At 42.8% G+C, this 72,089-nt stretch overlaps 3 protein-coding genes across 3 annotated transcripts in view; 1 reads left to right on the top strand and 2 right to left on the bottom strand.

Annotated features, from left to right (window-relative positions):
- The window catches only part of METTL26 (methyltransferase like 26), a 13,079-nt gene extending 10,554 nt beyond the window's left edge, over window positions 1-2,525 (top strand). Inside the window, 1 exon segment of the mRNA XM_042437853.1 lies at window positions 1-2,525. This exon segment is cut by the window's left edge and continues 48 nt beyond it. The gene's annotated coding sequence lies outside the window, so the exon portion shown is untranslated.
- An 815-nt stretch (window positions 2,526-3,340) lies between these two features.
- On the bottom strand, window positions 3,341-11,727 carry WFIKKN1 (WAP, follistatin/kazal, immunoglobulin, kunitz and netrin domain containing 1). Its single transcript, XM_042438612.1, has 2 exons — window positions 11,424-11,727; window positions 3,341-5,934 (listed from the first exon to the last, which is right to left on the bottom strand). Exons 1-2 carry the CDS (start codon window positions 11,664-11,666, stop codon window positions 4,441-4,443), a joined length of 1,737 nt encoding a protein of 578 aa, XP_042294546.1. The 5' UTR covers window positions 11,667-11,727; the 3' UTR covers window positions 3,341-4,440.
- Window positions 11,728-28,030: 16,303 nt separating this feature from the next.
- On the bottom strand, window positions 28,031-65,152 carry RAB40C (RAB40C, member RAS oncogene family). The gene is made up of 6 exons (XM_042438087.1): window positions 64,768-65,152; window positions 41,867-41,927; window positions 39,851-39,911; window positions 37,763-37,840; window positions 36,551-36,773; window positions 28,031-31,216 (listed from the first exon to the last, which is right to left on the bottom strand). The coding sequence occupies exons 1-6, from the start codon at window positions 64,919-64,921 to the stop codon at window positions 30,936-30,938; spliced, it is 858 nt and encodes a 285-aa protein (XP_042294021.1). The 5' UTR covers window positions 64,922-65,152; the 3' UTR covers window positions 28,031-30,935.
- Window positions 65,153-72,089: the final 6,937 nt, after the last annotated feature.

The raw sequence follows: 72,089 nt of genomic DNA, 5'->3' as shown, positions 1-72,089 counted from the left end.
CCCACCACTTGGGCAGATTTCTCAGTGAAGGAGAGGAAGCACGCAGAGCAGCCTCTTATGATCAGAGCCTTTTCTGCTTTGTGTCCATCCTGCTCAGCTGGCTTCTTGTGGTCTCTGCAGATCTTGGTGAAGGGAATGACTCTTGGCACAAAGGCATGATGCCATGCAGAAGATTTGCCTCTGGAAAGGAAAGCCCTCAGACAGAACAGAGTTCCCAAAAGTTCTGGCAAGAGCTGAATGAGCCCCACTGCACTTTGATTTAGCATTAATTGTGCTGCTTTTGCTTTTTGATATTGTGGGTCTGATGAAATGTATGTGTCATCTTGGATCACTTGGATCCAGCTTTGTTCAGATGTTATGACAGAACAGGCAATTGCAGAGCTTGGGAAAGGTTTTGGATAAGAATCCTCTTGCCAGCATGTCCAATTGCAATTAGTGGTTTAAAAATAAAATCAATTTTTCTAGCTTGGGTTAGAAACTGTGTCAGCTTCACCTCCTACCTCCGACTATGTGTAGGTGCCCTCTTCTTTGGTCTCAAATAACATCAAGGCCATTTGGAGACTGGTGGTAGAACATCCCACATGATCAAGAACCCTGATATAAGTTCCTGACCATGGATCTTATTGCTTGGGGTAAAAAAACCCGGCTTACCTTTCCCAATTGCATTCTAATTCAGGGGGCAGCCAGGTCCTATCATACGTAAATCGCCACCCAGATACAGCCCAGGTCCCTGGAGACGCTTCAGCGGCCATATTTTAGATTCAGAAGCTTCCATTTTCGAAAAGGAGCAGGTTGGGCACGGCTTCAACCCAGACTACATTTGGGCTGGATCTGAGTGGCGATTTCAGCAGCGATTTAGGTATGATAGGACACAGCTGCTTCCCAAATTAGAATTCAGTTCAGGAAAGGTAAGCCGGGTTTTTACTCCATGCGATAGGGTCCCACATGAAGGTCTTCTGGCATTCAAGTGAGTGAACACAAGACCCTTTGGGACCCTGTTGTGTCCAAGAGGACCAAAACCATACAGGTACTGAAAACATTGACCTTCCCAGCCCCATGTACATGGAGTCTGGTTTCCTGTTCAGTCATAATGCTTGAAGATGGTTTTTCGTCTTGCAGATATTGTGCCTGTAACCTGCTTCAGCAACACATGTTGGAGGCCTTATTGGCTGCCTTTCCGACAGGGGCCTTGATGCTTCTTGGCTAAATAGACATGGCAAAATGTGGAATTTTGTATTGGAGAAAGCTCACAAGTAGTCCCATCTCCAACCAGGTAGAAGGATGGTGAGGAAACAGTGGCATTATTTCTCTCTTTGCACCTGTGCTACCATCTGTCGGTCATGCCTCTTAAGTTACAAAAGAGGAGGTTGAGATGACAAGAGGGTTTCCGTAAGTTATAGTTTCAGTGGGAAGAAATGATGCAGCCCACTATGGGTCACCCCACCAAACTCCAGTGTTGCCTATTAAGTTAGTGACTTCATTTGGACACTTACTAACCAACAGTGTGGTTTGTCAATGTTTTGGAGGTAGGGAAGACAGAAGAAGATCTTTCCTCGGCTATCTTGATTAGTTTTAATACCACAGAAATTGTGACAATACAATGCCCAACACATAGAGATCAGCCATATGTTACAGAACTGGCTTTCAAAGACATCACCGTGTTAGTCTGTATCAGCATAAAAGACAGAAGGGAAACCTGTAGCACCTTTGAGACCAAGGAAATAAAATACTAAGCTGTTATGGATTCCAACCTGCTTCTGCTGAAGTGGATCACAGTCCACAAAAGCTTAAGCTAGAAATGTCCTTTTCTCAATCTAAAAGTTGCTAGAGGATCCTCTTATCTTCATATGTTAGAGTTCCCAGAATTATAGCACTGAGGACTTCAGGTGGTGAACCAACAAACCCAGTTATTACTCACAGTCACATTGAATCAATGGGAATTGGTACATAAATACGTGTGTTAAGTTCTGTTCATTCAATGGATCTGTTCTAATTGGGAATAACAATTGGGCTTATACCTTAATGTTTAAACGCCAAATACATGTATACCAACATCTTGCTGTCCATGGTGGGTTAGCATTCAAACACAGTCTGATGTGTTTTCTGCATGCAAGATGTATATTTAAAAATACTTTGGACCATTCAGTTATGTATCTCTGCATCTGTGTTCTGCCATGCAATTTGTATATTCGCTTATGGACCAGAGGTTTTTTAACATGTCGTGGTGGGATTTGGGCCATCAAGGTTGATGAACATTTTTTAAAACACCTGTTTGCTTACAGTCCTTTAAAAACATTCTTCAAAACAGGGATCAAACAGTTTTGAAGAAAAGAAAGCCCTGTTGCTTCCTCACCACCGAGTTAAGCTTTTGAAATGTTTCTCTATGAAGTAGTAGTTCCCTCTGGTGGCGATCTATAGATGAATGTGGAAGTATCATTTTGGGATCAAAGATTAGCAAAAACATCTTTTGCACAAGCCTTCATACTCTGTTGCATTTGGGTGCAAATAAATATAATGTTTGGGCATTACTGTGTCAGGATGTCTTGACATGCGCAATGTGAACAAGGCATTGCACTTAGGGCGGAAAAATAAAATGCACAGATATAGGATGGGTGACACCTGGCTGAATGAAACTACGTGTGAAAGGGATCTAGGAGTCCAAGTAGACCACAAGTTGAACATGAGTGAACAGTGTGATGCGGCAGCTAAAAAGGCCAATGCTATTTTAGGCTGCATCAATAGAAGTATAGTGTCTAGATCAAGAGAAGTAATAGTGCCACTGTATTCTGCTCTGGTCAGGCCCCACCTAGAATATTGTGTCCAGTTCTGGGCGCCACAATTCAGAAAGGACATTGAGAAACTGGAGCGTGTCCAAAGGAGGGTGACAAAAATGGTGAAAGGTCTGGAAACCATGCCCTATGAGGAATGACTTAGGGAGCTGGGGATGTTTAGCCTGGAGAAAAGAAGGTTAAGAGGTGATATGATCGCCCTGTTTAAATATTTGAAGGGATGTCATATTGAAGAGGGAGCAAGCTTGTTTTCTGCTGCTCCAGAGAACAGGACCCGGAACAATGGATGCAAGCTGCAGGAAAAGAGATTCCACCTGAACATTAGGAGGAACTTCCTGACAGTTAGGGCTGTTCGACAATGGAATGCACTCCCTCGGAGGGTGATAGAGTCTCCTTCCTTGGAGGTCTTTAAACAGAGGCTGGATGGCCATCTGTCAGGGATGCTTTGATTTGGATTTCCTGCATGGCAGGGGGTTGGACTGGATGGCCCTAGTGGTCTCTTCCAACTCTATGATTCTATGATTCTATGATTCTATGATTCTATGATTAATTTGAGTTCATGTTCCTGTTTTATGAGAACCAATAAAGCAGGGCCACCACCTTTGGAATAACTCAGAAGTTAGTTTAATATCCTGGCTTGTTTTGAGGCTGGCAACTTGGTATGGATGAAATGAGAAACTATGGTTAATTCAAGAATTAATTGTCCAGTTTGTGAATCAAATGGGCCATGTGTACAAAGAAAATGCTTGGAAATCTAACCACATCTCCTCTTTCTTTCACAAGCAACCCCTCCTCACCTCTTGCAACCATGTCTGCTGTAAGACTAGTCCCCTTTTGCCTTACTAGTCCTCAACATAGGTGTTTATCACACTGGGGCTAATTTCAGCATTAAAGAGAGATTAAAGCGCATTTAAAGCATCCCACAAAGAAAGTGAAAATGGCAGGTAATTGCGCGAATGATTATCACACACAATTGCACCAATAAAGTGATATTGGAAATGTATTGTCACTGATATCCCACAAGTAAAAAGATGCACGTTAATGCTTCTTTGGGACCACTTTAATGGCAGGTTTTGTGTGACGTCGTGTGAAATCGTTACACGTAATTACGCGATTTCCCCAGGATATTCACAGGGATAAACTCTCGATTGCCTTCATGTGATAAACTCCATAGTGGTTCTTGGTTAGGTGTAGAATTTGCCATTAAAACAGAAAGCAAGGAGGAGCTAACTATTTCCACTGTGACTGGAGATGAAACAAAGTTGGTTTTCAAACATTATTATTTCACATAGTCGTAGCTGGGGTAGAAGGGCACTATAGACGCAGATAAATTACAGCTCACACAAAAAAACAGACAATAGGTAGTTACAAAGATAGTAGAGCCCACGGTAACAGAAGAGTGATAATAACGGAAAACAATAAAAAACACGGGACTGGTCCATGGAAACTGGCCTGGGCTGAGGATGGGAGTCAGGATTCCCCTTCTCTGCTCACAAGCAACCAGGGCTGTGAGGCATGCAGAGCTTCCAAGAGCAGCAGAAGCTGTGCCCTGCCAGATGCCAGTCCAGTCCTATGAGCAGAGGCGGACTGTCTTTTGCAGAGGGACACATCTGAACTGTCCTCCCTCCTTCGCAAGGGAGAAGGACCCACATTAGTCCTGGAATCTGTTGAGCAACTCACAGGTCTTCTTCTCAAGCAGCTCATAGATCTTCTTGACCCGCTTGTCGTTGGCGGTCCGGACGTAGCTATTGGGGTCTAGCACCGCCATGCCATCGTGCACTTCTCCCATGATGATGAGGGGCCCATCCTCTGTGGTCATGTTGGGGCAAGGGCAGTTCCAGTCCATCTCTGTCAAGGTCACCTCCAGGTACTTGATGTTGAAGAACTTCAGGCCCATTTTCTCGTCCTTGAGGACATCATCCAGTGCAAAGCGGGCAATCCCGGAGTCCTGGTCCTCAATGATCTCCATGAGCCGCCCAACTATGGCGAAATCACTGCGGCACAGGCTCAGAACCATCTTGCTCTTCAGGCGGCAGGCTTTGCACTGCAAGGTCTTGGCAAAGGGGCAGACATCCTCGCAGCTCTCCTTGCTGTCAAAGTTGTTCTCGTTGCCCTCGCAACCACCATAGATGAAGGAGTGGCACTGTTTCATCAGGTGGTTATAGGCCCAGCGCGCCTCCCAGTTCTTACAGGGCCCCTGCACCATAGGAAGAGTGCACAGGTTGACTGCGTTACTAACGCAGGCCAGTTGACATGCCTCATAGGTAGCAAAGTGGTTTTGGTTGACCCCGCAGCCACCATAACGGAAGGTGGCGCAAGAGCCTTTCTTGGCGTCAAAATGCCAGCGGACCTGGTAGGCCTCACATTCCTGTTTGTCAGGTTCCTTCAGGCACTCCCCGGGTGGGAGCTCTGGAGTGCTGGACGCCCTGGGCTCTCCTCTAGAGTGTTCCCTCTTGATGACCGAGAGTGGAAAGTCCGCTCGCAGGAGTCCGGCAGAGTTCCTGGCCGTGCAAGTGTAGATCCCAGCATCCTCCAGCTGGGCATTATAGATAACCAGCTGGCCAATGTTGGTCACCACCACGTTGCCATACATTTGGTCAGGCCGCATGATGAAGTTTTCCTGATGGTCGCTCTGCTTCTCCCATGTGATGTCAGGACGGGGCCGCCCACTGACGTCACAGTGGAAGCTCACGGTGCCCCCCATGTAGACCAACTGGTGGAAAGGGTTGTTGTAGAGGGCAGGTGGGATGGGCAGCTCAGCCGCCGTGCCAGGTGTTGGGTGAGCTGTGGTCTCCATTGGCACTGGGCTGGTGTTGGGCCAGGTGAAAATGTACTTGCAAGGCACCACGGCTAAGCTGATGCCCCGGATGCAGGCCTCGGCATCCATGTAGCACTTGTTGTAGTAGGTGAGTCCGTCCGACGCACAGGTGAAGTTGGGCTCCTTTTCACACCTGTCCTTGCACTTACAGACTGGCTGCCCATCCCAGATGTCACAGTCTGAGCCCTGCTGGGTGCAGACAAAGCTTTCGCATGTGGCCTCCTGCACTTGCTCCAGGGAGGAGAGGCTTCCGTCTGCATAGCGGGCAGCCACGCAGCTCCGTAGGCCACAGACGTTGGTGCAACACTTCTCAAAGCCTTCACAGTCCTGCCGAGGAAAGAGGAGCAGAATGTTTACATTCAAACGGACTCACACCCTTTTCGCTATCAAACTGGCTGTTTTGTATCTGAAAAGCCTAGGAACATTTTACCCGCCTTACCTTATGGGTGCAATCTGATTAAATGAAATCATTCAAGAAAATGCATTTTTTCCCTGGTCACAAGTAGCCTTTCTATGGTCCAAAACATACTGCAGAAATAATCCAGTGTGGGACAGCTTTAACTGCCCTGGCTCACTGTTAAGGATTCCTAGGAACTGTAGTTTTGTGAGACATTTAACCTTCTGTATCAGAGAGCTCTGGTGCCACAATAAACTACAATTCCCAGGATTCCCTTGCACTTTGCCAGGGCACTAAAAGTGGTCTCAAACTGGATTATGTCTGCAGTGTGTTTTGGACCTTAGTTGCTCTACTTGAGGCTGTTTGCAGCCAAGGCAGAATGACAAAACGTACAACAGAAGCAATACAATAGAAATACAATATCACTCGCCACAAAAGGAAAAACGCTAACTAGGGGTGGTCTGTTTGCTTGCTTGGTTAATTTATTGTGTTGATAGGCAATTTCGGGTTTTCTTTGTCTTGCCTTTTTAAGGGGTCATTACTTTTCACTGGGCTTGCTCTGGGTAGTTTTCCAAATAGAGAGTGTCTTTATACAACGGACTGCCATCTGACAGCTCTTCAAAGAAAATTGCTGGGTAGCGAAAGCAACATTTTTGCTAGACGGGTTTTTTTAGCACACAAGTTAGAAACCCCAGCAAACACTTCTCTCCAATCCTGCCACTAAAAATAACACTTTAAAGCAACCATATTTTAACATCCTTTTGGGGCATCTGCTCCATTGCCTAATGGTTGGGCTGCTGGTGGAAAGGCACCTGCAAGTTCTGGTTTGATCTGATTTGGGAAGATAAGGAAGATAAGAGAGTTCTCTTGCCAACCCTAAAGTGTATTTTTCACCTAGGAATGTAAATGCAAAAGAAATTACCGTGAACCAACAGGTAATAAACCACATGAGTTTTCCAACCTTGCAAGAAATCATGGGGATGAGTTAGTTTTCCAATACAGTAATGAGTAACGGAGACAAAATGCTTGGGAAACCTGCCATAAGGTGGAAACAGCTTGAAGACACACAACCACAACAACGCAACCATTAAAGGATCCCTCTCCAGTTTTCACCAAATGCTAGATTTCCAGTTCCCCAGCTCCTGAATGAAAGCCATCTCATGCGCTAGACACTGGGCTAGCGAACGATGATCGCACGCAATTGTGCAAATCAAGTGATCTCTGAAATGCAAAGTAAAATTATGTGTGTTAATGCTTCTTTGCGACCACTTTAATGGTGAGTTTTGTGCAACATTGTGTGAAATCATTTCGCGTAATTATGCGATTTTTCTGCGATGTTCATGGGATAAACTCCCGATTCCCTTCATGTGATAAACTCCTGTGACTCTGGAGACCAGGGTTCGAATGCCAGCTTGGACATGGAAATCCCTTGGGCAAGTCACAGTCTCTCAGCCTCAGAGGATGGCATTGGCAACCATCCTCTGAAGGCACTTGCCAAGAAAACCGTGGGATAGGGTCGCCATAAGTCGGAAACTACTTGAAAGGCAAACAGCATGCACACAATTCATCAAATTCAATCAATAATAACAATAACAAGACCAGCATCACCAGAAACATGAATGTAGCACATTTTTTACATGGAAACAATACAGGTCTCCTTATATCATGAGTAATAATGTATTTATTACATTAATATCACATGTTTTCTCTTAAGGCAGCACACACGACTTCGAACCCTGGTCTCCAGAGTCATAGTCCACTATACCATGTTAGCTCTGTATATACTGTATACAGATAGACTCCGTTTGGCCCTGGAAACGCACTGGGTGACCTTTTAAAAGTCACACTCTCTCATCCTCAGAGAAAGGCACTGGCAAAACCTCCTCTAAACAAATCTTGCCAAGAAAACCCCATGAAAGGCTTGTCTTGGGAGTCACTCCATAAATCAGAAACAACTTGAAGGCACGCAACAAGAACAAAAATCTGTATACATACAGATATTAATAATACCAGAAATGTGGCGTCACATAGGAAGGAATCTGTGCTGTAGGTAAAAGAACAGGGCAGATTTGGGAAAGAGCCATGATGTGAGCTTCTCCGCCATCACAGTTTTCCAGTGTGCAGGAGATGTATGGAAGAGAGACATATCATGAGAACATTCATGCTTGATGGCATCATTATAGGAAGCATCCTTTAGCTGCAATTCATGAATTAACTTCTTTACTTGGCAGGGCAGTCAATCAGGTCCCCATGAAAGGGCAATACATGATTATGGGACTGGATCTTCAATTTGTTGCTATTGTAATTGTATTATCACAGATGATGGGAATGGAGGTGGGTTCTTCTGCCTCTCCTTGGCCAGTTTTGGGAATTATGCACCTTTACTTGGAGGCTGTTGCTGTTGTGTGCCTTCAAGTCATTTCTGACATATGGCAACCTGAAGGGAAACCTTTCTTGGGGTTTTCTTGGCACGTTTCTTCAAAAGGGGTTTGCCATTGCCATCCTCGGAGGCTGAGAGCGTGTGACTTGCCCAAGGTCACCCAGTGGGTTTATATGGCTGAGCTGGGATTCGAACCCTGGTCTCCAGAGTCCCAGTCCAATGCTCAAACCACTACACCACTCTGGCTCACATACTTGGAGGTGGATGGATTTAATTCTGCCTGTGGCAGAAAAACATCTTGGGCCAACTCTGCTACTACAGTTACTTTGTTCGTCTTAGTTGTGTGCAACCACAGGAAAAAATAACTGCATTTTAATCAGTATATCTACAGACTGCTGTTGTAGCATGCCTTCAAGTCGTTCCCAATTTATGGTGACACAACTCAGTGATCTTGTGTTTCCCCTATCCATTACAATGAGTCTAGTGCAGTTGAGATCTCCTTTAGACTGTACCCCATGGACAGAAGAACTATCGACAGTGTAGAAATAAGATGTAGAGAGATCTTATAGCACCTTTGAGACTAACTAAAGAAAGAAGTTGGTAGCATGAGCTTTCGTAGACTTAAGTCAACTTCCTCAGATGCATCTGAGGAAGTAGACTTAAGCTCATGCTACCAACTTCTTTCTTTAGTTAGTCTCAAAGGTGCTACAAGATCTCTGTACATACTGATTCTACAGACTAACGTGGCTATATCTCTGAATTCTATCAGTGTAGAAATAATGCAGTTTGACACCACTTTAACTGTTGTTGCTCCATCTTACTGAGTCCTGGGATTGGTAGTTTTGTGAGGCACCAGCACTCTTTGGCAGAGAAGGCTTGTAAAACTGCAAATCCCAGGTTCCCATAGGATGGAGCCACGGCACTTAAAGTGGTGTCAAAACAGCATGCTTTCTAACAGAGTAGATGCACCCCTTCCCGTTCTCTCTCTCTCTGACACACATTCTGCCACTCATTTTGGCCATTTGGCATCCCCGATCCCTCCACATTGTTTTGTGGTAGTGTACCAGCTAAAGAGGGATCTCTTCAGAGATGTGCAAAGACCACTATACTTTTGTGATCCATCTCTAGACTCACCGTTGGAGGCATTCTGCTCTAGCAAAGACTGCAACGAAAGAAGGAAGGAAGGTGGCTGCAGAAAAACTAGGGCATCACTTTGCATGTGTAAAACAATCCATCAATCAAAGCTCCAAAGGGTAAATGTTGCATGTGTGCACATGTTATGGTATCAGTACAACTTTCTATTCATGCCTATAGGGATGAGATTTTGTTCTATAAGAGGGAAAGGGAGCATCTTGTGCAAGCTGCCAACTCGGTACACACAGACTTGGAAAGTAAGTTCCATTTGGCTCAGCCACTAAAAGGACAAAAGCCTCCCAGAAGGTTTTATGCCACTCCTGACCTAAAATCAGGATATTGGCTCCTTAAACCCAGTGTGGCATAGTGGTGTGAGCGTTGGACTACGACTCTGGAGACCAGGGTTCGAATCCCCACTCAGCCATAAAACCCAGTGGGTGATGTTGGGCAAGTCACATTCTCTCAACCTCAGAGGATGGCAGTGGCAAACCCCCTCTGAAGAAAGTTGCCAAGGAAAGCCTGTGAACCTGGGGTCACCATAAGTTGGAAGTGACTTCAAGGCAAATAACAGAAGAGAGAGAGAATGGGGTTACACTCCTGTCTTCGTCTCTGAAGGTTCAAAAGTAATTGACAAAGAATGTCACCCCAAGTATGCATAGTTTCCCTTAGTATGCATAGATAAGTATGCACACTTATCTATGCCTATGACTCTGGAGAGCAGGGTTTGAATCCCCGCTCAGCCATGAAATTCCCGCTCGGCCATGGAAACCCACTGGGTGACTGTGGGCAAATCACACTCTCTCAGCCTCAGAGGAAGGCAAGGGTAAACCTCCTCTGAACAAATCTTGCCAAGAACCCCCCAGGATATGTTTGTCTTAGGATCGCCACAAGTTGGAAACGATGTGAAGGCACACGGCAAAATACAAACTAGGCACACAGTCTTGGGAGCTAGCCCTCCCCAATTCAGGGTGACCAGACATCCTCCTTTTCCAGGGCTGGTCCTACGTTTCAGTCTTCTGTCCAGGAGGAATTTCAAAAAGTCTTCCAATTGGAGCATGACTAAGAAGCATGGATTTATATTTAGATTAGTGTTAGAATCATAGACTCATGGAGCTGGAAGGTACCTCCAAGGGCCATCCAATCCAACCCCATTCTGCCATGCAGGAACTCACAATCCAAGCACACACCCCCCCGGAACAGATGGCCACCCAGCCTCTGTTTAAAAACCTCCAAAGAAGGAGACTCCACCACTCTCCAACTGTGTTCCACTTTCCAAAACTCTCCCCATCAGGAAGTTTTCCTAATTGTTGAGGTGGAATCTCTCTTCCTCTAGCTTGAATCCATTGCTCCCGGTCCTATTTTCTAGAGCAGCAGAAAACAGGTTTGCTCCATCCTCAGCATGGCATCCCTTCGGATAGTTAAGCAGGGCTTGTCCTATCCCCTCTTCTCCTGTTTGTAAGCTTTTGTTTTGCAATTATAAAATAACAACAAAATAGTAATTGCAAAACAAATGTCCTCAGTTTTTCCCAAATGCCCTAATTTGGTGGTGCCTTGTCCTCCTTAGCAGTGAAGGCATCTGCTCACCTTGCCCCAATACTAGGAGCCTAGATCTTTAGCAGTGCTCCCAGACCAGATTGACCCCATTCCCTGAGATGTGCCCTTAATCCAGAGGCTTTGATCTGGGCATGCCTGGCTGAGTCTACCCCAGAAGTATGTGCTCCTCCAGAGAGCTATGCAGCTATCTTCATCCCAGTCCCTGCAGCCTTGGCCAACCTGGACCAGTCCTGGTCCTTTGGCCATAGAAGGGCATTTCAGGCAAAGCATGCAGCAGCTCCCTCTGCTGGCCAGGCCTGGTATGACAGGCCTGGTAGTGGCATCCAGGTAGACCCTCACCCACTCACTCACCTGGTCAGTGTGGCACTCCCTTTCGCAGGTGCTCTGGGCATCCACCCAGAGATTGGGGTTCAGCTGGTTGGGGCACACTCCCAGGTGGTTCATCCTGATTGGCTGGAGGCTGGCCCCTTCTGCCAGGACAGACAGCAGAGAGAGGATGAGTGAGGGCAGCATGGGGTCTGGATGATGCTCTCGAGCTGCTGCTGCTGCTCCTCCTGGCTTTGCTCCTTTCCCCAAGAAAGTCCAGAAAGGCATCCGCCTGCAAGGAGAGCTTGCAACCCAACTGCTGAGCCTCTCTTTTCTTTTTTCTTTTCCTTTCTTCCCCCTCACCCACCCACCCACCCACCAACCTCAGGCAGGCACAGTCTTCCACTTTGCCCTGTGTGTGATAGACAAAACAATCACATTCGCAGACTGGGAAGAGAGAGAGAGAGAGAGAGAGAAGGAGGCAGAGGCAGAGAGAAAGAAGGAGGAGGTTTCAGGGGGAAAAGACTACTAAAATGTGCCTGTATAGATGTACGTATAGATAGATGTGTTGAAAAGTGCTCCTGTTCTCTCTCTTCTCCCCTGCCTGCCTCATTTAATTGCCCCAGCAGGATGGCCTCATCTTCTCTATAGTCCTGGATGCCTAGTGTCTGTTCTGCATCATCAGCCCCCCAGATCCAAAGGGCCTTCCCCGACAAAACATCCTCCAAGCAAGGGGGTCCTGGAGATCTTTCCAACTGTGGGGCTTCATCCAAGTTGGGTCTTCAGCCCCACCTTTCCACACCACAAGCGGCCTTCTTCTTTCTTCCTCTTTCCAAATTCCAACCCTCTTTGGGGGGAAAAAAACTCAAAAGTTGGATCAAAAGGAACGCAAAATGCAAAAAGTGTCTTAAGTCTAGAAAAGAGACTCTTCTGGTCTTGGAGGAAGGCAATGGTTGGGAGCATCCAAAGGCAAATCCCAGCCCTGGGCCAGGGCTAAAGAGAGTTATAAAGCTGCTAGGGAGGCGAGGAGGGGGGTTTGTAACCTGAATCTCCTCCCCAATGTGTCTGGGAGTTTGGAATGGAAAAGAGACTGACCTCAGACGCTAACCCTGTCTGGGTTGATCGACTGGGCAAACACTAGGAGGAGATCAAAGAAGGGGGGAGAGAAAGAATCCTGGAGTAGAGCCTTGCGCCTTCTGAGAGAGAGAGAGCCAGAGAGAGACCCTTGGCGTGGGGGGAATTCTTTCAGGATGAGAGAACACCTCAAGGCCTCTGGTCCACTGCAAAGCAAGGCCAACCGAACCAGGCCTTGAAGGCTGGGACACGCTTGGATCATTCCCTTGGGGTGTGGGGGGTGTCTGTTGACTTACGCATGCCTTCTCCCCTGCTTGCTGTCCTTCCACTGGACAATTCTTCTGCGCACAACTCATTGTGCTCTTGTGTTTCATTTATCCATTACAATGAGACTTGTGCAGATGACATCTCTTTTGGACTGTACCCCATGGACAGAAGAAACATCTCTGGATGCATCTAGAGTGTAGAAATAATATGTAGAGAGATCTTGCGGCACCTTTGAGACAAACTAAAGTAAGAAGTTGGTAGCGTGAGCTTTCATAGACTTAAGCCTACTTTCTCAGATGCATCTGAGGTGACCCCCATGCATTTCAGAAGAAATGTTATTCCTTAGGCAAGGAAGGTTCGGAGGTGGTTTGACCAGTTCCTTCCTCCAAAATAGAGCCATCAGCATCTGGGATTCCTTGGCCATTCTTCTGGGCTTGGGGACAATTCTTCTTTATGGACTCAAAGATACAGGCAAGGTATAGAATCAGTACGTAGAGAAATCTTGTAGCACCTTTGAGACGAGGTGCTACAAGATCTCTTGTGCTACAAGAGCCTCATTCCCTCTACCTTTTAAACCGGATCACAGTTTGGTTTGAACCGGTTCAAATGACCCTGGTTCCCACTGAAATTGAATCACTGAAGCGATTCAGCGAGGGGGGCCATGCACCATACCGTTTAACCCGCGTCTTTTTGATGCTTAATGTTTTCCGCGGCTTTTTTGATCGATTCTGCGCAAGTGTGAACCAGATGTGGGTCAGAATCGATTTAAATTTGCCCTTCGGCTGGCTGGAGCAGTTCCATTTTGAATCGATTCATGCATGAATGTGAACCGCAAGTGGATTATTTTAAAAGGAAAAAATGTAGTGGGAACCACGTTCTGCTGTTGAATCGATCCATTGATTCGGATTGCACACTGATTTATCTGTAAGTAGGACTGAGGCCAAGATCTCCCTATGTATTGGTTCTTTTTGGACGGCCGCTCCCAGGACCCTGCAGCCAGCAGAGTCCAAAAAGGCATCTTTCCTCATGCGCTGGAAGTTCCAGCCTACAGCATTTGAGGGAAAGGGACCAAAGTCTTGCGTGTGGGGATCCTGGAAATGACAGTCCAAAAAGGCACCTTGTTTGCATGCTTTGAAAGTTCCAACACAGCATTTGAGGGAAAGGGACCTAAGTCTTGTGTGTGGGGATTCTGAAAGTGACAGTCCAAATAGGCCCCTTTTCTTTTGCTCTGGAAGTTCCAGCCTGCGACATTTGGGGGAAAGGAACCAAGTTCAGATCTTGTGTGCTTCTGGGCCTTCAAGTCACCTGCTGACTTATGGCGACCCCATGAATTTCCTAGGTTTTTCTTAGGCAAGGGATGCTCAGTGGTGGTTTTCAGCCAGTTCCTTTCTCAGCACCTGGTATTTGTTGGTATCTGGACATATTTATAAGGAAAGGAACAAAAGAAGAGGCGTTTTTCTCCCTCCCTTTAATGATACCGAATGATCCAAATCGATTTGGAAGCGTATTCACACTGCCAATGATGCAGATCGATGCGGATCGTTCAGAAAAAGTGTTAACCCTACATTACTCCACTGGAAAACAGTATCTGTGTGCAGAGGCAAAAATGTGTAACTCTGAAGTCTGTATATATTGAGTACTAACCAAAAGGAGCAGCTGACAGCTGCATGCGTGACACGTAAATTACCAGAGACATCTGTCCACCGCTTGTTATCAACAGACTGCTAGACAAGGTGGGCTTTTCTTCCTGGAAGGCAATTCTTTAGGCCTGTTTATGGCCCAAAGTGCTGGCAAGCCCAATTTCGGAGGAAGGAACAGCCCATCTGCAAAATCATGAAGTGAGGTGTGCCAGTTCAAGCCACCAACAAGAAAGCCTGCAGGGGTCAAGCCCCTCGTAAATGATTCTGTGTCTTGCCCCGGACAACAAAGCCTTGCAAAAAACCCTGTTTCTGACCCTGGGAATTTATCCAGGCAGCTGTTAGGGATGCTCTGGATAGAATGCTCTCTCCTTGCAATGTTGAATTACAAGTGGGAGCTGGTACAGAGTCTGGCATCCAAAGCAGCTCACTTTTTAGTTAACCAAAATATGTATTTTTAGGTCAGGAATGAGAAACGCATGGTCCTCCAGATGTTGCTGAACTACAAAACTTGCATCAGCCTAAGTACTCTAAAGTCATCCAATCCCATCTGATCTTGGAAGCTAAACAGGCCAAGTCCTGATCAGTACTTGGATGAGAGAGCAACAACAAATCCCAGGTGCTGTAGGCTATATTTCAGAGGAAGGGACTGGTAAAACCACCTCTGCGTATTCCTTCCCTAAGAAAACCCTATGAATTCATTGGGTCCCCATAAGTTGACCAGGTACACACACACAATTCTGACATAGTGAATGAAAGAATCCCATCCTTCAGACTTCCCTCTCCATCTTCCCTTGGGATGCATCTGCACTGTAGAAATAATGCTGTTTGATGCCACTTTAAGTGCTGTAGCTCCATCCTATGGAATCCTGGGATGTATAGCTTTGCAAGGGTTTTAGCCTTCTCTGTCAAAGAGTGACTCACAAGAAGTGAATAACTGTGCAAAAAATGGCAAAAATGTAGTCAACAGTGACCCCGCTTCACCCTCACTACAGAAGCGCCACGGAAGGGCTTCACATTGGAGCTCCAGTTTCACGTGTGATAAGGCTCATAGACTTCCCCGATTCTCTGGCTGGAACATGGCACAGGTACACTGCAGCTATCGGATGGTTGATAACCTTTCCTAGCAACAGCCAGCACACAATTTTCCGTGGGGATTTATTTTAGCTCGACCAACTGTTCCTTGCAGTGCCTCATGCAAAGCTTTTGTTTTCCTTTCCTTTTTCCATCACAGCACTTGGGAGGCTTAGCAGCCACAGGCTTCCCCAGATTTCGTGGCCCCTTCTTGTCCCAAGTAGGTGACACTGCCCCTTCCAATGGGTTTGGGGGCTAATCTACATTCAAGTGTGCATATTGGTGCTGCACATTTTTGTACATTTGCATTTCCTGGGCAAATTCACATATTCACCCTCCCTTTGCCAAAAATGTGCAGCCATCCAAATCCATGTGAAGCAGGAGCTTTTCAGGGGGAGGTTGCTGCAAAAAGCCGGAACCCCTCTGAATTGCATGTGACCAGATCACATTGTAATCAACTGGAATGAGGAGTATTTTAATTGAGTAGAACAGGCATCTGGGCCCAGTGGGTTTCTACCCTTGGGTCTCTTCTCCTCTTCACCCTCTCGACATTCAATTCCTAACCCTTGTCCTGCTTTATATAATTTCAAACCATGGTTGCAATCCTGTCAGGGCAATACGCTGGTGTAAAAATGAGTGGTGCAAGCAGTTGCACTTTCCCAGAGGTTGGATAAGTAGGGGTCCCAGTACAGCCCCTCAAACATATCCACAGCCTCCTCTCATGTTCACTTTGGACTTGGTGGGAGGGGAGCTAGCTGGCCATGTGGGGTGGCCAATGGACCATCTGCCATGCAACAGTGAGATCCCATGTAACTCTGCTGGTGTCTATTTGCGGTATACTAAAAATGGATTGCATGGTGTAGTTGGTTGAGTGTTGGACTCTGGAGACCAGGGTTTGAATCCTGGCCCAGCCACTGGGTGACCTTGGGCAAGTCACACTCTCTCAGCCTCAGAGGATGGCAATGGCAAACCTCCTCTGAAGAAACATGCCAAGAAAACCCCATGCTAGGTTCACCTTAAGGTTGCCATAAGGCACACAATAACAACCACAAAAATGTATTGAGTCTTCTGTGTCTCTAGTAGGACTGCCTTACATTTTAGGCACAGTGAGGAGGTTACCTCGGATGGCAGATACTGGGAGAGGGTGGCAAAGTAGTGGAAGAGCCACGGGTTGTACAGTTTGTCATGTTCTTCTACAATTAGAGAGTAGTAATGGAAGACTCCAACTGCCAATTTGTTGGATGCCATGCTCTGCCAAGAGTGTAAGGTCCAACAAATTCCTCTCCAGTCTTGCGGACAATTTCATGGTACAAAAGGTGGAGGAAGCAGTCAAGGGGATCAGCTATTTTGGATTTGATGAACTGCATCCAAGAGTACTAAAGGAACATGCAGATGTAATCTTAGAGCCACTGTCAAGAATCTTTGAGAATTCTTGGAGGGCAGAAAAGGTCACAGAAGATTAGAGGAGGACAAATGTTGTCCCCATCTTCAAAAAGGACAAAAAAATAGGACCCGAGAAACTACCGACAAGCCAGTTTGATGCTGATACCAGGAAAGGTTCTACACTAGACAAATAACAGTCTGTGTATGCTTAGAAAGCATACATGTGTTACTAAGAGCCAGCATGAGTTTCTCAAAAACAAGTCATGCCAAACTAATTTTACCTCTTTTTACATGCTTCATAGATCAGGGGAGTGCTATGTATGTGGTATATCCTGATTTCAATAAGGGTTTTGACAAGGCACCCCATGATATTCTTGCATGCAACCTGGTGGACTGTGCACTAGACAATGTTACAGTTAGATAGTTCTGCAACTGGTTGATGAACTAAACAGAGAGAGTGATCACCAATGATGGTTCTTCATCCTGGAAAGAAGTGACTAGCGGGTCACCTCAAAGTTCTGCCCAGTGTTGTTCAACATCTTTATCAGTGACTTCGATGATGGAGTAGGGCGCATGATAATCAAATTTCCCGATGACACCAAATTAGAGGAGATACCTAATATCCTGGAAGACAAGATGAGAATTGTAAACCATCTTGACAGATTGGAGAGCTAACAAAACTAACAAAATAATTTCCAGCTGGGGTAAGTAAATGCAAGGTACTACACCTAGAAAGGAAAAATGAAAATATAGGATGGTGGCGCCAGGTTTGAAAAGCAGTACATGTGAAAAGGATCTAGGTGACAGCAGACCACAAGCTAACTATGAGTCAACAGTGTGACACGGCAGCCAAAAAAGCCAATGCAGTTCTGGGTTGCATCAAGAGGAGTAGTGTCCAGATAAAGGAAGGAGCAGTGGCACTTTGTTCTGCTTTGGTCACATCACTGGGAATACTGAGTGCAGTTTTGGGTACCACAGTTCAAGAAGGGATGTCATACTGAGGATGGAGCAAGCTTGTTTTCTGCTGCTCCAGAGAATGGCACCCAGAGCAATAGATGCAAGCTACAAGAAAAGAGATTCTACCTCAACATTAGGAGGAACTTCCTGACAGTAAGAGCTGGTTGACAGTGGAACACACTCCTTTGGTGGAGTCTCCTTTTTTTGGGGGGGGGGTGTCTTTAAACAGAGGCTGGATAGCCATCTATCAGGGATGCTTGATTGAGAGTTCCTGCATGGCAGAATGGGGTTGGACTGGATGGCCCTTGTGTTGTCTTCCGTTTCTATGATTCTAAGGATATTGACAAGCTGAAATGTGTCCAAAGAAGGGTGGACCCTAGACGATCAGAGGTCTCAAAAATCAAGCATTATGAGGAACGACTGAAGGAGCTGGGTATGCTTAGCCTGGAGAAAAGGAGCTTGAGAGGTGACATTGTCATATTGAAGAAGGATCAAGGTTGTTTTCTGCTGATCGAGAGACTAGGCCACAGAGCAATGGATTGAAACTACAAAGAAAGAGATTCCACCTAAACATTATGAAGAACTTCTCCCTGACAGTAAGAGCTGGTTGATAGTGGAATAGTCCGCCTCAGAGGGGGACATATTCTTCTTCTTTGGAAGTCTTTAAACAGAGATTGGATTGGCATCTTTAGTACTTTGGTTGTGTATTCCTACCTGGCAGGGAGCTGGACTATATGACTCTTGTGATCCCTTCCAACGCTAAGATTCTATGACTCTATGAAAAGGCAGATCTGGCGATAGGAATTCAGTGTGTGCTGGATGGGGTTACATTCTCCCTGAAGATGTAGGTTAACAGTTTGAGGGCATACCTGGACTCACCCTGGAAGCTCAGGTTAGGCTAGGTGTGTTATGGACACAGAAGCTGGCATCTAGTTAGTGGCATCCAGAGGCATAAGTCAATCTTACAGTTGTGTATGTCTTTAGTTGTCATTGCAGAGGTTGGAATTGCCTTCCTCATTCTGCAAGCCTCCAAAGTACCCTCCAGCTGACTTATTTGAACCACTGAAACTCCAGAATGGCACTGCCCTTGGAAGATAGGCACTTCTGCAGAGAGAGATGGCTAGTAGAGCTGTCACCATGAGGGTAGGGAATCCACTTCTGATTGTATTGCTGCTCCAAGTTTACTAGGAGCTTTCCTTTTGTTGAAGCTCTGAAAGAAAGTGGTCCCGCTCTGCAGTGGATTTGCCACTCCTATGACCTGCAGAATTTTCTGTCTAGCAGCTAATTTGCTTCTAGTCTAAATTCAAGAAATTGTGGTGATAAAAGAAGCCCTAAATTGCTTGGAGACTTGATATCTTTTTTGGGAGGTCATGCGCTTTAGTCCACTTTCTACACATCAGCTGCATATGCGCTGCAAAAATGATGCAGTTTGATACCAATTTAATGGCCATGGCTCCATCCTACAGACGCCTGAGATTTGTTTTGTGAGATAGTTAGCCTTCCGTCTCAACAACTACAAATCCCAGAATTCCATATTATTGAGCCATGGCAGTAAATGTTTTGTCCCATTGCCTTACTTCTGCAGTCGAGACGCAGCCATGGTCTTATATGCCCCTACTTTTAATTGATTTAATTTCATTTAAATTATGTATTTTTTAAAATCCTGTGTCATAAAAATCCCAGGGAGGTAATGACATAGGTGTATATCTATATCTGATGTGCTATATTTTTAATATATTGTAAATATATTAATATATCATATTAATATATCATATTAGCACACCAGATGTATTAATATATTAACAATATATTAACAATATAGCACATCAGATACAAATCAGAGATTTAGTCATATGCTCTGACGGTTGATTTATCAAGGCGTGGGTAAACAGATACCGTTAGTCTTAGCCTGGCGCCGAAATGCCAGCCAGGTTGGCATAAGGCATACTTCTCAAGGGTGAGCATTCCAGAATCAGGGTGCCAACAAGGAGACAGCAAAGTGCTTTACTTCACCGACTTCAAAATTAGCATGTCTGCATTTCTGTCCGGTTAGCTGTGTTTGGAGCTCCACTGCTTGTTGTACAAAGTAGACTGTCAAGACGTCTGTCCAAGAGTCCTGCCTTGAGTGTGCCACTGAATACATTTTTATCCACTGCCCAGTCTAAAAGCTCCAGAATGGTCAGATACATGGGTCCACCTTTTACCCAACACATCTGCAAGGCCACATGTTCCCTACTCCGCTTGGGATGAGCAACCAGAAGGAATCTGGGTACAGGTGGAGTTTTCCTTATCTGGAATGCCAAAATAATCCAGAATGGTTCAGTGTACACAAACTTTGCTTCATGCACAAAATTATTTGAAATATTATGTATAACACTACCTTTATACAGTACATGAAATGAATTTTATGTTTAGACTTGGGTCCCATCTTCAAGGTATCTCATTATGTATATGCAAATATTCCAAAATCTGAGGGGGGGGGAGTCTGAAATCCAAAACACTTCTGGTACCAAGCATTTTGGATAAGGCAGACTCAATCTATTTAGGTTTTGGGACCAATGTTCAAAAGGTCAAGGTTGACCCAAGGAACAACGACAGCCACAAATGCTGACCAAAGAAATTTTTGGGCCCCATAGTTCTGGAAGAATATTGACAATCTGGAACATGTCCAGAAGAGTAACCAAAATGATCAAAGGTCTGGAAACCAAGCCTTATGAGGAATGACTCAGGGAGCAGGCTATGCTTGGCTTGGTAAAGAGGAGACTGAGAGGTGACATGATTTGTTATTCCTCCAAGTCAGATCAGACTTATGGGGATCCTAAGGTGAACCGATAGCCGTCTTTAAATATCTGAAGGGATGTCAAGTGGAGGCAAGGTTCTTTTCTGCTCCTCCAGACAAAAGAACATGAACCAATGGATTCAGATTACAAGAGATTCCACCTAAACACTAAGAAGAACTTTTTTAAATGTAAGAGTTGTTCAACAATCTAATAGACTGCCTTGGCAAGTAATGGACTCTCTATCTTTGGAAGTTTTCAAGCAGAAGGTGGACAGTCAACTTTTAAGGTTGTTGTATTTGTGTATTTCTGCATCGCTGGGAGTTGGACAGTAAGGCTCTTGTGGTTCCTTCTGACTCTATAGTCTCTGATTGTATGGTTTTGTTTTCTGATGTTCCAGAGACTGGGATGCAAAGACAGTGGATTAAAACTGCAAGAAGAAAAATATTAGGAAGAATTTATTGACAATAAGAGCTGTTTAACTATGGAGCAGACTTAGGGTTGCCATAACTGTCCACTATTACCAGGGACAAAATGTGGAATAAATTCTAAACCAAACTGTAGGACAACTGCAGGACAAAACTCAGCCCAAAATGTAGGACATTGAAGAAAAACAGAGGACCTTAAATGTCCTACATTTTGGGCTGAGTTTTGTCCTGCAGTTGTCCTACAGTTTGGTCTCGAATTTGCCCTACATTTTGTCCCTGGTAATAGTGGACTCCCCCTTTTTGGAGGTCTTTCAACAGCGATAAGGTAGGCATGTTTCATGAGTACTTTAATAGTGGATTGTTGCATGGCTGGCAGCTGGATTAGAAGGCCGTTGTGTCCTCTTCCAAATCTATAAAGCCCTAAATGGCTTGGGCCCAGGGTACTTGGCGGACCGCCTCTCTCCATACAATCCGCCCCGCACACTCAGGTCTGCCGGGAAGCAACTACTACGAGTTCCAGACGCAAAATACTCTACAACAACACAGAGAGCCTTTTCCATCTCGGCCCCACAGCTCTGGAACTCACTTCCCGGCGAGCTCCGCTCGGCCACCTCCCTCGAGCTTTTCAGGAAGGGGCTAAAAACCTTCCTTTTCCATCAGGCTTTCCCCTAATGTCCCAGTTGTAACCCCTGCTCTCTCTTTACTGTTTCCATTCGTGCTAGATCGGATGTTATTAATTTGTATCTTTTAATATGTATTAATTGATGTGTTTTTTGGTGACTTTGTAACACTGTTTTTATATTGTAACCCGCCTTGATCTTTGGAAAGGCGGGCTACAAATAAAGATTTTATTATTATTTATTATTATTATAATTCAGTGATTCTAATATTCTTTTAATCTAAAACTTTTGCATGTATTTGATTATGTGTGGTCTTAGTTCTGTTTCTTTTTAACTGTTAGTCACCTTGTGTCCGTCTCAGGAAAAGGTGGGCCATAACTAAAGTAATTGATTTTAATGTCCGAGGCAGAAAATCTGCAAATGACACCAACTGGGAACTTCTCTAGCATACACTTCATAGATGTGAATTGTTGTGTTCTGTTTCATTTTAGCGGGGGTTTCAGATTAATTGTCGCCATGGGCCAGATCTTTGTTGTTGTTGTTGTTATGTATCTTCAAGTAGTTTCTGCTTTATGGCAACCCTAAAGGCAGTTTACAAGGTTTTCTTGGCCAGTTTCTTCAGAAGTGGTTTGCTATTGCCATCCTCTGAGGCTGAGAGAGTGTGACTTGCTCATGGTCACCCAGTGGGTTTCCATGGCCAAGCTAGGATCTGAACCCTGGTCTCCGGAGTCATTGTCTAACACTCTCAAACCACTACTATTTGTGTGATAACGTGCCAACTTGCCTATCCAGACTGCTTGCTTTTTATAGCAGTGTGATGGGTACAAAATTTTATACTGAGTCTAACCTCAATGCAAAAACAAAGAAGCCAGCTAACAAGGGGCAAAGGAGCCTGCCCCGTGCCATTTCCCCACCTGGCTATGCACTGACTCTGGCAGAAGCACACAAAAAGCAGATTGGAATCTGCTGGTAAATCTCTGGGCAAGCTGCGAGAGAGGAGCAAGGGTTTCTGATTCCAATTTATGCAATGATAACAAGAACTGACTAAAACTTCCCCGGTTCTAAATTAGGCTGCTCTAAATTAAGACAAGCTTGGATGATAAGATCTGGAATGGATTTTTGTCTTAAGAGAAATGTAAACTCACTTTTGATGCTGGAAATGAATCCCTGCAGTGGGCTTGAGTTCAGAGGCACAGTGTTTCTTAATCTGAAGGAGAATGTTCATGCCCCGAAACCACTATTTGGCACCAGGCTCCAGGGCTGTCCCAAGGCACTTTGTTGTCTGACACAGGGCAGCAAATGGTATATATCCCCCCCCAACCCATCCAATTTAAGGCACACAATCCTAAGTTGGCCAAGTTATTTTGGCACAGGAGGCAGAAAATCCCACAAACTCCTCTCCCGATCCCTGGCACTCAAAATACGACAATAATCTAACTAACTAACCATTGCCTGCCCAAAATCTATTGACTGAGGTGAGTGACTAACTCTTCCTAATGATTTGATCCTGTCAAATACTCTTGTTTAAGAAGTGGAAGATGAAGTGGAAGTAAAAAAAATCTCTTTATACTGGTGTTGGAAATCAGATTTATTGAGACGATAAATTGTCCTACTGAATGTAGATTTTGTAGGTGAACCGGTCATTGTAAAATATACACAGTCAGCACTACATACCTGGGGAAAGCTTGGAAAAGCTACTGCTTTGGATTACAGTCCTCTCTTGGCTTGGGATCCTAGGACATGTAGCCCAAAAGTAGTAACTTTCCCAAGCTCTGCTTCGGATATCTCTCTGTGTTGTATGGCTTCAAGTCATTTCTGACTTATGGTGACCCTAAGGCAAACATGTCATGGGGTTTTTATGGCAAGATTTGTTCAGAGGAGGCTTGCCATTGGCTTCCCCTGAGGCTGAGAGCATGTGACTTGCCCAAGACCACCTAGTGGGTTTCATTGCCGAGTTGGGAATCAAACCCTGGTCTCCAGATGTGTAGATCAACACTTGAACACTTGAACCACTATGCCACACTGGCTATCAAGGGATACTTAACATTATGGAATTTCTGAGGCCAAATGGGCACAGAGATTTGGCAGAGTCGGCAAAAGAACATGATATAGAACTTGGGCAAGTCACACTGTCTCAGCCTCAGAGGATGGCAATGGCAACCCCCTTCTGCAGAAACTTGCCATGAAAACCCTACGATAAGTTTGCCATAGGGTCACCACAAGTCAAAAATGACTTGGAGGCACGCAACAACAACAACATAGACAAAATATGAGGGAATATGGTTTCTCTCCAAGGGAGTAATTAAACTCTTCCTTCCCCCACTCCCAGGACAACCTTCCCCTTCCCATCTGGCCTATTCCCCCATTTAAAAGACTTCATGATCACAGAAACGCAGGCCAATATGTTTGGACAAATGCGCAGCCTGTCGTTCCGCACCCTGCCTGCTTCGCCCGTTTCCCCTCCCCAAATCCCCACATGCAATCCTGGGATGCCTCCCATCCATGCCACAGAGATCAAAAGCGAAAAAGGCAGGATCAAGGGAGCTGACAGCAACCTTTGTGCTTAACAGCAACAGACCATGCTGGAGAGGGAGAGGGGCCCACCAAAAAAGCGCAGGAAGTGATTTTGCCTCTGGTATTTGATCCAAGAGCCTCTCCAGTGACCTCTGCCATCACCCTTTGACCCAGGAGCCAGGCGGCTTGCTCTGCTCCTCAAAGGAGAGCAGCAATGGCACAAGAGGCTAGTCAGAGGCCAGTTTGCTCATGCGCCCATGCATGCATACATACACGCACCTCCATACATGCACACACATGCATGCATGCATGCACGCACCTCCACCCTACCCATTGTCCCAGAGACTGCCCAGTTCAAAACACACAACTGTGGTTGGAATTAGATGATACTGTATACAGTCTGTTGCCCAAAGTGGATTAATGACTCTTCCTCCTTGGAACTTGTCTTGTTCGATATTGTATGCTTTGCTCCACTTGACTCAGGATTCTTTCCTATGATGGCTGTCTGGGATCTAGACAAAAATGTATGGCTTTGCAGATGGTTTGTTCTTCTTGTTGTGTGCCTCCAAGACATTTTTGACTTTTGGTGACCCTATCATGGGGTTTTCTTAGGAACTGAGTTTGCCAATTCCTTTGAGGTTGAGAGAGTGTGGCTTGCTCAAGCTCACTGAGTACTCTATCTTTGAATTCTACCCTTAAAGGATTTCTGTGTTTCTACCTTTGCTCTGTGCTGTGTGTCCATTTACACAGCAGTCGGCTTTAGAGGCAGTGTTTGGGCCACAATCTTCCAAAATCCAAAACACTTCTGGTCTCAAGCATTTTGGAGAAGCGTGATTCATTCCACAGCACAAACCTTTCAAACATCTTGGTACTGACCTGCAGCTTCACTACAAACTAGCAGGATACCTGCTGGCTTTTAAGTACTTACATTTATACTTGTGCTTATAGATTGGTGGGTTTACATTATCAGCCAAGACTTCCTACACTCAATAGGAATCCTCATGATTTTGGAGGAAACTGCAATGGGTTGCTATGTAGCAGCGTTCTTATAGAGAGCTGGTGTCTGTGCATAAGAAACTGTGCAAAGGATCGGAGTGATGTGGAAATGTGTATTGGCAGATCTGTTTTGATGCCAAAGCAATGAGGCAGGGAAACTATGATTGGGAGTTGTACCAAGACGAAAGGCGCTGTGGAGAAGCGTAGTTTTGTCTCAGATCTCTCCCCTCACCCCTTCCATTGCAAGGACATCTGCCTAGAAACAGAATGTCCTGCACAAGCGATCGGTCATCTGCTCCCATTGTTTGTTTCTGAATTGCACCTGAAATCACACCAGCTCTTTTGAATAGGCTCCCCGGGGTGAGTGAGGGTGTCCTGGGCCCTTCCTGAAACAGTGAGGGCAGCATCGACATGTTTGCTTATTCTTTCCCATTTCTGTTTTCCTTTTTTAAAAGAAATCACGTACGTAAGGGGGGGGGGGCATCTCTATGATGCAACCACCGTCTTGGCTCCCTCCCCACTTGCTACCTAAGTCCTGAAGAGCAGCTTGGAAGGCGAAAGAATTTCGAATCCCCAGAATGGCCACTGTGCCTCTTGTCCTCAGCTCACAAAAGAGGTCAGATAGTCAGAAATGTGTCGGTGGTGGTTAGGCTTACCCCAAAAGTATAGGAATTTTAAAAAAGTTCATGTGCAATATATGGATTTTAAACAAGGGAAAAGAGGTTGTATCTTGGTACCAGCTTTGAAGACAGTATCTAAAAGGACATCTTCGACCCACCTGTAATTTTCTGCAAGACAGACTGCAAGGAGCATCGAGCATCAGCTTGATTAGGACACAGGAGACTTCTGGGTGTAACATTAAACCATAGCTTATTGTTGTATGTACAAAGCTGTGTTCCACCTTGACATTACTGCAGCTACAAAAAAGATAGGTGTGTATTGCAGCTTGAATCTCCCTTTTCCTAAATGCTTGGGACCAGAAGTATTTTGGAGTTTTGCTTCTGTTTTAAAACTGAACTATAATTCTATTTTATGCCAAACACAGTATTGTCTTTCAGGCATTTCCCCCCACAACCGCCGAGAAATGAGACTCCCCTGTTCTGCCCTGGCCGCCTTCTGTTTGTAGCTGAGAGCCACATGGGACTCAAGTCTCCCCAGTCCCAGAGGCAGATGTGTGGGAGCTAGACACAATTTTACTATGCCATTGCATATAATGGGACTTGAGCATCCAGAGATTTTGGTACTTATATTAGGTCCTGGAACCAAACCACAGCAGGTACCAATGGCCCATTGTAATAGAGCTAAAGGTAGTGAAGGTAAAAGGACAAAGAAAGACTGGTGTTGATTCAAGGAGTGCGGCTGAGCATTGTCTACTAGAAGCAGAGGCATATGAGGCATTGGTCCCCATGCTGGTAATTCTCTCAAAGTCTACTTACTGCCTGTGGATTCTGTAAAGTTGAAGACTTTCACGGCCGGCATCCATAGTTTTTTGTGGGTTTTTCAAGCTACGTGGCCATATTCTGGAAGAGTTTATTCCTGACGTTTCGCCATCATCTGTGACTGGCATCTTCAGAGAAATGCCAGGAACAAACTCTTCTAGAACATGGCCACGTAGTCCAAAACCACACAAAAAGCTATGTACTCTCATGGCAATAACCATAGCCAATTATTAGAAATTAGGAAAGGGGTATGGAATTCAGAACTAGAATTCATCAGAATGCTTAAGTTATTAACTTTTGTTGCAGATGGAATGGGATCCAAGTGGAGTGTAACTAGCTTGAGGGCACCCAAAACTTGGACAGGGGATTTACAACTATTAGTTCAGGCTGAGCCCCTCTGCTGGATAGCCCAAAACTGGATTCACCTTCCTTTTTTAGGGTAAGCAAAAGCTGTATATTTTGCTTAAGCTCCACAACCATGAAGCATACATATACTGAACTGATAAATATAACAGAGACTGTATAAACTCATGTATAAGTCTAGAAATTTTAGTTAAAAATTTGACCCAAAAAACCTGGGTCGACTTATCCATGGGTCAACTTAAGTACTCTCTCTCTCTCTCTCTATATATATATATATATGGAGAAATTCCCTAGAGCGGTAAAAGGTAAGCGTTTAGAAGCATGGATTCCCTCTGCTCTCTCATCCATCCAGCCTTTAGGATGAGCACAAACAGTTATGCCTGCCAGAATGTTATAAGTTCTTTGGCATCATTTTCCTTTGCATCATCCTTTACATCCTTTGTTACATGCCCCTAAATGTTACCCTCGACTTATACATGAGGTCGACTTATAGTCGTGTATATACGGTAAGTGAATATTGTCTTAAAACATGTTAGCAAAGATCTGATATCTCTTGTTCTGAAGGTCTGTTGTGTCTGTTTTGTATTTATTTAAAACAAAACAAAACCCAGAATGATATTGTTCATAAGCAGTCAGGCATGGCCATGCTGAGCCTCAACTGGTCTGGATTTGTTCAACCCTTGCAACCACTTGGGCACTATCTTGAGTTCCACGAGGGAACTAAGAGAGGATATAAATCTTAAGGTTCTTACTTTCTAAAAAGCTTAAGTGTGGTTTAAAAAAAAAAACCCACAGAAGAGATCTATGGAGTGGCAAGCAAATGCTTGGCTCCCTTGGCACAGAGTGGAGATTCTCAATTCACACAAGTGTGAAGAAAGCATTCCGCTTTGATCCAAACCTTCAGTCCATGGCCAGATGCCTGTTCCTTTCAAATGAGGCAGTTAGCAAAGTGCTTTCCACCGCTCCCTCCTGGGAATATCCCATCACCACAATCCCCCTTAATCCCCTTAAATCCACACTGAAGCCTCCCCCTCCCTCTTCTCCGCTGCCCTCCCTCTGTCCTTCAGCAACATCCCTTGGAAAGCTCATTTGCTTGTCACTGACAACTTCCACAGCCTGCAGGGAGATTTTAAAACAAGTCTCTCTTTTTTAATTTATATCAAAACCATTAGTTTGAACGCCGTTTACTGTACAAAGGAATTAAAAACAGGAATGGTATGAGTGTTTGACAGCAGCTACTTTTTAGTGTTTGATATCACATTCTTTTGAGTTGAACATTAATAAAATAAGGTACACGAGTTCAGCTGTGACTGGCGGACATTCCAGGGCATCTCATTCCAAAGAACTTGCTAGGATTAAAACGGAGTGAAAAAAAATCAAGACAGACGTTTAGGTGAGGCTGGAATTAGGCATGTTCAACTAAACAGCAAAGGAGAACAAGTATGGGTTGCTGAAAACGGCTTCTCAATGTGCAGCAGCATCTTCTGCTCCCCGGTAAGAAAAATATTCCAACAAAGCACACAGAAGCTATATCAGGTGCTGGAGAGACAATAGGGAAGATCTACAGCCTGTCAAGCAAGCAAGAGGAGGGTGCTCCCTGTAATTCTTCAGAAAAACACAATGCACATTCTAGAGCTGTTTTGGGAAGAGGCTATTTTAAAACCAGAATGGAAATATGGCTGTCCAGCCTGCTTCCTAGATCACCTGTTCACTGCACATCCCCAGAATGCCAGGCAGTTGAGTCAGTGATTGTCTTCCACTCCATTTTGAGCAAGTGGCAACAGGTGGCCAAGGCTGTGCAGACATGCCCTGCAAATCTCGAAGCTTCCATGCTCCTGGCCCGGATTTGGCTTCAGCTTTGTTCCCAGTCCGATGAGATGCCGCCAAAGGCTTTCCCCTGCCCTTGACCTGTCCCCGCCACCCTGTTTGAGCTCATGCCAGTGGCAGGGCTTGGCTTACCCTTCCTGCCAAGCAATCTTGGAGCAGTCAATAAGATGCAGCCTTGCCAGCCAGACGTCTGTCAGAAGTTCCTGAACAAAATGGGTGGTCAGCTGTGCCGTGAGCATCTAGCAGCGTCATACTACCCATTCCTACCCACAATACACTGGGCAACCAATCTTAGCCAGGGGAGTGGCTACTGATGTGGCAAGTCACCTTTGAAAAGACACTTACCAGGTCAAAAGTAGAGAAAAAACCAGGCGACAAAGAGCCCACAATGCCATTCATAAGCTGTATCACTAAAGACAGGTGACTGCACTTTGGTCCCCTATCCACTTATACAGTACTTCATTTCCTGTCAAGCACCTCTCTTTAAGTTAACATAGACTGAAAGGCATTTCCCACTAAGGTTTGCAGACAGACATGCAAGTGCTACATAAAATTCCAACCAGAGTTGAAAATTCTGTCTGAGGAACATTAATACTAGTTCAGGAGACTCCAAAAGCCTTTAGAACCAAGAAGCAAGACTACACACAAACCCATTTCCCCCAAAAAAGCTGCAACTAGGATTGAGGCTATGAGATACCTGCATGGATTGACAGGGCATCAAAGGAAGATGCTCAGCTCAATTCTTAATGGATGTACAACTGTACTGCGACCATCTCAGTTACAGATTTGGTGGCTCAGTCTCATCTGTTTCTCACCTCAAGGGGTCTGTTCCTACAACTGATATTAGGAGGTCTTCTGCATTTAATATTGGGTGACAAAGCTGATCTATGAAAAGCAAAGAGCAATAGAAATTGGATTCATAAGATTACTGAGATTCCTATGCCCCTCTGAGGAAATATATAGAGAGGTCTGTTTAGTAGTATGATAGGATCAGAGCCAGAAAGTGAGCTCTGACTGCCACACAACAGTGTCACACAACATGCAATTATGTCTATCCAGTAAGAGAGCATGCTGTAAGAGAAACTGAGCTAGGAATCACTGTGCGCCTCAAAGCCCAGCATTTATGTCAAGCCATAAAAGAGCAGCTTTTTGTGATGTTATCTCCTTTTTCCCCAGCCAAGATCTTTTGAGATTTGGGATAGGCCCACGTTTGCCTTAGGGTTCTTGGAAGCAGGGAGGGCTCCAGTGCAACCCCTTGGAACAGTTATTAACCAATCCCAGATGTGCTCAGAACTCTCTAGCCCCCACCATCCACAATACCATTCAAAACCTCATCCTTGCTGTCCATTTGAGCCATGCACTTACTATAAGGAATGTCTGCAAACTTTTGTTCAAAAAGAAAAGAAAACATTTCCTCTTTTCACAAACAGAATTTTAAAAACTGAAAGAGAAAAAAAAGTCAACCCTGTATCTCTTATACAATTCCCAAGAGCGTTTGATCATTTCACCTCTTGACCACTGCCAACTCCTCTCCTACTTCAATTAGCCCAGGGTTCAAGGCCCGTGCTTATATTTACATCAGGGTATAACTCCCTCCCCAAAGCCTTTCTTTTAAAAAAAAATGCAAGAAGGGGGACATTGTGGGAGTACTTTTAAAAGTAGTGAGATAATTCCTTTATAAATAAGTGGATAAATATTTCAAGTGGCCTGCTTCCAAAGGCCCCCCAGCCATCCATAGTCTTTGTTGGATAAAGGCAGGACTCCACCTGAGTTGAATTTGCCCAATCCTGGCCCCTGTTTCTTTGTCTGCCTGTTTAAAAGGAGTTCTTTGTAGCACCAGCAATCCACTTTGGAGCCCAAAGGTTAAAGTTACAGCACAAAGTCCCATCTCTCCCTACCTCTACCCTCAGGATGAGGATGAGTTGTTTCCTTGAGACAGCCATGCAGTCACCTCTTCAGAGCAGGGCAAGGGAAAGACTTCCTGCACACTGGCTAGAGTGGCTTGGCATATGACCTGCTCTTCCCATGTGGAATGTGGAATCCATGCCAGACTAATGATGGTCCACAAACTCTTTTCCAATCCGATAGGCATCACCATCAGAGTGACAGAGGAACAAGTTACGTGTGTGTAAACATCTGTACATTGGTGACCAGGTGCAGGGGTTGTGTGGCTGGAGGAGATATGCCCCAGCGCTGACTGGCTAAGAGATCTTGCAGTTGTTCCGTGAGCAGTTCTGTGGTGGGCTCTGTGGCGGACGGATTGACTTGGAGCGCTTCAGGCTATTGCCTTTGCTACTGCTCCCACTGCCCCCGCTGGCTAAGGAGTATGAGCGGCCATGCATCATCACTGCATTCATGCCATTAGCCATGGAGAAGGACTTCAAGTGGCTTTTGATGGTGACAGGAAGGGGCAGCTTGTCTATAAGGTGGACGGGTGTGCAGGAAACAATGGCACGGCAGCAGAGATCTTGCAGACTGAACACTAGGCAGGATAGAAAAGGTACACAATTAGAAAGTGAATTTCAGAGACATAGCAGTGTTAGTATAGATTATCAGTATGCAAGGGGAGCTTGTAGCACCTTTGAGACTAATTATGTAGAAGACATTGTAGCATAAGCTTTCATAGAGTTGGTCTATTTCCTTGGATGCATGGAGTGAAAAAGCTTATGCTGTAACTTCTTCTACATGGTTTCAAAAGTGCTATAAGATCCTGTAGTAATGAAACGGTAGGTACAACTACAGTAAAAAGAGAACATCCCAATAGGCTATGCCTCCAAAATACTAATTTTCATGCAGCTTTATCCACTGGTAATAGCATGTGGGGTTGATGCAAGCCCATACTTCATCCAGTTCCTGGTTATCAAATGTCTTTTGTTAGTGTTCCATTGCAATTTAACTGAACAAATACTTCAAAAGGTATACCAGCACAGATACATTTTTTTCTTCCTCCAGTATCAGGATCTTGTTAAATTATCTTGGCACTGTGAGTCTGATTTTTCAATCCACTTAGCATTCATTGGCCCAGAGCAGTGTATGGCAGAGCATAGTGTAATAATTCTGCACCCAGAACCATGCTACAGCTCCAGACTTCCTATTGAGGCACTTCACCTCCCCCTGTGGCCATCCTGTGACTGGTGGGGAGCAGAGGGAGGGGACTGCAGAAGTGTCTGCCCATGTCTTTGTAGCCAGATCCAAACTAACTACATCATATATTGAGATCCACTGGGGTCCTCTGGAGGTATCAGTGGATGATGCAACCATTTGACGTCTGTATATGAGGACACAGCCAGACACTCCTCTGACCACCCCTGCTCTCTGCAAGACACAAAAAATGGCCACGGGGGCTTGGAGTGGCTCAGTGGCATGTCCTGGGGGAAAAGGGCTTTGGTCACTGGAGTACGTGAAGGAGAATAGCAAGCTCTGCAAGGATTATAAAAAGATGCATGCAGGCATAAGGTGGACTTGCAAGAGCTACTGAAATCTGTGATCAGATTATGCAGGCATAAGGTGGACAGGGGCAAGAGGTAGAGGCTGAGGGACCTGTACGTATCGCTAACAGAATGCCAGCCATTATATTTTATTGTTATAAATTGTTATTTCATGTCATAAGTCATCCTTAATGCTTTTAAAATAAAAAGGAAGGTAGGACTACTTAATAAATCACATTTCATTTAATTTTAAAAAGCATATTTTGCAGGTGGCACAGATGCCTATTTACATGGCAAACTGTCATCGTGTCAAAGAATTCTGGGACCTGCTTTCAGTTCACAGAGGGAAATAACCAGCTAACAGGCCAGAAGCAAAAGTTGCTCTAAGTGCTCAATATGATTAGACTACCTCTCTACCTCTCCAACCAGGATGCTGTGTTTGTCTATATGGCCAAGGTGGAACTGCTGGTTTTTTCACCACAGGTTGAATTATTGAGCACCAGACATTTTATTTTTCTTTTAAAGCCAAATGTAGAAGATGAGATTTATGTTTGTTAAGCACTATGAAGCTTTTTGAGAAAAGCAGTCTTATACATATAACAGTGGAAAACAACTGTTCTGCACTAGGCTCTGCCTCTATGCTTTCCATGTAATCAGTCTGTAAAACTTCCCAAACGCTTATTCTGTTCTTTGAAAATAGCCCTATTTGGGAGTACAGGTCTTTCTTCCCCTTTCACAGTTTGGGAACTGAAGCTAGAGACTGAGTGACTTGCCTAAGGAGATTTTGAGAGCTGGGAATGGACCTGCATCTTCTCCACACAAATTCTTGTGTATCAATCAGGTTTCTTGGGCCATTGTCAATGTAATTAATGCTTCCCCACAATTGGCTGGCAGGAAGGCTGGCTGGCTGGCTAAGTCATGTCTGCAGAAGACATGCTGCATATCAATTCCTTGCCAGACAAAACCCCCAAGACTGCAATTAAAATGGGAAGAGGGCTTCCCTGCCTGAAAATTCAATGAGAGGGGGACAGGCCTGGTCTAGAGGTGAGCAGACATGCCGGATGCCTTGGAACAGAACACATTCCAGGTTGACAAGTGTACATGCCCTGGCAACCTGAGGCAAATAGTCCTGAACTCTGACCCCTTCCCACAGCTGGACTGAGACCTTATGAGCGAAACTGGCTCACACTATGAGAACCCATAGTCTTGTGCTTCTCTCCAAGCAAAGTGTAAAAGACTAAACATCTGCTCTGAAGTGGAGCATACTTGTTTTGATGGAGCCATGGGTGCGGGGGAAGGAGTACTCAGCTTCCTTGCTTCAGTTAAAGGCACTAAGCAGGTTTCATGCAGGGAGCCAAACAGCTATCAGAAATAACTAATCCTGCACCTGAATATGGTTGTAAGAGCCACTGAAATCTGTGATCAGCTTCAAAGGGGCTGAGAGACCTGCTTGTTTAAAAAGATCAACCAAATCAAACCAGCTTTCTATGCTCCACCATTTGAGGAAAGCTAGACTTCTGTCATATGGAGACTGAGGTCTTCTTGTTCTAATTTATCCTTCTCTCACCTAGCATCCTTCACTGCCTGAGTACTTACAGAAACCTAGCAGTTAGTCTCAGAGTGAAGGTAATAAAGAGATCTGCCTCACTCTAAACATTTTGTTTTGATCTACCTGCCCCAAGGTAGAGGATAAGAGAGAAAGCTACCAGCTACCATTGCATATGGATGGAGAAGGGGTTTTCTTTTTATCTCAACCTGAGCAGGCTCACACCTTTGAAGTAAAAGAAGCTCTCTTTTGCAGAAAGTTTACAATGCCACCTTCTGGAAATAGTGGTATACTGCATCTCATGGAAAGAGAGAGCAGCTAGTTCTGCCAAGCACTTCTACCGGACCTGATGATCCCCTGATCTGGCTCAATATAAGGCATCTCATTATATGTTTGCCATGAGCTTTTGCAAACACCAGACTTTAGCAAGTGACTGACAAAGATGGAATAGAATACCTCGTTTCCTAAGGCTAAGCAGTGCTTTCTAAAGACCCCAAAATCTGTACTGGATGCTGACTTAAAGGAGAATGAACTGAAGGAAGAAGCAGAAGGCCAGTTATAGTCTCTGTGTTGTATTCTGCAGCTGTGACAGCTATAGCAGCTCCTGCCAGGAGGGCCAAGATAGAATTTGAGCAACAAATGAATGTTCCATGTCAGTCAGGCTGAGCTACACAGTCCCCATGTGTTGAAGACACAGGGATGGGAAGATGAGATTTATGTTTGTTAAGCACTATGAAGCTTTTTGAGAAAAGCAGTCTTATATGAAGAGACAGATTCCATTAGAACTAATGGAGCTAAGCCAAGGTTGCTTATCAAAAAGGTTGCATAGCAGATGTGAAGCAGACTTCAGAGGCTGGGAAGCATCCTATCCATACCTCAGAAATAATGTTTCAGATCCTCAAAGCAGAAACAGAGTAGAACTCCTCAAGCTCAATATGGGGAACCTGGAGGATGTGGCACTAAAAGTAAGCTATGGTATGCATAGCAGAACAGCAGGAAGGACAGGTTGTATACATGTAACTGTGGTTCTTCAAGTGGTCATCTATGAACTCAACCAAATGGGCTATCCTATGTATGCACAGTGCATCTTCTGAAACTTTCTAGAACATTACACAAGTGTTTTTATGGTAGCTCTGCCCATCTCCAGCACTCCTAAATAGGGCCCTTCCTGCCAAAACTGCCAGTTCCATGGACGCTGATGCAGAAATCCAAAGGACAGGCAAGACATGATGACGGGAAGATGGCCAGGGTTGTGTGAGTTCACAGATGACTACTCAAAGAACCACCTTTTCTGTGGTCTGTGACTCACACAAATGGAGATTAGCAAGCTACACAAATAAAAAGCAGAAGTGCCATTGCAAACAAATAAGTTTGCTAATCATCAAATCAATTCAACACATCAAATATGAGCATATCGCCATCTCCCTATCCATACAAGCTTGTATCAATCTATAATAGGTTTCAAAAGATAGAAGAAATCTGAAATGTCAATACACAATATAAAATTAAGTTTCAGAAGACAGAATTTTTCTGAAACATCACTAAAGATGTAGAAGAATAAAGTACAGATTGCTCAAAGGCAGTATCAGCTCAAGACTTCAAGTCACTCTGCAATAAATTATAAGAGTCATTAGCTATAAGTAGCTGCACGGCAAATGTCCTCAAGCAGATAACCCCTTTGTTTGAGTCACAGAGACCACAGAGAATTATTGTTCTCACATGATGTAACAGAAAGGAGGTGTTTCTTTTTATGAGTCAATGGGACTTTTGCAAACTTGTTGCAGGTAAAAATCAGGTTCAAAAATAATAGCCAAGGGAACATACTGCCACCTCCCTTGTTGTGTAGTGGTTAGAGTGATGGACCAGAACTTGGGAGACTGAGGCTAAAGCACCCACTCAGACATCAGCTATGTAGGAACAGTGAACACAGCACAGTAAAAAGAAATCAGCTTTAGTGTAAGTACAATATAATCACATAACAATGAAAAAGATAAGAATCGTCTAAAAATAAATAAATAGGGCATTAAGTGGAAGTTGGGAAGGTCAAATCTCTTTAGGCAATGTGAAAACTATGTAGGACAATAAGGTGTATAACAGATCAGGAAAAGGTACAAAATTATGGAAGAAAGAAAGAAAGAAAGAAAGAAAGAAAGAAAGAACAAACTCTTGCAAAACAAGTAGAAGCTGAATTGTCTTTTCCAGGGAAGGAACGCAAGGAACTGAGACAAATAGTTTCCAAGAAATGAAAATTCCAATACTGAACATCAACTAATAGCTGTTCCATAGTGAAACAGACTGCCTTGGATTCCCCTTCTTTGGCGGTCTTTTGACTACCTCTTGGGAATACTTTGATATTGTGTCCTCCATAGCAGGAAATGGACTATATGGTCCCTTCTAACATCTACATCATCATCATCATCTACATATTCTGATGTAGATGATGATGATAATAACAATAAAGAAAGTCAAGCATGTAAATTGGAGCTAACTCTTTAGAGAACAGTACAAAGCAAATACAAGACATTCATAAGAGTTTGGTGAAAATGAGATGATGAGGGACTAATCTTTATTTGGAAGTTGATTGGAACATTACACTTTTTTTTCAGAGGTGAGAGTTGTCTGTTTATTTGTCATCATTCAGCTACTGTAATTAATATTCAGGAGCAAATAATCACTTAGCTAATTAACTCACAGTACATTTCACATATATTGTTGTGTTCAAGAAGCAACAATAGAACTGCTATGCACCCTTGTCCTGAAATCCCAGAAAAAGGATTGGACAGCTGGCACACTCACAGCTTGCATCTGGAAGGCAGAAGCAAAGAAGCCGGGGCTTACTCACCTCTGTTGGGCCTCCAGATCTTCTCCATGCCATGCCTCATAAGCACAATGCGAGACAGCTCTGTAAAGGACTCGATCACATTGAAGTTGCACAACGGGCTGACCTCAAAGAATGTCATACAGTTTTTCTCAGCATAGGACCGGGCTTGTTCTGTTGGCACCTGCCTCTTAAAGGCCAGATGAAGGCGGTTTCCAACCAAGATACGGGGAACACCAGGGGCATGCTTCAAATAAGAGAATATGGTACATCTTTAAGAACAGCTTCACAGTTTGGCCAGTCTGAGCTCATGTCTTAACATATTTCATTTGGAGTACATACAGGACTACCAGCCTATATAATCTGGATGTCTTTTGCGAGTTTTACTTAAGTTTCTCGCTGGAAAATCAACTGGCTAATAAGGACTGCTGTGAAATAGTGTGGACTGTGCTGCTTTCTGCAGGTTTAATTCTTTTTTTTAATACACTTGTATATCACATTTCTGAGAAGGCACCCACATCTGGATACCTACTGGGGAAAAGGAGGAAACAGTGACTATTCTAACTTGTAGTTAAAGCAAGTCCTAGCTTTTGGCTGCAGTTCCACCCTTCCCATACATGAAGATGAAGGGAACTACTTCCATTGTTATTCCAGCAATTAACTGAGATCCATTGCTTAAACACTTTCTTTTCATTCTCACTTAGGTCATAAAATGTGTGTCTTAGATGCCTCTCTTTAGGTTTCCACTGCTCCTTCATAATATATGGGCACACAATTTTACATTTGTTTTCTTGATGCAGGGATTGAGAAAGGGTTGTGAGGGTATTACATTCACTCCTTTAGGTCCCCACCTGCAGTGTGAAGGAAGAAAAGCCAGGTTTATCACCTCAACAACTAGGTCTCTGAGATGGATGGCAAGGAATTCCCACTCATTTCTCAAGCTGAGATCTTATGATCCTTTGGATATAAACATTTTTCTTCAGCCATCTAGGTTTCTGCCAGTGTTCAAACTGTTTATGACTCAAGTGTTTTCCCTGATGCCAGTTTATATGACAGCACAGTTTCTGCTTGCACAAACCGCAACAGGATCTAGCTGGCAAGATCTGCTTCAAACTATAAGATAAGGTTCTAGCTGGAATCCAAAGGACTCCTGTCACATCCTGAACTTATTTCTGATATTTGGATACTGAATAACTAAGGTTTAGCACAGTCCACTGTGGGTTTTGTCATTCTTACCTCATCTATTTCTTTGATCCATCGGTCTATTCCATCAAACGACCAGCGATTGGTGATATCATATACCAAGAGAATACCCTTTGTGGAACAAAACACCGAATGAGTGGCTTTCGAGTTAAAAGCAAAAGCAAAAACAAAACAAAAAACCCAAACAAACAACAATGGAGGTTGCCTTTTTGCTAAGGTATTCTGGTAAAGTGCCCTTGCCAAATCGTGCCAAAGGGCAACGCAGCTGCACAACCTATTGCAGTGTTTTTACAACAGCACATATGGACTGGGAACTCTTCCTCCTGTGTGTGGAGAAGTCTGCCAGAGAAGAATATGCTCTACCCACCCAAAAGCAAAAATCAGAAGTATTAGCTGGCAGGACCAAGAAATACATGTCAGGCATGCATTAATCTTTAAAGAAACCATTTAAGGTGGGCCAACCATGGGGCCCTACTGTAAGCTTATAATAACACTACTGTATAAGCACACGGCTCTTTTCATCAGTAGCTTCCCACCCACTTGAGTAAAAAAAGATTACCCCATTTTGAAGACAACAGTTGCATGGATTTATCCTTGCTCATTCATGTCCTGTGCAGTCAGAGCATTGCATGTTACTATCTCAGTAATCTCACTTTTGAAGAGAACAAAGTACTGATGCACAGAATTATTCTCTAGGAATGTATTATATGAGATGACAACCTGCTACATGGGAAGCCCCAGCTGCTCTGCTGTCATAATTTGTTGCTGTTGTCTTGGCATGCCATTTTCAGATGGGATATGGCAAAAGAGCAGACCTGTACTGCTGTCATGTGCAAAGAGACTAGGGGCAAAGCACCACAAGGCATAAAGGTGTTCCACATATAACTAGCACATTTTAGTGCAGCACACTTATATTATGAACTAAACGAGTGGCCAGCTTGCCAAAAACAGTGGTCTTGACTAATTTTGAACATGATGGTTCAGAGGGTCCCCAAATATGATACCATGAGAAGAAGGAGCAAAATCCTCCATGCTTTTCAATTGCTGGGAGAAAGGCTACTGGTAAAAAAAAAAAAGAAAGCCAGATACCTGGCTGCATACACCTTAGTTATAAATCCATAGTCATAGCTTTAAACACATTTTCTGTTGATTTCTATGCAATCCACTGTCATTTCCTAACTATGATTTAACAACATCTTTAGAACTGGGAACATAGCTGGATTGGCAGCCTCAGCATCCTGGCATTGGGTGTCAGAAAAAGCTCAGTTCAACAAGCATTTTAACTTTTTTAAAAAATAACATTTTAGCTACATCAGTGATCTGGTTGCATTATACTGACCTCCACAGAAAAGAAGCTTCAAAACTTATTATCTGCAGATTTCTAACACTGTCTATGAACTTTTAACCAAAAAGAGGGAACAGGAAAAACCTCAATGTTTAGTCTTTGACTGATTGGCAACAAGGGAGCATTCATAATTCTCTTAAGAGATCAGCTGAATACATCTAAGAACAACAGTCAGCTATCACTTAATACAGATGCATATACCCAATGTAAAAATATTCCCCTGCCCCCAAAAGCAGTCTTAAAAAGCTCCAAATTTGCAAAGGAAGGGCAGGCAGAGACTGTTTAGTCCTCTCTCATTTGACTTTGCCCTTTCCCTTCTGATTTTTCTCCTTGAGCAGAAAAGATATAAAGTAGCGGATTGGGGTGGGGAGCTGAATGAAAAAACACCTACAGAAATACAGGTTAACTTTCCCCCTGCCCATGTTATTTCTGTGCTCCAACTGTAAAGCTCCAGAGGTTGCTTCTATTTGAAAATCAATCACAAAAGACACATGCAGCTATGTGTTATATGCGGTTTGTTTCTCATTCTTTAGTTCTGCTGGAAGGTCGGTGGGAAACTTAGCTCCACTCCACTTTGGTTAGGTTTCATGTAAGGCGGAAGGAAAGAATCCATATGGATGTAACTCAAAATACAACCAAGAGCTCTCCCAGCTTCTCTGTGAATTTGCACAGAACAAGCTGACAAGTTGTGATAGCAAGTAGCACATTTCTACTAACCAATGTATAACCCTAGACAGAAGTAACAGAAGCCAAATAGTTTGATTGACTGTACTTACCTGAGCACCTCTCGAGTAGGATCGAAAAATAGTACAGAACCTCCCTTGGCCAGATGTATCCCTGGAAGGAAAAACAAAATACAAGAAGCTTTTAGACTTGACTATTCCATTGCCACCAAAAATAGTTCCTTAAGCAGCACAAGTCCATTCCATCTGATGATGTTTCTGGCTGGAGAAGACGTGTTTCGGCCCAGCTTTCAATTGTGACTCCAGAGGTCAACAGTAAATCATGCAATTCCACTTGTTTATGAAGATTTAATCAAGCTATAATGCTCCACATACAATAAGTTAACATACTGAACTGGTTGGTCAGCATGTGGAAAGAATGATGGACTAGACAGGACTTTAGTCTGGCCTAGCAGGGCTCTTATACAGTATTGTTAAAGTTAAGAGACTTGTGTAGGATGCACTCTCCTATTCTGTCCCTAAGAAGCCTCCTCTGGCATCTCTCCTTTGCTTCGGTGCAAGATATATTTAATACACGAGTCTTGAGAACAAAGCGGACAATTTTTCTCCAACAGAGAAATGTATGCAAATATTAACTACAAGTTAGCATTCATCTTATCCTTTCCATATGTTGTTTATGGAGAATGGGGCTATCCCTGGCTACTAATCCTGAGGACTATAAATTACTTTGAGTCTCAGAAACATATTTGTATTAGGGAAGGCTAGTAATTACTATAGTCATGTTCATCCGCATCAGGTTGGTAACAGTGTTAACAGAATGCTACACTAGACAAGCTTTGGTGGAGGGGTTTCCTTGTGTTTTTACAGATCTACACAGGTTTGTGTACAGAGAATATCCCACATGACCTTGACCAGAATGCAGGTAAAGTTGCTGGTCCCCTCCACTCCTGTCACATAACAGAAGAAATGTTTTGGAAATAGTCTTGATGTACCCAGCAGCACAGAAAGTTCTATGCTTTTTTACTTATTTACAAAGCTACTACAAAGCAAGTCATCTGCTTCTGGCTGGAGAAGACATGTTTGGGTCCAGCATTCAATGGTGACTCCAGAGGCCAACAGTACACCATGCAATTCTTAGATCTGTGTTTTGGAGTACAATGTGTTCTGTAGTAAACAGACAACAGGGTGCATTAAGAATACCATCTGCTTCAGAGCCTGTGTAGGTTAAGTCATGTCTTTGAATCTATTTACATGTTACAGCACACTAAGGGGCATCACCAGACCTCTGTGATGTTATGCAAAATGTTGTGCTGACCTAAGCAAGTGCCTACTGAAGTGCAAACCAGGGTCAGGTTAGCCAGAGAGCACACCGCAATGCCTTGGGCCCCTGCTGCACTCAATGACCAGGGAGTGGTGCGTAACAAACAGCAGAAAGCTTCATCACCCTCATTTCCCTATATCAGATTTCTCTGAGGAATGGATTTTCTGTGAAATGCAGCCAAAAAGAACTATAAGTTGCCAAACAGCTCCAAGACAAAACATAGTCCTCATTACTGTTTAACCCATAGGGATGCACTTTAGCAAACTATTTGCTCAGATACCCAGTGTATTGTCTATAGAATGTTTTATTTGCATAAACAGCATAGCAAACAAATCATTTTGACTCCTAAGACTCTGCTTGCAAGTGGTGTTATCTGCAAACCACAGAGGAGGATAAACAAGGCACCTATGATCAACCAACTGAAGAAGGTACTTAATATCTCGCTCCCTGTTCCAACCTTGTCCTTGCTTTTCCTCATACATCTTCATATTTAAAAATGTAAACCAGTGAGGAACGTCTTGTAACTGGTAATCTTATGTTTTTGCATAACTTTAAATAAATATTAATGACAGCAACAAGAGGAAAGGCAAGGAATCAGCTTTGGTAAACCGGTCATGGAAGGTGGAGACAACTAGAAAAATCTCTTCTACATAGTATACTTTTTGAAATGTATATTTAAGATCATCTCCCAAAAAGAAAGAAGCTTCAAAGCTAACAGACATTTCTTCCTGAAACTAAGTTCTCTCCTCTCACAGGTACGCTGGGAGATTGTAGTAATGCAAACTTACCAGAGCTCCAGTTTGACCCTTCTGCCATCTAACAATATTGTCGTGGTCTTATAGTCAATTCCTGTAATGAAAACAATGGAAAGAAAGCAAAAGGGAATCATTATAATTTCTGAATGTTTTGTTTTAAGTGTTATGCTTTATGGATTATAAGAGGAGAAGTCTCTGTTCTCAGAAGTATACCACCTAAAATTCAATGAATAAGGAAACCAAGATGAAGAAGGGTAAACAGGAAAAAAATACATATGAATAATTAGGCTTAGTTCCATTCCTAATCATTAGGAGTTTCACAATACAAAGTGTTTTGTGGAATTCTACATATTAGGGTAGGGGCAAAACAGACGGCTCCAACCCTTTCATCACCGGATCGAGGCCACAGCAACTGCACATTGCAGCCCCAATCTGGTGTTTTCCTGGTTCAAAAAGAAGTGACAAAAAGCTGCTCCCTTTTGAGCTGGGAAAAAGCTAATTTTGCCACAGCGACAGCAGCTTTTCAGTGTTTCTGCATGTGTAAACGCTGTGCCGCAGCATGTACAGCTTCTTGGCAACCTGGGGGCATGCGCTATCTGAATACCATGCCCCCATGCCGCTGGGATCCCAGCTCTTACTGCTGGTCTGTTTTGTCTCTGCGTTTCAATACAGATATAAAAACAAGTAATCCAAAAGTGAAATGGGGTAGTAATCAGACAAACAGCAGCAACTACATCTCTGCAACACACTTATAAACAATAGCATGTGAAGAGCAATGAGGTGCCTTATAAACCCAATCTAGTCCTATGTAACATACGATTACAGTGCACCCTCCACATTTGCTCAGGTCAGACATGCAGCGCCCATGTGAAAGTGGAAAAAAATGCTAATAAAAAACCCCTACTATTTAAAAAACTTGAGAGGACACCTCTGTAGGTATCTGTAGGTTCTTCAGTCCACCTCCATGGTCAACATCCAGCAGAAGTTGACCACAGAATCACGCTGGAGGACCTACAAATGCCTAGAGGTATTTTCTCAAGGGACTACTAGGGTCTCCAGCATGACTCTATGGTGTACTTCCAGCAAAGACACACTGGAGGACTAATATTCCTAGAGAGAATATATTAATCAAATCTTCAAAAGTCAAAGCCGCAAATGCGGAGGGACAACTATACAGCATCACATTTGTTTTGTTTTATGTATTCTTAGTAAACCCTCAGCACATAAATGTCAGATGAATCTGATGTGGGTGAACCTCAATAGGGAACATAAATCTGACTGCCCAATGTCTGCATGCACCAGCTTTTGCATAATGTAGAGCTTTTGCATAATCATGGATCTAGCAGACAGTAATTCTACTGTCTGCTAGATCCATAATTAAAGGAACGATCCAGTTTGCAAAAGCAGCCCATGCTATCTATCAGTGAAAGGGCTATTTAAACAGCAATTGACACTCCTATTGGCATACTAACTGTGCATCAGTAGACTAGTTATGCTTTCTGAACTAAATAGCTTTGTTAACACCAAAGATATCAAACTGCTTCTTAGATACTGTGTTATCGCACCAGAAGTATCCTTCCCCTACTACACATCTGGGGCAACCAACTTGGAGGCCTGGGTACTGTGCCAATGAAGGTTTCAGCGAGTCATTTCCCCTCTTGTCCATCTCCATGTCTAATATGCATGTTAACTAGTCCATTATTAAGAGGAAACTGACTGTTGGTGACCAGGTCAGTCCCACAAGAGATCAAGGACTACGTCCTTTAATTCTTCCTAAAGGATTCTGTCTTAGCTATTTTAATAAATGCTTGTCAAGCCAGGGAGCAAGCCAGCTAAACCGCAGAAGAATTGAAGATGCAAAGTCTGATTGATTTACAGTGAGTTTCTCAATAGGGTGGTTTAAAATGTAAATTTTAATACTTACTGTAATATAATGTGCAGTAGAAAATACAGGCTTTAATCAGGAACAAAGTTATTTTTACAACAAGCAGATGATGAAAAAACAAAGAAATGGACTATTAAAATGGCTAATGTTACCTTTCACCTTTTATAACCTTAAAAGCGCCTGAGAACCAGCATGGTTTGAGCGTTGGACTATGACTCTGCAGAACTGGTTTCGAATCTCCACACGGCATGGCAACCCATTAAAACCTTGGGCAAGTCATACACTCTCAGCCTCAGAAGAAGGCAAAAGTAAATTCCCTCTGAAAAAAACCTTGCCAAGCAAACCCCATGATAGGGTTGCCATATGACTGCCCTAAGTCAGAAATGATCTGAAGGCAAAGAATAACAACAGCAGCAGCAACGTGAGCATTTACAGGAAAAAGAGAGACTTTTAGTACAGTAAATGCAACATTTGCTCAATTCAAATCCCAATGGTGGCAAAGAAGCATGACTTCACAGTAAGCTCTTAAAACTGTTCCATACCGTTCCTCTCTGAATTGGCATATGAGCCTACTCAGGTTTTAAGATTTTGGGGAGGAGGGTTTTTGGGAGAACTTGGTGGCTGCTCCTCAGCTATGCAACTCTCTCCCAAGAGAGGCTCAGTCGGCCCACTCTCTGCTCTTTTCCCACCAACAGGCAAAGACCTTCTTATTTAAACAGGCCTTCAAACAGGTTGAGTAGTGCAACAGGTGTGCTGGCCCTTAATCCTTTCATGGATTTTAATAATGTACTAATAACTGTTCTAAAATAAATGTTGTTTAATGCTTTGTTTTAGCTATTTTGTTTTAATGTTTAGTGTAAACGACTTGGAAAGAAAAGCGGTTGGGATATGGGTACAATTGTTTTGGGAGAAAAGTGGGATATACATAAAATAAAATAATATAAAATGCTTTTTTCTAAGGTCCCCAGTTCAGGCTGCCTCTCCATCTTTACCTGCGACCACTCTGCATTCTGAATTCACACTCCCTTTAGGTTTTTTAATAAACAGCTGCAATTTTAATGTTGACATTGCATGTTCTCTTTAATCCTGTTACAAAAAAGGAGCTCAACAGTAAGCCTTTTCATTATAGCTATCAAGAGTTCACAGCCTGAAAGAATCAGACTAGTTCAGACAAGTTGGTTAGGTAGAACAGAGCAGACCTGTCCAAGTGTGTGCTATGCAGCAGAGCCAATCTTCAAGGCTGAACTAGTATAAATGTGCCACTAGATGGTACTATTGCCTGAAAACTTTGGGAATAGTCCTTCCTTAGCATTGCATTCTCAGAAACTTGAGCTCCTTAACTACCTGCCATCTGCATCAAGAAATTGCCATCAACCCAGTGTTGGGTTACAAATTGATGTGGGAACACTGGTGCTTTTCCCAGCAAACTCAGAGTGCATGAATGTCAGTACACTATAAGAACAGACACTTTAAACATCTATATCCACTCGTCTGTTAATATAAATATATTTTAATTCTCTCCATTTTCTTTTATGTTTTGATCTTATTTATTTTTACTTTTACCTGTGAACTGTGTTATGAGTTGTTGTGTGCCTTCATATTCTTTCTAACTTATGGCGACCCTAAGGTGAACCTATCACAGGGTTTTCTTGACAAGATTTGTTCAGAGTGGTTTTGTCTTTGCCTTCCACTGAGGCTGAGAGTGTGTGACTTGCCCAAAATCTCAGCAGGTTGCCATGGCCAAGTGGGGATTCAAACCCTGGTCTCCATAGTCCAATGCTCAAATGATTACACCATGCTGACTCCCTTGTTAGGAAACAGCCAATACTAACAACTTTGGAGACCAGGGTTCGATTCCCAGATCAGCCATGAAACCCACTGGGTGACCTTGGGCAAGTCACATTCTCTCAGCCTCAGGGGGAGGCAATGGTAAACTTCCTCTGAACAAATCTTGCCAAGAAAACCTCATGTTAGGTTCACCTTATGGTCGCCATAAGTCAGAAATGACTTGTAGCCACACAACACGTACAATGATACAGTAAATATATTGTAAAATCAAACCAAATGTTGAAAGTCATGTTTACACATAGTGTTATCTGGACGTGCTCACTGCCAGGAGACAGTGTCCAAGCCAAGTTTGACATCACTACTTATAGCAGACCTACCCAACATGGTATTCCAAGAGAAATGCCACGTTAGTGTGGTCACCAGGGGTTTGAATGTTTTGCAGTCCCTGAGAGGAAAAGGGAAAGGCTCATGAAATCCAGGATGGGCCATGATACATAGCTGGCAGGCTGAATTCATTTCAATAGGTCACAAACCATGCAGGCCTTGGATCCGGATCTGTATTCCAGAATCACCATTGCCACATGAAGAAAACTCATACCTATGTTTCTCTAAGTATGTCATCAAAAGGCAAATGAAACAAAAGCAAATACAGAAAAGTAAAGTAAAAGATAGCCCTTAGGAATCCACTGGAGTGTCTGCTTGCAGGAAACTTTGTTGTGGCAACTACATTTCTTCAGGACAAGGAAGGAAGACACGCACAGCATTTAACCCCAAGGATGTTACCTATACCCTCCTGGAATTGCTGCACTGGCAAACCTGGAGAACCAGTCTGGGCTGTTTTCAACTTTGAGCACAGTCAACTTAAAATTAAAAATGCTTTATTATCCTAAATGCTCAAGCTCCTCTCATGCCATTCATGCACACTGTTATTTAACAACATCCAGCGGAAGCAAAAAAAGGTGGGCATAATGCTATGAACATGCATGCATTAACAAACACCCTGTAACCTTGGAGGTTATGATGCTACTAAAAATTCACCACTTTAGTTCTTGGCCATCTTTCAGATGGACAAAGATGACCAAACAAAAATAATCACCTGCAGACAATAATCTGCAAACAATAATCACTTGTTTTTACAGTCCATTTACAGTGTACTTTGAACAATCTGTTGATTATTACCAGTGTTGCATTACATATGAAGCAGTACTGAGCCACTGCTCAGGAGGAAAGCTCAAACATGCTATGTTCTTGGAGAAAAAAAATTATGGCCTGTTACAGACTGCCAAAATAAAGCTGCTTCGGGTCTCTTTGGAGGTATGCTATTTAAATGATGCATGCATCCTAAGAATCCGGAAGCTGCACCAAAGCTGCCCTCCAGTGCTTAGGAAGGGAGTGTGGCTTTGGCGCGACCTCCGGACTCTTAGGACCCATGCATCATTTAAATAGCATACCTCCAAAGAGACCCGAAGCAGCTTTATTTTGGCAGTCTGTAACAGGCCATAGATGCCTTTTCAAGAAAAAACCCACAGGAGAAAAAAACCTTCCAAAATACAAGTATCCTGGGAAATGTAAAATATTTCTCTGCTGTCTTTCCAAGGATCAGAGCAGCTTGGGAAACTGTTCACACACATGTAAGAAAGGCACAAAATACAGGATAGAGAAGTGACCATGAACCTTTTAACGCACAAATTTCAAATGGAAACACTGACGTTTTGTTGGTGGTATAGCTTGACTAGTGGTCTTCAAAGATCAGTGATGATTTGTATGCAGGAGTCAAGATATTCCAATTTCATTCAGGAATAAGATATGTTAACAGAAAAATCTAATTAACAATTTAGCAAAGGTAATAAGCATCTCCCTCAGGTTCTCAACCTACACATCTTCAGGTCTGACTTTCCTCAAAGGCTTTCTTTCTATAAATTAAGTTGAGCATTTCTCACTGGATGAAGCTAACTCTCAGCAATGGGCAGTGCTTCTTCTGGGGACATCCCCAGGACTGACAGAATGGTTTCCTAGGTATCTGTCAAAGCACAACCCTGACTGGCTTTCAGAAGAGGATGTAGTGTAGTTTTTTGTTTTTTGGGCAGAGGTCAGCTGGGTCAGGAATTTTATCTGCTGTTGGCCTAAGATGTTTCCATTGATGAATATCTCTTATTAAAAATGAAACAGCAGATGTTGTACTTGTAATTAGGCTTGTAAGCTGCTTCAAACACAGGATGGCGAAAGATATGGATACTTAGCAAAGTGCTTTCACAAATGTCACTCCAGCACTTTACATAACCAAGAGAAGTCTTTCTAAGAACAGGGAAAATTAATCACCCTGTTAGTTGTGTACAGTCTTAGAGAAAGACACACTACCAAGAAATGCAGACTTCTAGACTCAGATCCCTTTGAAATAATAATTTAGGTGCATAAAACTCAATTTAACTATTTAGTAAAATTTAAAAATAATAAAAGCTAGTGTAGCCGTCTGTTAAAATCAGCAATTACTGTTCAAATACCAGATAGGACCAGTCCAGAAGGTGCACCATTTTGGAACCCTAGAGGCATATCTGCAATTGGACGTGAGTCTTGCAGATGGCAGAGAATAATAAACCCACTGAGGCTCATCCGCAAGACCCTCCAGAGAATAGCACTAATGTGATGAGATTCTTGGCTCACCATCCATCTAGTTGTTGCAGACATCAAAAACAGTTTTTGCCTCATAGAATGCTTTTACATTTTGCATTTTTAAGGGAGGAGGAAAGGGGTTACTGGTATGCTACAGACACACAACTGTCATAAGCTCAGCTCAATAAAATGTCTGCTATGCAACTCTGGCCAATATGAATGCTCAAAAGGTCAGCAAGCTCAAGATATACCCATAAAATATTGGAAGAACAGGAGTACTTGCTGAAGGTAACTGAACATGTAACAAATGATTCCCAGAGCTAGCATTTTGGTATGTAGTCTATCACATGTTGTGCTTATGGTGGGCTGTGTATCTGAATGCAACATGTTCGCAATGACACAGTGCACACACATGACACCATTGGTAGATGTAACCTACCCTTTCTACATTTCCTCAGATATATTTACATGTCTCAAAGGGTCAATTCAATGGCAGTAAACTTACATTTGACACAGGTTGCATGTTTGACAGATAGGTGGAGTTGGATTAGCACAACACATATTAAGCAAAACTCACATTTTCCCTTTTTAAAGAAAGGGATGAAGCAGCTTTTTTTAGAGACAAGGAAATGTTTACCAGAACATTTAATATAGGCCAAAGTAAGGATGTTATTAAGTCACTGGATATAAAGCAATAAGGAAACCAAAATTTGTATTTCAAATCATGCGACTAAATCTGCAGAAAAATATGTAGTTACATAAATCTGAGAGAGGAAAACATTAATTAGACACACAGACCACTAAAATATAAGATTATACAAATCAGTTTATTCAAATGGCCGTTGTCACTGATTTCCTGGTCACTTTACACACAATCAACGTATTGGTAGCACAAGGAAAGACTTGGTTATCTCTACATACAGCAAATGGCCACAGAAACTACTATCTTGTAATTGTAAAAATGGAGCAAAGATAATTTCAAATGCTTGGGGCAAGAGGGGAAAAGGCAAGCAGAAACATAGAACTGCCCTGCAATCCATAAAGAGCTCAGACTATTAAAAAAGGGAGGAGAAAATTGCTTCTGACCTTGCAGATATGTTCTATCACAAGCTACTTCTTGCTGTCAATTTTTCTATTTAAAGGAAACCATTAAAACAGGGAAGCACTAGAAGTTGATCACTTCTACAAAGACTGAATTATTATCTTATTCACTGGCTTTCTACATGCAGTTTTTAAATTCAATTTTTAATCAGTTGCTTATTCAACCAGAACGGCTCGTATTTGTTGCTTATGGATCCTTACATTGACATGTATTCTCAAAAATGTTTTGGATTTGTTCTGTTATGTGGAGAAAGTTAAACTACAAAAGCTTTTTCATTTGAAAAACTATTTATTTCAGAAAAGGGCACTAAGACTTGTCTTTGCCATACCAGTATGTAGCAGTTAAGGGCAAGTATAAAAAGCATTATTATTAGATCAGTAATTTTTCCACAGATTTCCTACTCTGAAATCATATTTCAGATGGCTATTTGGGACACATTTCCCTACATGACGGTATTCTACACGGAAATGGATGTTGTATGGGCTATAAAAAGATGTTTGTTCCCTACGGACCTGAAACAGGATTCTCTTACAACAACAGGAAGCTGCTACCAGAGGAAATTGGACATACACAAATTTACCACTTTATTGCAGATACGGTTTAAAGATCCTTCAAAGTTTCTAATTACTATGGTCCAGGAGACAATTAAACAATTCCCTTTATAGTTTATTTTGTCTTCATGAGGCCCCATGCATTATGAAATGGAACCCAATGAGGACTGGAAGCCTGTCTGCCATCCTCCTCCGTCATGTGCTCACATTTTATCTTACTAATAAAGCTCTATTCACACCGTTAAAAAAAAATTGGGAACAATGAATACGCATAGAATGGCATCAGGCAAACATTTGTCGGATTAGAAGGAGATGGTCAGTGACTGATCAGACACTCCAATACTCATTACTTACATAAAGTATTTATTTATTACAATAGCAACTAGACTAGAGAAAGATACAACTGTTTTCCAGGAAGCTAGATTTTTCAGAAGGCTCATAGCAAGCAAGGGTAGTAATTTCTGCTGTCCCTAAGTCTATGGGGAATGCAGTGTCCATTCCTAAATATGGGGGGGGGGGGTTGCATCTGTGATGCTAACGTCTATAAATTAAGGGAGAATGAGACTCTCACTCCACCTATTCCACTGCCCTTGAGTTCCAGCTTTGGGGAAAAAGCTGGGTATAAATACCAGCAACAATATGATATCGGGGACAGAAGTAGGCGGCTTTGTGAAATCATGGAAAGCTCCATTATAAAATGCAGTAAAATAGACTTATAGTAAGAGCCACCTGTACATTAAGAGATACACAGTCAAACTTCTGTGTGTGCATGTGCCTTCAAGTTAACAATCCACTTATGGGAACCCCGTGAATTTTATAGGGTTTTCTTATGCAAGGGGAATTTAAACCAAGATGCTCTACAACCAGCAGTGGAACATATTACATGACCAAGTACAAATAAAAAGACAATGGAAACAATACATGGAAGAACTATATAAAAGAGATAAAAAGATGACAGATTAAGTCAAGGAAGAACCATGTGAAGGTTGGATCTACCCTGGAAGCCAAGCTGACTGTCATACTTGGCCATATCATGAGAAGAAATGACTCACTAGAAAAGACAATAATGCTTAGCAAAACAGAAACCGGTAGGACAGACTCAAATCAAGGAGGCCAGGGCCTTGAGTCTGCAAGGGCTATGGATGATAGAGGCAACATAGAAGTCTCTCATTCATGGGATTGCTATAAGTCAGACACGATCACAATTAAGCACAGTAGACTACACCACTGCAATTTCAGCCAAAAATCACAACTGGAAGTGACTTCCAAGTATGATTTGGGAAGGTTTCTGGAGTGTGATGTGTTTCATGCTGATCAGTCTTTCAAAGGAATGAGCTCATTAGATGGCTATAGCACCGAGAGCTGCTTGACATTATAGATTCTTAAGTAAATCACTTGGTGATCACTTTTGAGCCTACATAGTATCATTAAGATCTTAAAAGATACCCCGATTTTCATTACAGATCTTCCTTTCTGCATGCTCATCCCCAAACAAAAGAATACAAAAGTGACTACAGTGCTGTCTAATTTGTGAGGTCAGTAACTTCTCCACCAGCAGAACAAAAACAGAAGAAACCTTCTATCTCACATTTACTGCGTTCACTATCTAGGGAAACATGTGGCCATAACTCTGGGCCAGATGTTTCTTTTCAGCAAAAGGAAGGGAGGTTAACATGTTTTTCCAGTCCCATCCAACTACAGGTATACCCCATTTAAGAGGCTAAAGGGTAATATACATACATCCATATTCTTATTCTTCACGGAACAGAATAGTTGACATAACCCCCCCCCCAAACTGCTACTCCATCCAGCAGCTGAGCACATCCTTAGAATTCTTCATAGAGATTGCAGCTGCCAGAGAATGTTTTAGGCTTCCAGCTGTAAAACCACAAGACAAATTACTCAAGTTCTTTAGTTTTCCCCTAATAACTGATGTCAGGTCATACAGTGTTGGAGAAGAAAGGGTTAAACAACCTCATCTGGGCTGCTCCCTTACATAATGCTCCCCAAAGGCTTCTTAATCACCATCCAACACTTGCAATTCGCCCAGGAGTTCTCCTGTACATGGGGCCACCACTGCTTGGGGCAATATGCATGATTTAAAGGCCAACAGTTCACTCTATATTTCAGGCACATGGGCCATTTAATTCACTCTCCTATCCCCAATCTACAGGCCATGCATAGAACACTAGTGACCTGATATCCCTTCCTAGCAGCTCTATCCTGTATGAGAAAGATTTAACAGCACTTGCAGAAAGCAGATTCTCATTACCCCAGTCTCTGAAGGGGAACCACCTTGGTGCAGAAGGTCTGTAGATCAGACCTAAGTACCCATATGCTTGTGTTCTTTTGGACTTCTGAGGATGCAGATGGAACACAAATCAGAATGAGGTGTGTATATATATTGTTATTTTGTTGTTAGCTGCCTTCCAGTCAGATTTGACCCATGGCGACCCTGCGAATGAGACATTTCTGGGTCTCCCTATTCTCACTCTCTCTGCTCAGATCCTGCAGGTTCAAGGCCCATGATCTCCCTGATTAAGGCTATCCATCTGGCATGTGTTGCGGTCTTGCATTCTTTATATTGCCTTCTACTTCTCCTAGCATCATGACCTTTTCTAATGGGCCGTCTCATGGTCTGGCCAAAGTATGACAGCCTCAATTTAGGCTTCTTGGCTTCCAGGGAGAGTTCAGCTTGATCTGTTCTAGGACCCAACTGTTTATCTTTTTGACCATCCACAGTATCTTCAGCACTCTTCTCCAGCACTGTATCTCAAATGAGTTTATTTTCCTCCTATCCACTTTTCACTGCCCATCTCTCTCTTGTGTGTGTGCGTGCACATGTGTTCATGTGTATATACACACGTGAGAACACACACACTTAACGCGGGGGATTTGGAGATCAAGCACTCTTAAATGCACATTTGTTACAAGTTAAATCTTACTGGACTTTAGTTTAGCATCATAAAGCAATATCAATAGATCTGGTAAGGATAGTTTTGGGTTATCTGAAAAAAACATGCAAAAAATCTGATCTGGAGGATATCAGAAATTTTAGATATGTCCAGCAAATTCATATTTATTCTATTATGTTACAAGAAGAGCACGGTTCAAATAAACAAGATGTTTTTAAGGATCTGGGCTGTTCCTACTATGGTGAAATTGATATATTATACTATATGTTTAATATAATAGAAAGAGAATAATATATGAAAACAATTTTGAGTAAGTGAGTGTTTTAGTCACAATTTGGAGTGATATATTTCACGATCATAGTCAATAATATTCTTTGTTTTTATTGTTGGTTTTCAGAATGTATGCATTACAAGGATTTATTATGTGTAATTATCATCATGTTTCGTCAAAACTATTTTAATAACAAAGCTTAAAGTATATTTAAAAACGCATCATTATACCCCAGAATCTACATTGTTTTGATGGTCACACTCCCCATGAAAGGATTCTGCCAACGTAACTTCATTCACATTGCCAAAGGGAGAAACCATTAAAATGGAATTAATGGAAAAACCATTAAAAATGACATGGGAAAGAAGTACTACGGAAGCCTGATTCTGACAGGAGACTGAGCAAGGGGAGAGATTTTAGCCCTCAAATGTGCAGCATCTGAAAGTCAGCGACTAATCATTAAACCTGCCACATAACCACAATGCATTTAATTTTCCCTAACAAGACATCCATTGTCAATTGTCAAACAATCTCTTTTATTGGTTACTTGCCTTCAAGGATAAAAAATTTAGTTTAATCTTGGCATGGCGCGACTTCTTAATCAGCTCAAAGTCATAATGTTTAAGAAAGTGCATTCTGGAAACACCCAGTTTCAATAACTGCTGAATCCAGAATATCCAGCATCAAAAATTAATGACAGTGCACTAGCACAGATATATTGTATTATTTCTCTTGGAGCAGAGAGGGAAGATGCCTAACTGTCACACCATATATAATTGTTTTCAATTTCCATGGATAATTTCTTTTAAATCTTCAGGGTTCAACAAGAATGTTTAAATCCCTGAGGAATTTTTCGTATTTGAGAGTCTTTACAAAGGTCCACACATTCTAGCTGGCTTTGGTAGCTGCCCAAACCGTTTCTAGACACAGACGGCTACTGCTCCTCAGTCGGGGCAAGCAGGGTCTCTACTGGGACATCATGCAGAGGTTCAGTTCTTCCATATGCTTCCAAAAATTACTCCAACTTGGCAGCAAGGGTCTTCCTTCCTCTTCATCTTCTCCAAGGTGTGAAGAAATGACACTTGACCATCTTGAAAGTCTGAGAGTTGTCTGCCCCCTTCCAGCCTGTGTTTATGAACCTCTGATTTGTAGATTTTAACCATGTTTTTCTATCCCAGCAGTAATTCTGAAAATCTAAAACAAAGTACAAAACTACCAATATAAAATTGCTTCTTGATAACCAATATAAGCCATTTAACACACTTCAACAATGTTTAACACCAACACCAGCTCTGTAGTCCATAAAGTCCTCTGGGACATGTGTTTACCATCTACAGATTTTGCTGGGGAGAAAACTCTAAATCTAAGGTATCATGACAAAACCATATTTACACCTTAACAGATCTTATCTTCCCATTAAACAAAATCCAGACCAGATAGTGGTTCACAGCTGGGGTGATACAGATGCACAGTATCCAGGCAACATAGGATTTTATCAGCTATAACCAGCACCTTGAAATTAGGACTCGATAGTACAGTTAGAGCGTTATTGGCTTTGTATGTGCCACTGGCTTTTTCTCCAGCGAGGGGAGAAGCTGTTAGTTTTATCTGACTTTCAGTGTATGAACTGTCTTTGGAGATGTTTCCAGATAGTGTATCTTTAGTTTAATGTGCTTCATTTTTAGTTTCTAGTGTTCTAATGGTTCTTTTCAGCAGACACAATCCAGGTGCTTTCCAAATCCAAATGCTGCTTTTCCATTCACAATAAAAATGCACTGCCAGACCATGTGAATGCACTGCTTAAAAGCAGAAAACACACAAACAGTTTGGGGTCGGAACAGAATTAATTCTACAACATACATAAATTATCTGCTTGATTTTGCACAATTTAGTCTGTATTTGCTAGTTAAGGTGAGGATGGAAATAAACTATGCAGGATACCAAAGCCTCCTCTTTAACCACAGGAAGTACCACCAAGAGCTGCCCTCACTTCTTTTCAGGCCTCCTTCTTTATCCAGAAGAAAGTGGAATTGAAGGGCCTGCACTCTGTGAAGCATCTTAAAACAGTACACAGTTCTAGCCTCTGAAAGGCTGCGCCTCCCCTGCTTTGATTACAAAACGACAGAAACATATCTAGTGCAAACACTGAAATAAATGCCCTTCCAAATCCTTTTGAAACTATGCAGGCTAATGTTCCCCAAGTCTGAATTTGGATAGAAATTCAAATTGATTCTGACACACCAGAAGCAAAGAGAGAGTTGTAGTTTGCTTTGGGAGTCCTTTTCAGACATGTGTTGCTATCCACATTTTATGTATAACCATGTCGTGTGCCTCTTTCACTCAGTCTCAAAGGTGCTACAAGATCCCTTTGCATACTGCATTCTTGCATGACTGAGAATAGCCATATATTGAAACAGAATCAGTCTTAGGGACCGTAAGCACTTGCTGCTGTTAACACATCCTTACAAAGAAAGAATGAATAGCATGCACTTGCTGCTCAAGTTAACTTTAGAGGGGCAAAGTTAAGCCATTTTCTTTTAGCAGCATCAATACAGAAGATTCAGTGTTAGAAAATTCAATGCAGGAGTGTTTTCTTGGTGGATTCCTGCACTGGCCATGGGATACCTTTCAATTCTGATACGCCAAGAAACAGAATGTGGAGTAATCCAACTCAATTGTAAAACTGGATTAGGCATGGTTTTAGAAAAATGCTGCTTCTGCACAAGATACCTTAAGAAAGTAAACAAAAAAAAGCCAAAAGAAAGAATGAAGACATGGAAATGGGTATCAACTCAAGATTCTTTAGCTATTATGTCAATGCTATGCAAGCAGAATGGGAGATAAACATTTCCGTGAAACAACTGCTATTTAGAAAAGGAATTTTCTTTGCGTCACACTCACAACCCTTTAGAGCACTGCTTCTCAGGCCAGATGATGTAGGGACCATCTTTTTGCTGGGATCAGAACTGTATGTATGACAACTGCCTACAATTTGTTTCCTGGAAACTCACTAGGGACCAGAGCCACCACTTCAGGGGCCACCACTTGAAGCAGCACTGCTTTAGAGGCAGATATTTATTGGTATTCTATAGTGTTCCACTAAAATATTTCTTGTTGATTAAGTTTGTAGTTATTTGGGATGTAGTGAGCAAGACTTTATTCACAATGTTTTAGCCAATTTTGTAATGAGTCCAAATGTTGAAATAGCCTTACCATTAGGGTGTGTGTGCGTGTGTGCGCGTGCACACACATTTTCAAGTTGCCTGTCGACTTATGGAGACACCATGAATTTTTCAGACGATTTTCTTAGGCAAGGAATACTCAGAAGTGGTTTCACCAGTTCCTCTGGTATTTGTTGGCAGTCTCCCATTTATGTACTAACCAGGGCTGACTCTGCTTAGCTGCCAAGATCAGACAGGATCTGATGCCTTTAGGGTTATTTAGGTACAGCCCTCTAAAATGGTCGAAGGATACATCTTCGAAGAACTGAAAATGAAATATTAATCTACCTATTAATTTCTCCAAGATAATCTCTATTTTTCATAGAATCATAGAATCATAGAGTTGGAAGAGACCGCAAGGGCCATCCAGTCCAACCCCCTGCCATGCAGGAGGAAATCCAGATCAAAGCATCGTCGACAGATGGCCATCCAGCCTCTGTTTGAAGACCTCCAAGGAAGGAGACTCCATCACCCTCCGAGGGAGTGCATTCCACTGTCGAACAGCCCTTACTGTCAGGAAATTCCTCCTAATGTTGAGGTGGAATCTCTTTTCCTGTAGCTTGCATCCATTGCTCCGGGTCCTAGTCTCTGGAGCAGCAGAAAACAAGTTTGCTCCCTCCTCAATATGACATCCCTTCAAGTATTTAAATAGGGCTATCATATCACCTCTTAACCTTCTCTTCTCCAGGCTAAACATCCCCAGCTCCCTGAGTCGTTCCTCATAGGGCAAGGTTTCCAGACCTTTCACCATTTTAGTCGCCCTCCTTTGGACACGCTCCAGTTTCTCAATGTCCTTTTTGAATTGTGGCACCCAGAACTGGACACAATATTCCAGGTGGGGCCTGACCAGAGCAGAATATAGTGGCACTATTACTTCCCTGGATCTAGATACGATACTTCTATTGATGCTATTGTGGTTCGCCCAACATCACAATACTTGCTCAACGTCACCAAGTGGGTTTCCACGACTGAGTGGGGATTCGAACCCTGGTCCCCAGAGTGATAGTCTAACACTCAAACAACTACACCATGCTGGCCTTATTTATCATATTATTAAAAAGCTGTTGCTTACAAATGGCATGGGCTGCATCTGCACTCCAGAATTAATGCAGTTTGACACTGCTTTAACTACTGTGGCTCGATCCTTTGAATCCTGGAATCTGTAGTTTGTTGTGGCACCAGAGCTCTCAGACAGAGAAGACTAAATATCTCACAAAACTATACTTTCCAGAATTTCATTGCACTGAGCCATGGCAGTTAAATCCATGTCAAACTGAATTAGTTCTGCAATGCGGATACAGCCAAGGAGAACTTTTTCCATGATCCTGAAAAATCAGTTAAGTAGTGCCTTCCATTTCCAAAGAGAGACAGGCTATGGGAAATGTTGCAAAGTGCTGCGCTGATCCTGAACATTAGTTATAAAGTCCTTAAATTTTGGTATGTCCAGCTACTTGTCAGACAAAGTATTATTAGCCTTCTAAAATCCTTCATTCTTAATCCAAGGCCCTCCTCTTAATCCTTCCATGATCTGAAATAAAGCAAGCAATGACAGGAGAGGGGTTTTTCCTCAGTTCTGATTCTTTAAGATGCAGAATGTCTCACTTGGTGTCAGCTTTTCTGTTTAGCAACAGGCAACATCTTTATATTGTATTTGTCCAGGGGATCCCAGTTTTATAGTTTTGCAAAAATTTAGTGTGCCTTGCAGTGGTTTAGGAGACTTTATTATAACTCATGTTCAAATAGCATACTGGCCCAAGTGTCCTGTTACTGAAAGTCAATTTATGCATTTACAAAATACAAGAAACCTAATGAATATATGTTTTGCTATGCGCCAGAACCAAAACTGGAGAAGTCCAAGCAACCAGATCTGACAATATGTTTGGACACTATTTCACCACAACCTTGTTTTCTGTTTTCACAACGTGCAAAGCATCATTTTATAACTTATCATACAAAATTGTCATCCTTTACATATTTATGACACTTTAGAGAGCAGTGCTATTCATGTTTTTTCTTCTTCAAATGATCCACTTTGTTTAGTTGAACGTTCTTCCAAGTTTGTGAAGACAGGACTCCCGCCTCAAATGTAGGATAGGAGGAAAAGATGAAAATAGAGCACATTTTATAGTAAAGGCAAACAGCAGTTCACAAACAACAAAGGCTTTGTGAAGTCTCCTGATAAAAATAGCAGAGGTGCGCAATGGTGTCTTGGATCTCAGTGAGGTATCTGTCAACTGCATGTAGGAATTGGGTGTGTAAAACACACCTTGAAAAGCATTTCACTCATTTAAAAAGAATTTTAAAAGTGCAGTTTTCACAACATTCCCCAGAATTGGATGCTGGAACAAACTGAGAGTCAGGCGACAGAGGGAATATTACTCCCCTCATCTTTTCAGCAGCCTTTCTATCTGTGTCCATTCTGCCAGGAGGCAATAAAAATTACGGCTGTGCCATTAGCAATTTCATGTTTATTTTTGAAGCAACGAAGGGGAGTTTCCAAGAAAAGGAGGGGGGGGGAAGGATGCAAATTTGTTAAATTATTTTTTTAGAAGGCTAAATCATATTTTTCACAAACATTCAAAATGCCGCATGTCCAAGCGCCTGGCAAGTCACTTGCATTGACAGTCAAGCCCATGTTTACCCAGTATGGCATTTAACAGTGGAAGAATGTGTTAAATGTCTTTCCCAACTTTATGAGGTACTAAATTCTTCAAAGGTCTATTTACACTGCACTTGCACCTACACAATCTTAGAAAGACTGATGAACAAGGCCCTGGAAAGAACAAGATATTTACTGTAGACTAATTTGTTTGTATTTACTTTGGGCGAAAAAACACCTCTCACATAACCAGAAATGTAGAAAGCATCGGAGCAACCCGTCTGTAATCACACATTAAGCGTGTCAACTTCAGTCCTTGGACTGTCCAGTGATGGCTAGGAAATGCTCCCTTCAATCTGAAAGGAAATGTCAGTTAGAGGAATTAATACTGATCTAGATGGGTCCATTTTCTGATTCTGCAAGAGGCAGATTCCTGCCTTCAAGCACTGATCAAGCACAGAAATAATGCAGTTTGAGGCAGCTTTAAATGTCATGGCTCAATGCTAGGGATCCTGGGGTTTGTAATTTGTTGTGACACCACAGCTCTCTGACAGAGAAGGCCAAATCTCTCACAAAACTAAAAATCCCAGAATTCCACAGCACTGAACCATGGCAGCTAAAGTGGTGTCACAATGTGTTATTTCTGCAGTGTAGATGCAGCCATCCTCGCTAACCCAGGCAAAGAGAAAGAGAAAAACGTTTCAGCTCTGTACAGTATATGGAAAGGCATTATGGTCATGGGTCTGAGTTAATTCCTTGCAGATGCTGAACCTTTAGTTATACTGTTACGTGTATCTCTTGTCAAATACTCCAGAGAAGAAAATAATTTCAGATGATTCATCTATCCACTATGCAAACCAACAGAATACTAATCCAAAAGGAACAAACTGGATCTGAGTTATGCAGTAGCTAGAGTTTAAATTACAGGGTTTGATTTGTGACATATCATGCACTTCTGTCTCATGTTCAACTTGTCTCCAACTGAAAGCCACATCTGTAGTGGCACAGAATGATTGTGCATCTGAGCAAGAAGACCTTCGCATCAAGGATGGGCTGGGTGTTTATGGAATAAGGTCTACTACTACACTCCTCCTTTAGCATTTCCCCTGGACATTTACCTGGATGATAGACATAAAGGAGACTGGTCCAAAGCTGAGGTTGTGATGGATCAGAGGAATTAGGTTTTAGCCTGTTCTCTAACTATTTCCTAGACCTTCATGAAGTGTTTCACTAACAGAGATGCTCTAGGCAAGCTGAGTGCTGCAGTATTTCTTCCTGGAGCTTCAGCAACACTTGCAAAGAAGGAATGGCTCACAGCCAGAAGAAAAGACACAGTCCAATATGTGCAATGAGAAGACAGCAAAGCACACACAAAGCAAGTTCAAGAAAGTGAGCACTGTTTTAAGGTGACAAGAAAGTTCCTCATTACGCAGCTGCATCCATTGGCAACAAATAATAATTACTATTCACTCCCACAAAGAGATGAATCTTTAAGTGCTTCATTACAGAGTTTCCACTTGCAACCCAATAACCTTGTGGGCCCTTCCAACTCTAACAGTCTATGAGGCTCACACAAAAATACAAAAGAAACAAGTGCAATCCTTTACACTCAAGAAAGCCTACTAAATATGTCAGTAAAATAAGTGAGCTGTTGTGTACTGTTAGTTGTTTTGATGGTCCATTATAACAAGGTAACCTTTGTTTTTTAACTCAAGACTAACAAAGTCCCACATTCTAGACAGCAACTTAGTTTCTACATACTTGCCCCCAAAGTCCCCTTTTTGAAAGAGCAAGATATGCTATTAAAAACTAAAGTGTTGTTGCTTTTCTGAAACTGATTATCAACATTTCTATGATCAGTTTCACTCATTAGATCTCAGCTGGCTTTCCTAAAATGCTGACAATTGACTTGAAATTGAGGTGACTTAATGGTGGAAACAAACTGTACGGAGAATGAAAAAGGGTGGCTTAACAGAGCATCTGGTTAAAATAGAGAATAGAATGTGTTTAGCAGTTTCTGGGCTTTGCGCAAGAGCTTTGGCATGATGTTTCAATTTTGTGGTTTGGGGGGCAGCATTACAAGCCTGTCTACTTTAAGCCAGGAAACAAAATGTAGCATTTTATCACCAGAATGCTACTTTAAAGATAGAAGCGCTATGATCAGAGATAAAAAATATCTGAAAATTAATAAATAGCAACTAGTCAGTACTTATTTTGTCCCGTATTTTACTTTCCAAGGTGAGCAATCCAATCCTTCTGGAAAACCCCAAATTTGGACATGAAGCCAATATCCTCTCCTACTATATTGCTGTTTAGCAACTAGTATCCAAAGGCATGCTGCCTTGGATCCTAAATGCAGGATATCTTCATCATGTCCAGCAGCCATCAAAAACCATATCCTTCAGGAAGTTCTCCAAGCCTCTTTTAAAACTATCTAAGTTGGTGGTTACCAATACACCTATACGAATGCACACATCCTGATTTCTTGTTGAGTGCCTTCATGGGGACCCTAAGGCAAACCTATAGTGGGGCTTTTGTGGCAAGATTTGTTCAGCGGGGGTTTGCCTTTGCCATCCTCTGTGGAGGAGAGATTGTGATTTGCTCAGCATCATCCAGTGGATTTTCCATGCCTCTGGTCTCCAGAATCCTAGTCCAACTCCCAAACCATTACACCATGCTGGCTCTCACATTTGGACTTAGTATCTCCTGATACTAAGGGGTGAAACAAACCGCCCCAAAGGAGTGGCTTCTGGCCACCCTTTGAGTGTGGAAAAACCTTTGGTGGTGGTTTTCCCACATTTTGTTAGTGTATGGCATCTAAATGCCGTGCCGCCGAAATGCTGCCCACTGTGTGGTTGGGTGTGCAGCATGACACCAGCTTGGCGGTGGAATCAGGGCATGCGGCATGTGGACGCCACACCCCCAAGACGCCGGGAAGCCACCTCTTTTTTCTGGTCTGTACTGGCCCTAAGTCCAATGTGCTTCTCACATTTAACTGAGAATAGAATGCATTAAGGCAGTGGTTCTCAACCTGTGGGTCGGGACCCCTTTGGGACCCTTTCATGGGGGTTGCCTAAGACCACTGGAAAACCTGTATTTAATTACAGTTATAATAATAATTAATTTGTTTTATTTATATACTGCTATTCCAAAGATCATAGCGGTGAACAGCAAGTAAGCTAATTAGCAAGTCAGCTAATTTGCCCCCAACAGTCTGGGTACTCATTTTAGCTCCCTCCTCGGAAGGATGCAAGCCTGAGTCGAGCTTGGGCCCTTTTGCTGGTCTTGAACTCGCAACCTTGTGGTTTTGAGTGAATGGCTGCAGTACAGGCATTTCACCACTGCGCCACCAGGGCTCCATCTCCACCAGGGCTCCATGAAGTAGCAATGAAAATAATTTCATGGGTTTGGGTCACCACAACATGAGGAACTGTATTAAAGGGTCGCGGCATTAGGAAGGTTGGGAACCACTGCACTAAGAGAGCACCATCAATATATTTTACCAAGAATTTATGCTCCAGTGAAGGGCTGACAATCTAACGTTAAGAAAGCCAAATCTACAAAACAGACTGTGGCACTGTTATCCTCAAGCACATTTGTCATCCACAACAAATCAGCTTCTTGATCATTTCCAAAAAATGAATATTTACAGTTTAGTGCATTTCCCCAAGCACTATACCAAAACAGCACACCCAAACCCCACCAGTCAGGCACTTAGCACACAATGATAATCTTATACAGTAATAGCAGCTACAGAGATAAGAAGTTAGGAAGAGATAAGGACGTTTAAGCAGTTATTGGTGTTAGAGGTGTAGTTAGTATGTGCTCAGGAAGTTATCAACTGACAATTCATTATAATTCCTTAGGCAGCACTAACCAAATACAACCTACTCAAATGTGGAACAAATGCATAAAGCAGAACACTTCCAACTGGGGCGGCATCCACACTGCAGAAATAATCCACTTTAGCTCAATGGAACAATGGTAAGGAATTCTGGAAACTGTATAGTTTTGTGAGACATTTAAGCTTCTCTGTCAGAAGAGCGATGATGCCCAACAAACTACCATTCCCTGAATTCCACAGCATTAAGTCATGGCAGTTAAAGCGCTGTCAAACCAGATTATTTTTGCAGAACATTGGATACTTGCTGTTCCTTTTCAGATTTAAATGATATTGACTTGCTTGGTGTGATATTTGAAGATGATTTTATATAATCTGAATAAATGCTCTTCTTGCCTACCAAGGGAGCTTATTAACAAGAGGTTGTCTGTACTTTTAAGAAATACAATCACTCATCTTTGTTACCTACGGTATTTTATTTTCAATCATTTATTTTTGGATCTATATCCCACCTTTCTCCCATGGAACTTACATCAAGGCTGCATCCACACTAAAGAAATAACCCGGTTTGGCACCGCTCTAACTGCCCTGGCTCAAGGCTATGGAATTCTGGGAGTTGGAGTTTGTTGTGGGGTCCAGAGCGGAGCAGTGCCAAACCGGGTTATTTCTCCAATGTGGATGCAGCCCTAGACAACTAGCCATTAAGGTTTTTGCTCATTCCCATCTGAGTGGAATTGTACATAATCCTGTCTTCTTCCCTCATGCCATTACTTTCACCTACAGTGCTTAGACAACACCTGGAGTACTTTTGTAGTAATAGTCAGAGAAGATTGTGAGAATCTACAAATGAAACCACTATCAGATTCTCAGGCTTAAACTTCACGCAGTGACAAAAAAGCAACTGTTTAAACCTAGATCTGTCACCATCACATCTAGTACATGGCACAATTCGATATTTGGAGCAAGAGAGATGCATGCGCATGGGCTGCATGCTCACTCCTACCATTTAGCTCCCTGCTTTTCTGACTTCTTTTTCCAGATGCTTTTCTGCTCAGCTTACAATATCAGCAAGGAGCTTGACTGGAGAAAAACACATAGGAGCAGGGAAAGAAAAGAGAGTCCATGAGGTGGCACAAGGTACAAAGTCAACTCTCATGCCCCCATCTTGCTTTGAAAATGGACATCCATCTCCTTTATATGTAACTGGAGTAGCTGCATGTCTAACAAAGAGATCTGCTTTTATCACGTATAGTCTCAGCATCGGGGACTTTTGCTTTCAAGGCAGGCACCAGGTGCCAAGTGTTTAAAGCCTTGGAACCAAAACCAGCGCAAGGATTTGCCTTCTGTTGTCAAGCCCCTGGGGTCATAATTCTACATTTAAAATGGTTAGAGCTATGACAGATTGGACACAGACCCTGCCAGGCAGTGTTACTCTTTAACTACCATAAAAGACACAGGGGAAAGTATGGTACTACATCTTGGCTCTTAATTATAGCCTTGCGACACAACAGTTAATGGTCTGTCAGCTTTTCATTAAAAAAAGAGACTATATCTGTTCAGGAAGGAACAAGACGTGGCACTTCACTCTTTGTGCCCAAATATTTTGAGTTAATCTGGTTGTCAGTTGTACATACATCTTTGGAATTTACATTTTAGCTTCATCAGGTTTTGAATCATGCCTCTACAAAGTAGCATTTCACTCCTCTTTCTTCATTACCTGAAATCCAAAAAGCACCGTGTAGTGCTCCTGCACAGTCTTCTTTAGCACTGCAGAATCCAGTATTATAACCGAACATTTAAAAGTACACTACAATACTTATCCAAAATTTCTCCTACACAGCATCAGGATTTTAAGAACAAGGACACACAACTTTTGCATCCACACTAATGTGACACTTGAATTGGTACTACTTAACCACCTTCACCCGCAGTAATAAAATATAAACCCAAGATACAACAGAACATATCCCCTAAGCGATTGTGCGTGCTTTTTAAAATCTTAAGTCATTCCTCACAAAGTGTTTGTTTTCAAGGTATGTGAGACCAACTTGCTTTATAACATGCTGTAAAACCATATTCTAGCAGCGAGGAAATCAGCACCCGTCATTACTGCAAGATATTGGCTTTAGTGGTTTTATCCAAACTGCTTACCATTGCTGTAGGCATAAGGCGATTCTGAGGCTCCGTCTTGAAGGCTTTCCAGGATCTCGCCTTTGCCCACATCACTGTCTCCCACCAACAAAAACTTGAGCAGATAATCATAGCTCTTCACAGGGCTGCCCTGGGTCCCCATTCTCCCTCTCATTAGTGAAGAAGTGCAATCTGCATATTAACCACACAGCCAGCCTGAAAGGTGCACAAAATATCAAAACGTCCAGGGGCAATTTGGGGAGAATTTGCACGGCGACGTCTTTCCAAAGGCAGGCACAAAGCAAGGAAGAATCAGACGTCTCACAGCAGGTTCTCCATCCTTTGTGAATAATCTTCTTGTCAAAATATGCTGGGGTCCTGGAGGAAAATAAAAGATGTCTTATTTACTGTGCATTTTCTGCCTGGTTGTTTAGAAAGTGTGAAACGCAAACAGCTTTAAATTCTCTGGACTGCCAAATACAAGTGTTATCGCAATGGCTGTTCTATTAGAGGGAGAAACACACATCCGTACACACAGAGAGATGTGGGGTGGGGTGAGGGGGGAGCAGGCCAATGACTACTGATAAGTCCCCTCATCCTCTTGGTTGTCATGGGTACACCTAATCTGAAAACGGGGCAGGGGGGGCGCATGTGATGGGTAGGTACCTTCTAGATCAGTGGTTCTCAACCTTCCTAATGCCGCAACCCTTTAATACAGTTCCTCATGTTGTGGTGACCCCCAATCATACAATCATGTTCATTGCTATATGCAAATATGTGTTTCCTGATGGTCTTAGGTGACGCTTGTGAAAGGGTCGTTCGACCCCAAAAGGGGTCCCGACCTACAGGTTGGGAACCACTGTTCTAGATCTTGTCAATTACAATTCCAATAATCCCTAAACACTGGTTATGCTTATAGGTACTACAGTCCAAAACGTCTGTAGAGTACCTGAATCATAGAATCATAGAGCTGGAAGAGACCACAAGGGTCATCCAGTCCATCCCCATTCTGCCATGCAGGAACTCTCAATCAAAGCATGCCCGAAAGATGGCCACTGAGCCTCTGTTTGAAGACCTCCAAGGAGGGAGACTCCACTACACTCAGAGGGAGTGTGTTCCACTGTCGAACAGCCCTTACTGTCAGGAAGGTCCTCCGAATGTTGAGGTGGAATCTCTTTTCCTGCAGCTTGCATCCATTGCTCCAGGTCCTAGTCTCTGGAGCAGCAGAAAACAAGTTAGCTTCCTCCTCAATATGGCATCTCTTCAAGTATTTAAACAGGGCTATCATATCACCTCTTAACCTTCTCTTCTCCAGGCTAAACATCCCCAGATCCCTGAGTTGTTCTTCATAGGGCAGGGTTTGCAGACCCTCTACCCATAAGACCAAGTACAGGCACATCTACCATAAGTCCTGGTCAAGGAAGAGATAAACCCTGAGTCAACTGATCTGCCTCTTCTTGCAAACATTTACCTGCAGTTTGTATGTACAGGGACACACAAGCAGATCTCAAATTCCCCACATGGTCCCCTGGTCCAGGGGTTCTCAAACAGTGGGGCAGGACCCCCCGAAGGAACAAGCGTTGCTCAAAAGGGGGGGGCAATACTTCGAGGTCTTGATCCCTCCTCTTCCCAAACCTTTTTATGTGTAAAATTTACATATGAGTTGGGTTAAATGAGTGAATTTACTTAAACTGTTCTAATTTGAATGTTATTTTCTCATAAAATGTTAAAATATGAATACATGTGTAAATGAAAATATGCACACGAATATTCATATACTATGTTGAAGGGGGCGCGACATTCGTATGCCGAGGTAAAGGGGGGTCTCAAGGGTAAAATGATTGAGTACCACCGCCCTACTCCTATCTCTCATTTCATAGATCCCTTACAAGAGTGTGTATGTTAAGAAAACAACTGTGTTCTATTCAACTTTCCAGATCAATGAAGGTTAATTATAATTCACAAGACAACCCTGCTATATTGGTTGTTTCCATTTCATTTCCATTTCCCCGCTCTGCCAAAGATCTCACAGAGATGCAGCTAGGTTCCTTTCTTTATCGTTCATTCAAAGCTCTCACTTGCATTGGATCAGGATGCTCCCCAAAGGAGTGGCTATTCATGGGGTAAGCACTAAGTAGGAGTCAAATTCTGTTAAAAACTCTCTAGAAACTCCTTTCCGGTGTATTAACAATAGTGGTTAAAAAGGATATTCCCCCCCCACCCTTCGGTGCAGGCTTACTGAGAGCTGCAAAATTGTAAATCATGTCAGCCGCTGCAACTACAAGGAACAGGCGGTGGCTCAAGATTAATTAACAAAGAGCAGAAGGGTGTGAACTTGTATGTATCATGCCACAGAGAAGCCCAGGAACAGAAAAGGAGGAAGGTAAAGTGCTCTCATACCAAAGAGAAAAGCTACCATGACTGGAAAAGTGTCAGGAGAGAAATGTCACACCAAAGTGAGGGTCCAAGACTGCCAGACATCTGAGCCAAGCTTTAGAAAGGGAAGAGGAATGGCGTAACAGAGACAATGAGACTAAAGGGGTTCATCAGGCTAATGGTCTGTACAGTTTAGTCACCTACTTAAAGGACAGAAAGGATGTGGATAGGTTTTCCCCTTCTGACCTCTTTATAGGCAATATGAAGATCATAATCTGTGTGACAGCTAGTATAAATCCAGACACAATTGAGTATCATAGTGACAGCCACAAAAGGTTTAGGTGTGTAAAGGGAATGGGAAAGAACTCACTCTGTAGGTGCTGGATACTGAAGATCATTCTTGAAATTAGGTTTCACAGTGCCTGACCCTAAGAAAGGTACGAGAAGGAAAGCTCCGGCACAAGCACCAGATAAAGAGACAAATACACACAACGCAAAAGGAGGAGGAAAGAATAACAGTTTGAACCATGTTACTTAGCAGTTGTTGTGTTAGCTATAAAGGAACCAAACAGGATCCCGAAGTGTCACGATGTATCATTAAATACTAAAAGTAGGACAGGTAATGCCATTGTATTTCCCATTTCTATGTATGGTTGTGGAAGCTGTACAGTGAAGAAAGGCGAAGGGAAGAAAACCAACTCATATGAATGTGGTGCTAGAGAAGAGTTCTAGGATGTCATGGACTCCTAAGAAGACAAATCAATGAGTTGCAAATGAAATCAAGCTTGAACTCTCCCTAGAAGTCGAGAGTGCTGGTTTTGTGCGCCTTCAAGTCGTTCTTGACATATGGCAACCCTAAAGCGAACTTAGTGTGGGATTTTCGTATCAAAATTTGTTCAGAGGAGGCTTGCCATCGCTAGAAAAGACAATGATGGCAATGCTTGAGAAGGTAGAAGGCAGTAGGAAAAGAGGATGACTGCGTTCCAGATGGTCAAAGTCACTCAAGGGAGCCACAGCTCTGAGTCTGCAAGACCTGAACAGGGCTGTTGACTTGGAGGTCTCTCATTCATAAGTCAAAGTCGATTTGATGGCAGTTAACAACAAAAAACAAGCACTTCCAAAATGACCTGTACTTATGATTACTGACCACAAAGCAAGTGAGAATTATTATTCCCCCAGGATGCAGACTAGGAGACTGAGAAGAGAGTGGAGTAGCTAAAGCCATATGCTGACTTTATGTAGGATAGAGGCAAGATCAGCACCTGGGGCTTCAGGATTTGTAAGTTGTTCTTGGTCACAATGCTTCAGCAACTTTCATGGTGCTTCTCTCCACCCTCAGACTCATAGCAGCCATAATGCACTAAAAAAACAACCCCCTATATACAGTGACAACACTTCTCACACTCCACAGCCAATGTGACTTGAATCCTGCTCCTGTCCCAACGCTTCCTAAAGGAAATGTTTAAACCTGAGATGGTTTTCTTGGCGGATGCTTTCTTGGGTTGCAGCCGCACTGTAGACGTAAGCCTGGTTGACACCACTTGAACTGCCATAGAATCCTAGAGTTGGAAGAGATCCTAAGAAGGGCCCTGATCCAGCCCAACCCCATTCTGCCATGCAGGAACTCTCAATCAAAGCATCCCCAACAGATGACCTTCCACAGCCTCTGTTTAAAGACCTCCAAGGAGGAAGACTCCATTACACTCTGAAGAAGGAGTGCGTCCCACTGTCAAACAGATCTTACTGTCAGGAAGTTCCTCCTAATGTTGAGGTGGAATCTCTTTTCCTTTAGCTTGCACCCATTGTTCTGGATCTTGTACTCTGGAGCAGCAGAAAACAAGCTTATTCCCTCCTCAATATGACATCCCTTCAAGTATTTAAACAGGGGCTATCATATCACCTCTAACCTTCTCTTCTCCAGGCTAAACATCCCCAGCTCCCTAAGTCTCTCTTCATATAGGACAGATTTCCAGAGCCCTTCACCATTTTTGTTGCCCCCTTTGGACACACTCCGTTTCTCAAGTCCTTCGGAATTGGGTGGTGCCCAGAACGGGACACAATATCCAGGTGGGGCCTGACCAAAGCAGGAATAGAGTGGCACTATTACTTCCCTCGATCATAGACACTATACTTCTATTGGTGCAGCCTAAAATCGCATTGGCTTGTTAGCTGCCGCGCCACACTGTTGGTTCATGTCAACTGTGCTCACTTGGGACTCCCAGAGCCCTTTCACAATAAGTCTCATCATGGCTCAATGCTATGAATCTAGGAACTGTAGTTTGTTGTGGTACCAGAGCTCTCTGACAGAGGCAGCTAAATGTCTCACAAAACTACAGTTTCCAGAATTCCATAACATAAACCATGACAGTTAAAGTCGTTTCAACCTGGATTATTTCTGCAGTGTGGATGGAGCCTAAAGAGGGTAACCTGGCCCCTCAGTGGTTGTCCTTTTACTATCTGCAATCAAACCCTATTTAGGAGATTGGGGTTCTGGAAAGCGACTGGCTGCAAAACCAAAGGGCTTTTAATGAGGGAGAGCTCTTTAATGAGTGCCTTCAATGTGCCATTAAATAAAAAAACAACAGTTTTCATACTGTGAACTCTCTTTTTAGCAGAACCTCCAAATCAGGATTGTTAACCCAATGTCATGTTTTTGCATGAGATAGTTTTATAATCTATGGATGCCAGCCATGGAAGCCTTCGACTTTACAATGTTAATACTGTTGTTACTGCTGTTATTATTAAGCCTGAGGTTAAAATCGAGGTAAAAAGGACAGTTCTGAGGTACAAAGTGAAGTAAAAACAGGCAGAAATGGATATTCGGAGGTAAAAAACGGGCATTCTGAGTAAACTGAGGCAGAAAAGGGCATTCTGAAGTAAAAACTAAGGCAGAAAAGGATTATCTGAGGAAAAAACTGAGGCAGAAAAGGGCAATTCTGAGTAAAACCTAAGCAGAAAGGATATTCGAGGTAAAAACTGAGGCAGAAAAGGACAATTCGGAGGTAAAAATTGAGACAGAAAAAGACAATTCTGAGGTAAACTGAGGCAGAAAAGGATGATTCTGAGGTTAAAAACTAAGGCAAGAAAGGGAACGATTCTGAGCTAAAAAACTGAGGCAGAAAAGGCAATTCTGAGGAAAAAAAAAAACTGAGGCAGAAAAAGGCAATTCTGAAGTAAAAACTAAGGCAGAAAAGGATTATTCTGAGGTAAAAACTGAGGCAGAAAAGGACATTCTGAGATGTAAAAATTGAGACAGAAAAAGGCAATTCTGAGGTAAAAGCTGAGGCAAAAAGGATGATTCTGAGGTAAAAACTAAGGCAAAAGGACGATTCTGAGTAAAAGCTGAGGCAGAAAAGGCAATTCCTGAGGTAAAAACTGAGGCAAAAAGGCAATTCTGAGGTAAAACGGAGGCAGAAAAAGGACATCTCGAGGTAAAAATTGAGACAGAAAAAGCATTCTGAGGTAAAGCGAGGCAGAAAAGAATGATTCGAGGTAAAAACTAAGCAAAAAAGGATATTCTGAGGTAAAAATGGAGACAGTAAAGGACAATTCTGAGGTAAAAACTGAGGCAGAAAGTGGACGACTCTGAGGTAAAACAAGACGTAGAAAAGGGTGACCTGAAGTAAAACTCAAGCAGAAAAGGGCGAGTCTGAGGCACAAACAGTAAATAAAGGCAGTTCTAAGTAAAAAAAAATGAGTTACAAAGGAAGGGATTGAGGTAAAAAGGGACGGTTCTGAGGTTAAAAAAAGGACGATTCCAGGTGAAAACTGAGGGGGGAGGGACGGTTCTGAGGCTCAAGGGCGGTTCTGAGGTAAAAACCGGAAGCGAGGAAGCCAGGCCCACAGCCCCAAGACTCACCTTCCCGGTTCTTTCTCCTTTCCACTGCTGCCACCTCCTCTCCGCGTCCGGGGCTAGAAACGAGCGCCAGAGGCCTCCGTGGAACAGGACGCCAGCCACCGCTGCCCGCCACGCCATAGGCCCACGCGCACGTCAATCATCCCGCCCTTCCTTGTTTTTTTCCCCCCGTCCCGCCCCCAACCCTGGTTGAATGCTTCGTCACGCTGCTTCGCCCAATCAGGAGCCGGAAAGGAGGGAGTGGGCGGGCAAAGAGGGGCGGGGAAAGGAAAGGTACGCAGGAAAGCCGACCATGTTGTGTTCTCCTTCCCTTTGGGAACTACTTGTTCCAGAATGCAATGCGCGCCTTCTCGCTCCGACGCAGCAATGGAGCAAAGCATGCTGGGAAGAGGGCGGGGCGATTACAGAAGGAAATTGTAATAAGATATATGGGGGGTGTGGTGTGTGTGTGGTATTATACTGTATATAATAATTATATATTATATGTTATAGATTATATTCATATATTTAATATATTATATAATATATATTTATAATATATATAGAATAATTAAATATTATATATAGATTAATATATTTATATTTTAAATATATATATTATAATAATATACATTATATATATATACAATATATATAACATATAAATATACATATGTTTAATTGTGTATATATATATTGTTTTTATTTACTATATTATAAATTGATATATACTATCACATACTACTCTATATCTCTATCTCCCTCCCCCCACCACCCCTATATCTTACACTACATTTCCTCCTGTATTCGCCCCGCCCCTAAAGTTATATGTATTTAATTTAGTGTGTATAGTATAGGAAAATTTTTATATATATAAATGAGAGGGAATATATACGGCTCATGCTAGGGATTCTGGGGAATTGTAGTTTTGTGAGACATTGAGCCTTCTCTTGTCAGAGAATAGCTCTGTGCGGGCCCACAATAAACTACAATTCCCAGCATTCCCTATCAGTGAACCAGGGCGGTTAAAGCCCTCTCAAACTCTCCATCAACAGCATCCCCATTGACAGATGGCCATCCAGCCTCTGTTTTAAAGACCTCCAAAGAAGGAGACTCCACCATGATCCAGGCA

The sequence above is a fragment of the Sceloporus undulatus genome, chromosome 8, assembly GCF_019175285.1.
Source record: "Sceloporus undulatus isolate JIND9_A2432 ecotype Alabama chromosome 8, SceUnd_v1.1, whole genome shotgun sequence".
Lineage (NCBI taxonomy): Eukaryota > Metazoa > Chordata > Lepidosauria > Squamata > Phrynosomatidae > Sceloporus > Sceloporus undulatus.
This window is presented reverse-complemented; position numbering and strand designations above follow the sequence as displayed.

Coding starts and splice junctions, on each gene's coding strand:
- RAB40C (XM_042438087.1), bottom strand. CDS start 64,921: ATGAGAGGGAGAATGGGGACCCAGGGCAGCCCTGTGAAGAGCTATGAT. Junction 39,912..41,866: donor AGGGTCAAACTGGAGCTCTG/GTAAGTTTGCAT, acceptor TTTTCCTTCCAG/GGATACATCTGGCCAAGGGA. Junction 31,217..36,550: donor GATCTGGAGGCCCAACAGAG/GTGAGTAAGCCC, acceptor TATCCTGCCTAG/TGTTCAGTCTGCAAGATCTC.
- WFIKKN1 (XM_042438612.1), bottom strand. CDS start 11,666: ATGCCTTTCTGGACTTTCTTGGGGAAAGGAGCAAAGCCAGGAGGAGCA. Junction 5,935..11,423: donor GGGAGTGCCACACTGACCAG/GTGAGTGAGTGG, acceptor TTTCCTCGGCAG/GACTGTGAAGGCTTTGAGAA.